General features: G+C 36.3%; 2 protein-coding genes across 9 annotated transcripts; one reads left to right on the top strand and one right to left on the bottom strand.

Annotated features, from left to right (window-relative positions):
* The first annotated feature begins 20,356 nt into the window (after positions 1-20,356).
* On the top strand, positions 20,357-55,479 carry LOC131162100 (uncharacterized). Of its 5 annotated transcripts, none has more exons than XM_058118258.1 (16): positions 20,357-20,668; positions 24,193-24,574; positions 24,683-24,908; positions 25,020-25,265; positions 25,382-25,497; positions 26,313-26,411; positions 26,585-26,672; positions 27,256-27,485; positions 27,924-28,108; positions 28,312-28,511; positions 49,888-50,220; positions 50,312-50,413; positions 50,726-51,023; positions 53,791-53,939; positions 54,030-54,314; positions 55,189-55,479. In XM_058118258.1, the coding sequence occupies exons 2-16, from the start codon at positions 24,276-24,278 to the stop codon at positions 55,405-55,407; spliced, it is 3,075 nt and encodes a 1,024-aa protein (XP_057974241.1). In that variant the 5' UTR covers positions 20,357-20,668; positions 24,193-24,275; the 3' UTR covers positions 55,408-55,479. The 5 variants fall into 5 exon arrangements, with proteins under 5 accessions (XP_057974241.1, XP_057974242.1, XP_057974239.1 ...); XM_058118259.1 differs by having other exon boundaries at positions 20,555-20,668; positions 22,561-24,574; XM_058118256.1 differs by having other exon boundaries at positions 20,585-20,668; positions 24,133-24,574.
* Positions 55,480-65,809: 10,330 nt separating this feature from the next.
* Positions 65,810-69,840, bottom strand: LOC131161929 (uncharacterized). 4 transcript variants are annotated; one of them, XM_058117965.1, is made up of 7 exons: positions 69,706-69,840; positions 69,063-69,121; positions 68,899-68,972; positions 68,555-68,813; positions 66,513-66,692; positions 66,278-66,433; positions 65,810-66,192 (listed from the first exon to the last, which is right to left on the bottom strand). In XM_058117965.1, the coding sequence occupies exons 2-7, from the start codon at positions 69,090-69,092 to the stop codon at positions 66,025-66,027; spliced, it is 867 nt and encodes a 288-aa protein (XP_057973948.1). In that variant the 5' UTR covers positions 69,093-69,121; positions 69,706-69,840; the 3' UTR covers positions 65,810-66,024. The 4 variants fall into 4 exon arrangements, with proteins under 4 accessions (XP_057973948.1, XP_057973947.1, XP_057973946.1 ...); XM_058117964.1 differs by lacking the exon at positions 69,706-69,840 and adding an exon at positions 69,295-69,418; XM_058117963.1 differs by having other exon boundaries at positions 68,899-69,121.
* Between the last annotated feature and the right edge of the window lie 2,249 nt (positions 69,841-72,089).

The following is a 72,089-nucleotide window of genomic DNA, read 5'->3' as shown; positions in this document are numbered from 1 at the left end:
CCAGGGTGCACAGCCATCTCCCGCTTGCCCATCTTGCGGGAAGAGACACCTGGGAGAGTGTCGTGCTGGGCGAGGTATCTGCTATAGGTGCGGGGAGCCAGGACATATGATGAGGGAGTGTCCGACATAGATTGGTATTGTTCCTAAACCTGCACGAGGAGGTTACCAGGCACCACGAGGAGGCCAGCAGAGGAATACGGCCCCAGCCAGAGTTTTTGCTTTGACACCGGGTGATGCTGAGGCGGCAGGAGATGTGGTGACAGGTACTGTTTCAATACTGTCATTTAAAGCTACTGTTTTGTTTGATTCTGGGGCGACGCATTCATTTATCGCCTGGGATAATGTTAAATTGTGTGGGTTTGAGCCTCAGCAGTTAGAAATTAGTTTGTCTGTTGCTACGCCAACTGGGACCGTAGGGGTATGTAGGAAGGTACTCAGGGACTGTCCGGTGGATATTCAAGGGAGGTATTTGTTAGCTAATCTGGTGGTTTTAGACATGCATGGGTTTGAGGTAATCTTAGGCATGGATTGGCTAGCTGCCCACTATGCTAGCATTGATTGCCGTCAGAGAGTGGTAGTGTTTAGACCTCCAGAGGGACAGGAGTACAGATTTGTGGGATCACGTGTGCGCACCCCACCTCAGTTATTATCTGCTATTCAGGCGTGTAGATTGCTATCAGAAGGTTGTCAGGGATATTTAGCCTATGTGAAGGCTGTATTAGAAGGCGAACTGAGGGTGGAGGATATCCCAGTGGTGAGAGATTTCCCTGATGTATTTCCAGAGGATTTGCCGGGACTACCTCCTGATCGTGAGGTAGAGTTTGTTATTGATCTGGTTCCGGGGACAACACCGATTTCGAAGGCGCCATATAGAATGGCACCGGCAGAGCTAAAAGAATTGAAAGAGCAGTTGCAGGAGCTGTTAGATAAAGGGTTCATTCGGCCCAGTGTGTCACCCTGGGGAGCACCAGTTTTGTTTGTGAGGAAGAAGGATGGCTCGATGAGATTGTGCATCGACTATCGAGAAATAAATAAAGTAACTATCAAGAATAAATACCCGCTCCCGCGTATTGATGATTTGTTTGACCAGTTACAGGGGACACAGATCTTTTCGAAGATAGATTTACGCTCCGGGTACCATCAGGTGAAAGTCAGGGCGGATGATGTTCTGAAGACGGCATTTAGAACACGGTATGGTCACTATGAATTTCTAGTTATGCCGTTTGGGTTGACGAATGCTCCTGCGGTGTTTATGGATCTTATGAACAAGGTTTTTCACCAGTATTTGGATCGGTTTGTGGTAGTATTTATTGATGATATACTGGTATATTTGAAGAGTGCAGAGGAGCATGAGGAGCATTTGAGTATAGTGTTGCAGGTGCTGCGAGAGAAGAAGCTATATGCAAAACTCAAGAAGTGTGAGTTCTGGCTGGAACAGGTTACCTTCCTTGGACACGTTGTATCCAAGGGTGGTATTTCTGTTGATCCGAGTAAGATTGAGGCAGTAGTTGACTGGGTACGACCAAAGAACGTGCACGAGATCAGGAGTTTCCTAGGATTGGCTGGGTACTACCGCAGGTTTGTTGAGGGCTTTTCTCGATTGTCAGGCCCGTTGACCAGATTGACCAGGAAAAGAGCAAAGTTTGAGTGGTCTGATGAATGTGAGCAGAGCTTCCAAGAGTTGAAGCAGCGACTCATCACTGCGCCTGTGTTTACGATTCCTTCAGGAGAAGAGGGGTTCGTAATTTACAGCGATGCGTCCCATAAGGGGCTCAGATGCGTGTTGATGCAGCAGGGGAGAGTGATAGCCTATGCCTCACGACAGTTGAAAGAATATGAGAAGAACTACCCTACCCACGATCTGGAGTTGGCGGCGGTTGTTTACGCGCTGAAGATTTGGAGGCATTATCTATATGGGGGTAGGTGTGAGATATTTACTGACCATAAGAGTTTAAAGTATTTCTTCACGCAGTAGGAATTGAATATGAGGCAGAGGAGATGGTTGGAGCTAATAAAGGATTACGACTGCACTATTAGCTACCACCCGGGAAAGGCTAATGTGGTTGCTGATGCTTTGAGTCGGAAATCAGTGGAATCATCTGTATCTGCAAGGGAGATTCAGCATCCGATTCAGATGGATTTGGAGAGGCTTGGTGTGGAGCTGGTAGAGGGCGATCACCAGGTGTTCATTGCTGACTTGGTTTTGCAGCCGACTCTACAGGAGAGGATTAAAGCAGCTCAGAGGAATGATGCAGAACTAGTAGAGCTTATGCGAAAGGTACAGGATGGTCAGGAACCAGAGTTCAGCATTTCAGATGATGGAGCTCTGAGGTTCCATACCAGGTTATGTGTTCCTGCCGATCCTGAGATCAAGAAGGTCATTCTGGAGGAAGCACATCGATCCCTATATACTGTACATCCGGGTAGCACTAAAATGTACAGGGATCTCCGAGATTCCTTCTGGTGGAGCAACATGAAGAGGGAGATAGCTCAGTTTGTGGGTCAGTGTTTGACGTGCCAGCAAGTGAAGGCTGAGCATCAGAGACCGGCGGGATCGTTGCAGCCACTCCACATTCCTGAGTGGAAGTGGGAGCATATAGCGATGGATTTTGTCTCAGGATTACCGCCAGCATTGCATGGACAGGACGCTATTTGGGTAGTGGTGGATCGATTGACGAAGACTGCCCACTTTTTACCGATTAGAGTTAGCTACTCCATGGACAGATTGGCTGAGTTATACATCTAGGAGATAGTTAGACTCCACGGCGTTCCAGTGTCCATAGTTTCAAATAGAGACCCACGGTTTACATCTCGTTTTTGGAAGAGTCTGCAAGGGGCCATGGGTTCTCAATTGTCATTCAGCACAGCTTTTCATCCTCAGACAGATTGACAGACAGAGAGGACGATACAGATTTTGGAGGATATGCTGCGAGCATGTGTGCTGGATTTTGGAGGTCGTTGGATGCAGTATTTGCCATTAGTTGAGTTTGCGTATAACAACAGCTACCAGGCCAGCATTGGGATGGCACCATATGAGGCACTGTATGGCAGGAGGTGTCGATCCCCATTGTACTGGGATGAGGTTGGTGAGAGACAGGATCAGGACAGCGCAAAGCCGGCAGAAAAGTTATGCTGATACTCGTCGGCGAGAATTGGAGTTTGACACAGGAGATCACGTGTTCCTGAAGGTGGCACCGCTGAAGGGTGTTATGAGGTTCGGGAGGAAGGGTAAGCTGAGCCCTAGGTATATTGGACCATTCGAGATTCTTGAGAGAGTGGGTCCAGTTGCCTATCGTTTGGCATTACCACCAGTCCTATCTAGGATCCATGACGTATTCCACATTTCTATGCTGAGGAAATACGTCCCAGACCCCTCCCATGTGATTAGATATGAAGCACTGGAGTTGGGTGATACTTTAGCTTATGAGGAAGTGCCAGTGCAGATTCTTGACTGGAAGGAACAGGAACTACGCACAAAGAAGATTCCATTGGTAAAAATTCTGTGGCGCAACCATGCCATTGAGGAGGCTTCTTGAGAACTAGAGGATCAGATGCGCTAGAAATATCCGCACTTATTCAGTGGAGTAAGAGTTGAGCCAGTTAAGTGAATGGAATATTGTTGTAGTTTTTATTTGTATAGTGTAACATAAGATAGATAAAGTTTTTAGTTTTGAAACATGAATGGTTTGGGGAGAATTTTGACCAGTTGTAATCTCCCAGAGCCCTCGTTGTAACCACGGTATTCCTCCGCCATAAGTGACAGGTGTCCCCGCTACCCACGGGTTCGGGTTGTCCATTTTATTTATTATATGATATTTTATGTTAAGAAATTGAGGGACGTTACAAGTTTACTGGGGTTTTATCAAAGTTTAAGAACACAACTTTGCTCCCTCGTTAGCAAGGCAGTTTAAGATCAAATGGTGGAGTAATTTCAATGCCAAAAGACTTCACTCAAATAATGTCAAAAATTGGATCAACTAAGTTAAATGATTAACAGGTTCATCTTTAACAAAGAAGCAATCTAATTTCCTCACTAGGCTAAGCCTATTCGTAGCCAAGCTGGCAGTAGTGGAATCAAATGAAGAAAACGCAAGAATTTTGGAAGAATTCAAGAAATCTAGTCCTCAAAAGACTCATTCCTCATTAGTAGTGAATGATCTGTTTCAAGACTTTTGAGATCCGTATGAGTCAAATATTGATCTAGATATGTTTCTGTAATAATTGCAAGTCTCCTCAAATTATTCGAGACATTTTCAAGTGGGTCCCAATCACGTGCAACCAACAACCATTTCAAATTATTGTTTTCAACTTTTGATAAAGAAGATTTTTCTTTATCTGCAGTCTCAAAAGCATTGGTTCAGCTTCATCTACCTCAACTATTAGATAAGATCGTCGTCCAACGTAATCTTATCAAATCTCTTTATTATTGTAACTTTTATAATGTTAATAAGGGGGAAACTTTTCCCTGCCTATATGTATATATATATTGTATTATTTGTAATTTGGAAGTAAGTTTTTCTTTTCGGAGTGTTTAGCCTAGAAGAAGCTCTTCTTCTCCCTCTCTTCTTATATGTAACCTTGTAAGTATTTTAAAGTTTGTATTTGTATTTTAAAGTTTATAATGTATTTGTATCTTAAAGTTTGAATTTGTATTTTAAGTTTGTGTTTTAAGTTTGTATTTCAAGCTTGTATTTTAGAAAATTACGTACAAATTCAAACTTTAAGATATAAATACATTACAAACTTTAAAATACAAATACAAACTTTAAAATACTTACAAGGTTACATATAAGAAGATAGGGAGAAAAAGAGCTTCTTCCAGGCTAAACACTCCGAAAAAAAAAACCTACTTCCAACTTACAAATGATACAATATTAGTGACGATCTAATAACAGACTAATAATGACAATTTTTCTAAACTGTCACTAATCTAGTAAAATAATATTTTTTTATATTTTTTAAATAAAAAACACTACTAGTGATGTTTTATAAAATTCGTCACTAATAATAGGCTATTAGTAACGGTTTTCATAAACCATCAATAATATAGTTGACTTTTCTCGGTCAACAAAATGCATTATAGTGACGGTTCCATAAACCGTTACTAATATAAGACTATTAGTGACGATTTTCATAAACCGTCACTATAACAAACTATTAGTGACGGTTTTTCTAAACTGCTAATATAGTTAAATAAAATTATTTTTTATATTTTTTAGATAAAAAACACTATTAGTGACAGTTTAGAAAATTCGTTACTGATAATAGGCTATTAGTAACGGTTCTTATAAACCATCACTAATATAGTTGACTTTTTCCTAATCAACAAATGCATTATTAGTGACGGTTCCATAACCCGTTATTAATACAAGACTATTAATGACGGTTTCATATACTGTCACTAATATAGTTGACTTTTTTCTCAATCAATAAATGTATTATTAGTGACAGTTCAATAAACCGTTACTAATACAAGACTTTTAGTGACGGTTTTCATATACCGTCACTAATATTGTTGACTTTTTCTCAGTCAACATGCATTATTAGTAACAGTTTATAGAACCATTAGTAATACAATACTATTAATGACGGTTAATTAATCGTCACTAATAAGTGCTTTGAAAATGAAGATGTATTATCAAGAGGGGGTGAATTGGGAATTTAAATTTCTTTATATCCTTTTAAAATAATTCTTTCTTAACTCTTTTTGGTTTCAGTAAACACACGTACAAAGTTGGTTTATAATCATAAGTTCAGCGAAAAATTAATTTAGTTATACACCTTTTATGAATGAGAGTTCTAACTTGAATACTTCTTTCAGCATTTTAGTTCAACCAACCAAGATTCTCAAAACAAGATTCACAATATAGAATGAATTCAGCAATGCTTCCAAGATTTAGTAATTGAGTAACTCAAAGTAGAGTTTAAGAATGTAGCTGATAAAATCCTTGTATTAGTGAGTTTGATTTCTTAGTATGAAGCACAATGTAAATTTCCAACACTCTTCCAAAAACTCAGAATTTAAATAAACTTTCAATTAATAAGTCTTAAGTGTTAACCAATCAACGTACTCCCTTATGATTTCCGCAATTTGTATTGATCAACCAACGTACTCCCTTTTTGGTTTCTACAATCCCAAAGTCAAATTAATCTTTGGTTTATTTAATATCCAATCCACATAGTTATTATGAATTGAAAAATTAAAATCCAACCATGCAGTTTATATGAGCTGAAAATTAAATGAGAGTAGGGAAGAGAGCGAGACGCTAGTTTTACGAGGTTCGGCTATACCCGCCTACGTCCTCGCCTTAGGCAAACATACCCAAGGATTCCACTATACCACTCCTTTACAGGTAGGAGCAACCTTACATACTCTTTTGACGGGCATGAGCAGTCTTTTACAATCTCTCCTTCAACTAGGGTGGAGCCCCCTCTCCAAGCGATACCCTACACTTGGTCTAACAACGATTCAAAAACCTGAACCGTTTACAAAACAAGAAACAAATTTGGTGTACAAAGACACTCTAAAAAAAAAGCATATTAGTACAACTATTAAGCACTACAGTATACTTCAATTCAAAATAATAATTGAAATAATTTGAAGCCTTAGAAGTACATCACCATAAACTTTCTTTCTAGTTGAAAGAATTCAAAGTAGGCTCAAAAATTTTGTAAGAGATTCACAGCAAAACTTAGTAAGGAACTTCAGAAAATTTTAGAGCAAGAGAGCTTTGAGAGTTTTGAGAGTAAGAGAGGTTGTTTGTTGTGTATTGCTTGGTGTATGAATACTTAGCCTTGGGGGGGTATTTATAGATGTTTAAACAATAATATTTCATGTTCCCTAAGTGACTTAGAGTGTTTCTCAAGTTTTTATAACATTTAAAATTCAAAAAATTGAATATGGAAACTTCCCGTTATATTTAAAATTTGAAATCTCAAAGAGTTAGTTGACTGGAATAAAGAGTCAGTCGCCTAGATTCATTAAAATACTGAAAATTTCAAACTCAGCAAGGAGTCAATCATCTGGGAACAATGAGTCAGTCGCCTAGGTCCTCTCGGGTTCTCTCAAAATTAGTCTATTTATTTGTCAGTCACTTGAGAGGACAAAATACTTGATTTTTCATTTTGTTTTCAATTTATTTTTGCTCTTTTGCTTTCCCCAAAATAATTTAACACTTTTGAAAAATATTTTCCAGAGTTTTTCAAAACATGGTCTCTAAGTCAATAAGTTTCCTAATGAGCTTCAAATTCAATCAAACTATCATTTGAATGAAACACTTACATAGAGACTCTCTTAAGATTTAATTCTATTCTAAACTTGGAGTTTTCATGCTTTCCATTTGCTTGAGTCCATCTACCCTTTGAGCTTCAATTCTCGAAGCTTTCATCAAATCATTTTTAGACTTCATGCTCTCATATTCTTTAAGCTTTTTATTCCCTTTTTGTAGTCTTTGCAGTGAGCTTCATGTTTACTTGAACTTGAGTTTAAAAATCTCATTCCTGAAGTATCATCACTTTCAACAAAACATGTTAAATTACCTTTTATTTGTTATCATCAAAACAATATTAGTAAGTCATGTTAGGCCAACATGCCTTTTAGTGATGCCTTGAAATCGTCACTAATACCCCAAGAAACATTGTTAATATTTTTTCGTGATAGTTTTTGAGTGAAAAGTAATTTCTAGCGATAGTTTGAGTGGGAAAACTTTAAAAGTCGTCACTGATACGCACTTTTAGTGACGAAATTGAACCCGTCACAAATACTTTCGTCACTAAAAACCAGTTTTTTGTAGTGCTTGGTGGTAATTTTTTTATTTCTGCTTGATTCTGGACATAGAAAGTTGAACAACTCCAAGGGGATTTTGAATTTCTTCTCAATTTCTTCTCGAGGAGAGATTGAATTCCCTTTTTACAATACTCTTGACCAATTTCTGATTCATTTGAATCAGTCGAGACTTAGTTGGAATGTTTCTTTCATTGAATTCCTTTTCATAAGTTAGCTCAACAATGTATTTTTTCCTTTCCCAAAATGCATATGGAATATCTAAACATATTTCTTGTTCAAATTTTTGCGTTAATTGAGTTGTTTTTTTTTAATATCCTGATTTTGTAATTGTCCTTTAATATTTTTGGTTTTGTTCTCTTTAGTTATAAAATTGATATGTCTTTTCTTATTTCGAATAAGATTGACTATTGAATTATCTTTGACTTTATTGATTTTCTTTTCCCTTATTGGGTTAAAGAACTTGAAACAAATCTCTTTTCCATTTATTTTAGTTTTTATTCCTTCTTAATCTGTAACAAAGGGATAGATCAAGGTGAGGAATGGTGTTCCTAAGATAACAACTTAACTCGGATTTTTAACAATAATAAATAAAGTTTGTATACAAATATCATTGTTACAAATATGAACGTTAAATAGCTTGTATTTAACTCCCATTTTAACTTAATTGACTGCATAAAATTGTTCAGTAGTTTTTTTCAAAATACTGAGTTGGAATAAATCCTACTTGAATGCAATTCAAGTTTGCTCTTGTGTCAACTAGGGCGGTTGCTTCAAGGATAAATTCTTGATTAATGACAGTTTTGATTTCTATTAACCATTTATGAGTATAAACCTTTTATATTTTGTCAATACCGATGTCTTCTTGATTGTTATCCTTAGTTTGAATATTTAAATTTTCTTTGATCATTTGACTTTCTATATTTATTTTTGTTCCCTTGTACTAAGATAGACGATTTTGATCTTGAAGTTCTTTGATTTGAATTTTTATTTCTTTTATTTCCTTTTGAAGGTCAAGGATTGTTGCTGGCAACTTCTTTTCTTTGTATTTTTCATTCATAATTTCTTTGAAGCTATAAGGTTTTTGAATTTCATTTTCTTTTCTATTTTAATATTTGAGTTTTTCTAGATATTTTCTTTTGATGTTTGGATTTTCTAGTTCATCAATCACTTCTAGAAGAAGTTTTTTACCTTCTTTAGAAATTACATTGATTGTTTTTATATTGCGTAAGCACGAGCCTGTGCAATCACACTCAGATTATGAGTTTGAAGAAGATGAATAGTAGCCTGAACTACTTGATTCTTTGATAACAAGGATTTCTTCTTCATATGAGCTTGAAGAATTTGGGAAAAGATTAGCAAGTTGTTTTTTAATATTTTAATCTAAATCTAATTCTTGAATTTTCTTTTTCATTTTACATTGATTTGAATAATGTATTTGCCACATTGGTGACAAATTATTTGACTAGTATTTGATTTAAATTTATTTTTTGAATATTTTTTCTTTTTATCTTTTGAATATTCTTTTGAATCTTTAGATTTTTTATGTTTTGAGGGTTTGGAACTCACATATCATTTTGATTTTTTATACTTATTTTTTCCCACTTTCCTTAAGCTAGAAGGAGGATAGAATTTTTCATAGCTGTATTGGGAACAAAATGATCCCAATTCTTTACTTGATTGGTTGGGCTCATTTTTCATTTTTGCGATAAGTTTGAATGTAGTATATAATGCTTATTGTTTTATATAATTGATAATTTCACCATAAGTCAGTTATTTGTGGGGAATTGATCCCTCATGTTTGTTCTTAATTCTTTCTCTAATTTGTTTTGCAAACAATATGGGAAGCCCCATGATGAACTTCTCTTTCGAGTATCATTGGTTGCAATCACTTCTAGAGAATACTTTTGATAAAAATACATCTTTATACCATCTAAAATCTTGAAGTTTCCTACAATTTAAACTGGAAAGAATTTCGGAAGTTGTTTCCTGATATTGAATTGGATCACCAACAAAAATGTTTCATAATGGTGAGGATTAGAATTGAAACTACGTGTTCTGATTGTCTAGTTACAGTTTTTTGTTCCTTGAACTTGATATTTGATTTTAACTTTTGTTAAAATTTCATTCCTTTCGACTTCCATGAGATAATTGTCCCACCATCCTTTTAGTCCACCATGGAATCTTATTGTTAAGGCAATTGCAATCTGATGATCATAATTACGTTTGGTTCTATAGGCGGATGATGTCATAATCATCTCTTGAATAGTATTTAGAATTTGATGCTCAAATTGACCATTAATATTCCATTCATAATAGGTATCGCCGTCGTATTTTGCTTGAGTGACAAGATGTCTTTATTCTATTTAAAGATTCGGAGGGGTAGATTTATGATAGAAATTCTTACCTTGCCAATGTACTTTGTTCATACTTGGCTCTCTAGTAAAGATGGTTTGAATTTCTTCTATTTGAGTTTGAAATGATTTTTTTGATTCAATAGATATTGTTTCTATTAAATCTTCAGTCTTGTTTTTAGAAGGTTTAGAAGATGAAGGTAAATCAAACTCAACTTGCTTAAATTGTTTTGATGAATTTTGCATTTCTTCTTTTGTTAAAGCATTGATCTTTGAGGTTGATGCTTTATTAAGATCAAGGTTTTTTAGTTTATTTTGAATTTATTCGATTATAGGATCATAGATTTTGATAAGTTTTTCTTTTGGTACTTTTGTAGGGATGAAGAAAGGTTTTATTAGAATTTGCGGTTTTCTAACTATCTCTTCTCCCCCGGGATTTTTTGAAAATTGGATTTCATCCAATTTTTCTTCTACTTTTGTCATTTGTTGCGACATAGTATGAAGGATTTGATTTGAGAAATTGTTTTGGTTTTGCAGATTCTTTATATCTCTGATTTTAGTTGGACTTGAATCTAATTCCTTTTTGCTTATTGCTTTAAAAGGAGAAGCAACAATCTCCATATTTTTCAATATTATTTTTGAATTCTTCAAGAGGTGGATTGATCGAAGTAACACTTTTGTGTTCTGAGAGTTTCCACGTCTTGAAATGGTGTATGAACACATTCATACTAGGTGAATAAATCCATATTCAACTCATTTAAGTGGTGTATTGGTGGCGGTTCATGTCGAATAATTCATGGCAAATGACGAATAATCCACCATTCTCAAATATAATTTTATTATCATCTTATTAATAATATATTTTGTGTCATAGTAATTGAAGTTGTATATGACAAATTGCAATTAACTTGTGTATTAAAATTTTTAGTAACTATATCAACCGCTTTTACTAATTTAACAACTCCTAATTCATGTAAGTAAAACTATAGCCATTAAAATATAAGAAATTAGTCCTAATCCAAATTAAAAATAGAAACTTAAATCGTGCGAGTCTCTTTAAAATCTAAACATCATTACTATTTGTTGGGGATGTGACTCATATTGAGTGAAATGCATGCACCAGGAAAGCATTGTGAAGTGAAGAATAAGGAAGCTAATTGTAGCAACCGTCGCTCAACGATTTCAGTTCTATATGCAGGATTCAGCTCTCGACATAAAACCATCGACGGTTTGGCTAAAACCGTCGACGATTTCATTCAGCACAAGTCACGAATTTTTGAATTGGTGATCAATAGATTGGGAGATTTCGGAGGATTTTCCTTCAATGATTGCTACAGAAGTGTTTTAGTTATAGTATAAGTTTTTGTACACTTGAGATAGTGACAAATTAGTTGCTTGCTCCTGGGGACGTAGGCAAATTGCCAAACCACGCAAATTCTTGTGTTGTGTGTTCTTATTGCTTGTTTTTATTTTTATAATGGTTGATTGTTAATTTTCGTATATTCATTGCTAAGTGCTTGCATTACTTGTTCCGTACTGTCTCGAGTTGCGAGGTTTTTACGCTGTGCATTCACATCAGTAATTGGTATTAGGGTGCCAATTTCAACAATTGGTATCAGAGTTATTGGTTGTAATGACTGAGATTTCTTCAATGAAGTTCAACGTTAATAAGTTCGATGGAATAGAAAATTTTGGACTTTGGCAGATGAGGGTTAAGAACTTGCTGGTGCAGCAAGGTATGGTGAAGTTGCTATACGAAAAGAAACCGGAAGGCATAGATGACACAAGTTTGAAGGAGTTCGAAGCGAAAGGCATGTCCACTATCAAGTATTGTCTGGAAGATGAAGTGATGTATCATGTCATGGATGATGAATCGCTAGCAGCGATTTGACTGAAACTGGAGAGTCGATACATGTCCAAGTCATTGAGGAACAAGTTATATCTTAAGAAAAAACTATATTGGTTTAAGATGATAGAGGGTTCGGACTTGACTCAACACATCAACACATTCAATCATATTATTAGTGATCTGAAGTAAGTTGATGTGAAGTTCGAGGAAGAAGACAAAGCATTGATGTTGCTCAATTCCCTACCTATGGATCCTATATACGAGAATTCGGTTACGATTCTGACATGGGGGAAAGAAACCGTGGAGTTTGAGGATATCATGAGTGCATTGTTGGGGTTCCATTAGAGGAATACGGTCAGCGATGAGAGTTCACAAGGTGAAGGGCTCGTGGCGAAGGATAATTAGGATCGTGGGAAAGGCAAGTTCGAGGATGGATCGAGCAACAATAGGGCTTGGTCCAATTCTAGGAAGAGGAAGGACGTGCGGTGTTTTAAGTGCAGGGAAAAAGGGCATATAGAACTCGATTATTCGAAGAGGAAGAAGGGGAATGCTGAGAACAAAGAAGATTCATCAAACACGACGAATGTAGTAGAAGAAGGAGACTTTGGGAGCGGTGATGGTTGTGATGACCTCAAAAATATATATACATGAGTTGAGTAAGGTAACATAATATAATGTATATATATATATATATATATATATATATATATATATATATATATAATAAAATAATATTTTATTAGGAAGCCCATTCCCACGTCCGTTTACACTCCCTTCCTAAATAATACGTATAGTAAATAATAAAATAATATGGATATATATAAATATTATAAGTAGGAGTAGGAAGAAAATTTTAAAAATAAAAAATAAAATAAAATAAAATTATATATATATATATATATATATATATATATTAATGGATGGATGAGGATGGATGCATCCTTATCAATTGAATCTAACATATATCAATATCAAATTGAATTCTTCACCCCCCTCTCCTTCCTTGCACGTCTCTCTCTCTCTCTCTCTCTCTCTCCTATCCCTTAATTAATTTAGGAGGAGAAATTCAAGTTTTCTTCCTCTTGCAAAATTACAATATTGCCTCTCTAACTGTCTATAAATAGGAGAGTTTTTTGTTCATTTTTTCATACAAAATTTCAAAGAAGAATTGAAGGAAAAATGAGAAAAAGATTTAGTGGTAGAACGAGAATTTTTATACCCTTAAAATTTTCACTCTCCCACTCTTTCCAAACTCATTTTAAAAGTTCAACTTTAACCATTTTGAGGAATAGATCAGTGTAAGTGGGTTGAATTATGTCAACTTTTATTTAATATACCTGATTTAAATTAAAGTTCGGGGGTTGAATTGTATCAGTTTTAATTTAATATACTTGATTTAAATTAAAGTACGAGGATTGAATTATATCAGTTTTTATTTAATAAACCTGATTCAAATTAAAGTATGAGGATTGAATTATATCAGTTTTGATTAAATATACCTGAATTAAATTAAAATAAGTGGATTTAACTATATCGAATTTTTATTAAATATAATTGAGTTTATTCTTTTAAAGGAAGTATTTTAATCCATTCAGGTAATTTACAACACTTTAATATTCTATTAAAAATAAATAATTATTAGCACGCAAATTGTGTGACATGAGCTTATTTTAGTACATATTAAATAAATGAGTAAGGAAGAGATTTTTATGATGTTATATTTATTAAAAGTTTTATAATGATGAGATTTTTATAAGTTATTTTATTACACATTTTATAATGAAAAATGATGGTATTTTTATGATGCTATTTTATTGCATAAATTATAATGGTATGTTTTAAGAACCTTGATGCCTCAGAGATTAAGAATGCTCGGTAGCGTAGATTACATGTTATATTTTATAGAGTGCACCTACACTGTTTACAAAATAGTTTTACAGAGCAGTGAATTTCTCCTGAGTGCACACTTGGTTCCGGGTCAGAACTTAATAGGGAAAATTTCACTTACAAATAAAGTTATGATTAATTTAGTTTGGTCGTCCGACCAGCTAAGTATAGTTTTTGAACCGCACAACCCAGTTATGAGAGTAAACATGACTTACAGTTAACATGCCAAAATGAGTTTATTTATTTTTTATTTATTTTTTATTTATTTTTTATTTTTATATTTATGTGGACATTACCACATTTAATAGGCCTAAATGATAATTTGAAGGAAAAAAATAAATAAAAATATGCATATATATATATATATATGCGGTTATTTGGATGAAAATATTTTATAAGTGTGTTACCATTGTTTAAATGCGGTTTTTAACAGTTACAATATTAAATATTAAATATTAAATGAATTTTGATACTGTAAAGCTCATCTTAAGCTACACACTAATGATAATCCTTCTTACTTACTTAGCGTCATCTCACACCAATTATTATTCCACATTGCAGATAGTTATGCAGAACGTATTGTGAATCAAGCATAGTAGGCACACGGGCGGGATTAGGGAAAGCAGTTTTAAATGAATACTAGTATAGAGCCAATTAGAAATGTGTTAGGTTTTATGTTTTGATTGTAAATTTTGATGTTTGAAGAAACACCTATAAATACAGTTAATTAGCACCTTGGTATAAAATATTTAAGGTTTTATTTACTTCTGCTATTTATATTTATTACATATTTATAGAAAGTCGCACCCTATACCCCCATTGGGTTCAGGGCGTGACAACAGTGATATGCTCTCGATTTCATCTGGGTAGGATGAGTTCGCTAATTCTTGGATCTTGGAGTTGGCGTATTCTTATCATATGACGCCCAATAATGACTGGTTCACTACGTATAGATTGGTAAGTTTTGGTTCCGTTATGATGTGAAATGATGCTACGTGCAAAGTTATTGGGATGGGGAATATCAGAATCAAGATGTATAATGGTGTGGTGAGGACGATATGTGATGTTAAACGAGGACAAAGTACATTGATGTGCAGTTTCATAGGATCGCAGAACTGATTGCTTAAGGTGAACTTCTACTTAAGAAGGTTCACACGTATGATAATGTAGCTGATATGTTGACAAATCCTGTCATACGGACAAGTTCAAGCATTGGTTGGACTTGATCAACGTCTCCAAGTTCTAGATGAGAGACGGTCCCAATCTACTATCTCAGGTGGAGCAGCGAGTATGCTTTCAAATTTTTCCTAAGTGATGAATATACGTTAAGGTGGAGATTGTTGGGGATGTGGCTCATATTGAGTTGAACGCATGCACCGGGAAAGCATCGTGAAGCGAAGAGCAAGGAAGCTAGTTGCAGTAATCATCAACAGTTTCCCTGTAATCTTCGATAGTTTCAGTTCATGAAGATCTTCCAATTCTTCGTCACTATATTTTTTAATAATTATTCTCTTTCTAGTTGATCATCTTCAACTAGAAATTCTTCTTGTAAAAATTTTGCTTGAAACTCAAATTTTCTATTATCTCTACTTAGAACAAACAAATGTTTTAGTTGTATTTAATCTTCGTCTAACATTTGAGATTGTATGGGTGGTTGAAATGTCTCTTGTGCACTAGGAGGCATTCTAGTAGACAGGGTTCTTCTAAACACTGGATCTGGAATGTTTGGTTTGAAATTTATTCCTAGTAATTTGTATTCATTAATTGAAGATGAAGATTTAAAACTTTGCCTAGTTGAAATATAATTATATTTTGAACAACTAGTTTTCCCTTTTGAAATAGAAGTTTCACTTCCTTCTTTTTGAAATTGTATTGTGATTGATCCATCTTTTGGATCTTCTATTATAATTGGTTCTTTATCTTGAATGGGTTTGGGAATATGAAGATGACTCTAATCCCAATAGATTCCTTGAGTTAGTTGATCCCATGGAAGAACTTTGGGAATCATAACTGAAGAATGCTCATTATTGGCTTGAAAGATAACTGTGCTTTCTTGGGGAGACTGCAATAGACATTCAATATTGAGTGTTGAAAACTAAATATATCAGCTTATCAAAGAAATTCAAAACCTAGCAATCATTACCCAAGCCAAATCCTCTGGTAAGAGCAATTAACTCTAATTAAATAAAGAAGAGAGTGATTCACGCTGGCGCCTTAAACCTTCGGAGTGAGCCATGCCCCCACGTCATAATGACAAATCACCCCAAGGGTTAAACCTCGCCACTATAAAGAAGGGTGATGCAAACAAGCCAAGGTAACTCACTCTTAACTCACTTTATTGTTGCATTCAACCTCTTTGAAGCGTTCCCTTACTTAGGCATCAGAGTGATCCCTCAAAGTACACCCCGGGTCCTCCAAGCCTGCTGTGTTTCCATCCTTTTCAAGTCATTGGAAGTCGGAGAGCGACGTTGTAGGTCACCACCAATTTTATCCCATGACAGTTGGCACCGTCTGTGGGAACTTGCTTCTGAGAGGTATTCATATTGCTCTTGACCTCCGATATTCAAATAATGCCAATCACTAACGACTCTAGCTCTAGCCTTGTTGCTAGAAAAGAATCACCTCAGTCCATCCACTCCACACCCGTAGAACATTTAGGAGTTATTAGGGAGGAATTTCTTGCCTTCCAAAAGAAGATGGAGAATATGTTCAACCTACTATTGTAGCAAAAAAGTCAGGAAGAGCATGTCCCCCACCAACAACAGGTTAGCCCTAACCCACCTAAGAAAACAGAGGAACTAAAGGAGAGTTAGGAAAAAACTAACCTAACTAAGAAGGTGGAAGACGTGAATAGCATAAGAGTCAATGAGCAAAGATCGACCGAGTTGGAGGAAAAGATTAAAAAATAGACCAAATTGAGAAGATGATGAAAGAAGGCTGGACCAACCCCTTCTACGGGGAAGCCTCTCTAAGATCATCAGAGTTGCCATTCACTAAAGAAGTGATGGAGGTCCAACTGCCCAGCAAATTCAAAATGGCAACCTTTGAAAGGTACGAGGGTTTGTTTGACCTAGTCGATCATCTGGACACCTTCAAGGTGTTGATGCAATTGCAGGGCGCACCTGATGCCATCATGTGCTAGACATTTGTTGTAACCCTTAAAGGTAGTGCCAGAGATTGGTATCAAACCCTACGGTCTGGATTAATCGGTTCTTTCTTGAAGATGGAGCAGTGTTTCATCGGCCATTTCTTCAAAATTCGGAGAATCGTCAAAACGTTGGCTCATCTGAAGGGCATGGTTCAGGGAGAAAGGGAGACACTAAAAAGGTTCATGCACCGCTTCATCACCGCGACCGTGGAGATCCACAACTTAGACATTGGAGTGGTGTTGGCAGCCCTAACCACGGCCCTTCAGCCAGGAAACTTCCTGTATTCTCTTGGGAAGAGACCCCCAACTAACATGGGGGAGCTGATGGCAAGAGTGCAGAAGTATATTAATCTAGAAGAGGTAATGGACACAAGAAGAGAGCGAACTTATCTAAAGAGAAAGAGTTCAAAGGATACAGGGGAGACCCCTAAAATAGGGAAGGGGCAAGAGAGTAACAAGTTGCATAGTAGCCCAAGGAGGTTAGGACATACAAGTAAGTTCCGGTCCTACACTCCCCTAGATGTCTCGCATACCAATGCCCTAGGGGGTTTTGACCTAATCTAGCATGCCCAATAAAATTGTTCCATAAAATTGCATCTTTGTCAGTCATGTACTCGAACATTTTGTGTGCCTTTATTAAATTATCAAATTTTGTATACATACTTATAACTGCATTCTCTCTTACGCTATTCGATTTTAGCCCAAAAAATGAGCACAACTCATTAGGCAAAGAAGAATCGATCCAACTGACGAGTAAAGCTCGTGAGGTCAGAAGATTGCCTAACAAATGAGCATAGCTCATTAGGCGAGATTGACCCAACTAACGAGCAAAGCTCGTGAGGCCAGAATACTGCCCAACAAATGAGCATAACTTATTAAGCGAGATCGGCCCAACTAAAGAGCAAAGCTCGTGAGGCCAAAAGACTGCCCAACAAATGAGCATAGCTCATTAGGCGAAATCGGCCCAACTAACGAGCAAACCTCGTGGGGTCAGAAGATTGCCCAACAAATAAGCATAACTATTAGGCAAAATTGGCCCAAACTGACGAGCAAAGCCCGTGAGGCCAGAAGAATGCCCAAAAAATGGGCGCAACTCATTAGGCAAAGAAGACCCAATTGATGAGCACAACTCGTGAGGCCATATAATCGCCAACAGCACGACTCACTAAACAAAAAATACCTAACGAGCTCGGTAGAAACAACTCGAAAAGATTTACCTTGAAGGGTAGCTCGATAGAAAATGCCCACGAAGATCTGCTTAGTAAAAATAGCTCAGCGAGAATTGCCTTGAAGAGCAGCTCGACAGAAGTTGCCCATGAAGAGCAGCTCGGCAAAACAGCTCGACAAGAATTGCTTTGAAGAGCGACTCGGTAGAAATTGCCCACGAAGAGCAGCTCGTCAAAAATAGCTCGGCAAGAATTACCTTAAAGAGCAGTTTGACAGGAATTTCCTTAAAGAGTGGCTCGGCAGAAGTTGTCCACGAAGAGCAGCTCGGCAAAAAAAACTTGGCAAGAAGTGCCTTAAAGAGCAACTCGGTAAAAATAGCTCAGCAAGAAGTTCTTTGAAGAGTAGCTAGGCAGAAGTTGGTCACGAAGGGCACCTCGCGCAAAAATAGCTCGACAATAAGTCCCTTGAAGAGCAGCTCGGTAGAAGATGCCCACGAAGAGCAGCTTGGAAAAAATAGTTTAGAAAGAATTTCCTTGAAGAGCAGTTCGACAGAAGTTGCCCACGAAGAGCAGCTCGGCAAAAACAGCTCAGCAAAAGTTGCTTACAAAGAGCAGCTCAGCAAAAACAGTTCGGCAAGAAGTGCCTTGAAGAGTAGTTCGACAAAAGTTGTTCACGAATAGCAGCTCGGTAAAAACAGTTCGGTAAGAAGTTCCTTGAAGAGCAGCTCGGCAGAAGATGTCCACGAAGAGCAGTTTGGCAAGAATTGCCTTGAAGAGTGGTTCGATAGAAGTTTCCCACAAAGAGCAGCTCGGCAAGAAGTCCCTTGAATAGCAGTTCAGCAGAAGTTGCCCACGAAGGGCAGCTAAGCAAAAACAGCTCGCCAAGAAGTGCCTTGAATAACAGCTCGGCAAAAATAGCTCGACAAGAATTGCCTTGAAAAGCAGCTCGGTAGGAGTGGCCCATGAAAGACAGCTCGGTAAAAACAGCTTGATGAGAACAGCTCAACATGAACAGCTCAGCATGAACAGCTCAGCGAGAACAGCTCGGCACAAATACTCAATGAAAATCCGTCTCAGCAAATCGGCTCAGCAAAGCCATGTTCGCCTCCACCTCGGCTCGTACTAGTCGATGCCCCCTCGAGCTCAGCTCGGCAAAGCCAGGAGTGCCACAAGATCAGCTCGGGTAAGCCGAGCATGCCCCAAATTCGGCTCGGAAAGTTGTAGATAAAGAAGTGGCTGAAGAGGGTGTTAAAAAGAAAAATTTATCGGCCCAAGCCTTCGCTCCGTGGACTAAGCCTAAGTAAGAAATCTTCCATTAAGAAACCACACATCATTACCTTGGATCGGGTCATCACCCATATCAAACACAACTAGGCTCTACAAAAGCTCAACAAGAATAACTTTCGAACTTTGGGAACATGGTTCAAAACTTCGAAACTAAGAGGGGGACAACTGATATGTCCTAAATATATCAGCTTATAAAAGGAAGTGAAAACCCACAAATCACTACCCAAGTCAAATCCTCTGGTAAGAGCAATTAGTTCTAATCAAATAATAAAGGAAGTGATCCACGTTGGCACCTTAAACCTCTGGAGTGATCCACGCCCCTGCATCATAATGAATGATCACTCGAAAGGTCAAATCTCACCACTATAAAAAAGAGTGATGCAAACAAGCCAAAGTAACTCACTCTTAACCCACTTTACTGTTACATTCAACCTCTTTCAAGTGTTCCCTTACTTAGGCATCAGAGTGATCTCCCGGAATACACCTCGAGTTCTCCAAACCTGCGATGTTTCTATCATTTTCAGGTCATCACCAATTTTATCCTGTAACAAAAAACATTGCTTTATAGTATACTTTATATATTATAAGCAAAACCTTTGATCCTTCGCTCATCATATAATTCTTTGTTTGAATATTTAGGATTAGTGATTTGTGAATTTATTCATTGGAACAATCTAATAAATTATCTGGAAAATAATTGAAATAAAGAGGACCATTGGCCACGTTTGTTTCAACTAAACCTAGAAGGGTTGAAAAAGAACCCTTCTAAAATTACTAAAATAGGATTTTTTAATTTTTTTTTTTATAGTTTATGAATTTTCCAATATTTTTACATATTTTTCCTCAAATTACTTATATTTTTAATAGATTTTGAAAATAGGCATTCTATCTCTCAACTTGCATTCCTTTATACCCGTCACGAAATTGGTTCGAAAACTTCAAAATTTTAAAATTTTAAACTTCAATTATTTATAAATTATAACGCACATAAAAGGGAATTAACTTTTTAATTGGCCAAAAGAGGAAAAGTAATGAACAAAGAAAATGAGTAATGTGGGGAATATGCCATATTACGGTTCCGTGCAGACATTCTCAGATACCAAATCGGTTGGCTAATAAAGACCTCATGCCTCCATTTCCTTATTCATCACTCTTCCCATTTACTTTTCCTTCCGTCTGCTTCTCCTCCTTCAGGTACTCCCCTCCCCCTCTCTCTGTCTGAGTTTATTTTTGTATTCTCGAAGTTGGTAATTGACGTTCGATTGATTGTTGCTTCGGTTTGAGCAGAATGGTTCTTATTAGTATGATTTTTTAATTTAAGGAACTTTCCCATGGTGGGCGTTTTCTAGCGGTTTAAACATGTCTTCTTCTGAGGCAAACCCTAATGTATTTTCCCCTTTTACGAATGATCTGTACGGAGTTCTTCCTCATGTTCTGTAACCCTAATTTCGAATTATTAGAAAAGAGATTCCCTTTGTTAGTCTGGTCTATTACACCCCTTGACTCCAAATTTCAAAATCTTCCCATTCACCGGTAGAACTTAGAATTACACTACCCACTTCCAAATAAACTGCATGAAAACTGGAGAAAATGTGTGAAGGGCAAACCGGCCGGCCGGCCACATCTCTAAAGATTCTCAATTATTAAATTACGCTAGGGAATTTCTTCCCGACCAAATCCCTTGCGTTCCTATTGCAGGGGGCCATTAGATCCCGCCGGCAAAAGGTATCACCATTGATACGGTACAGCTCCCCCTCCCCACCTCCCGTCTCTCAAAGTATATTCGTTTTTCTTTTTCTCTCATGGTTTTCTAAGAAACATCCTGAATCTCTATCATTTTACTCCCTTTTAGTCCCTTTTGATTGAAACAACCTGAATCTCATCATTTTACTCTTCTTTTTTGTTATTTCTTTCTTTCTTTTAATTCCTTCTGATTTTTTGAAAATAATGATGACAACATTTAAGATGTGAGAGATGAAACTTAATTCCCAGTTTGCTTGAACTTCAATCTCCACATTTACATCCTGGCGAGAAGTGTAGTTACCGTCATCAGTATTTCTGCGGCTCTGGATATCTTGATTTGGTGGCCATCATGGAGTTTGGGCGTTGAATACCGTGCATCACAATTGTTGGAACTGTTGGCAACAAATGTCCAAGAAAATTGTTGGGGATGATTGTTGAAGATGGAGGTTGGAATTGTTGGCAGTGGAGGTCCTGAGCCAATTGTTTAAGACGGCAGCGCCGTTGTAAAAGGAGCCATTCAAGATTTATTTTATACTTTGATTGTTTGTGTAGTTGGTTTTTTTCATCTTCAATTTTGTTTGCTATTCTTGATTTCTTTCAAATTTATTTCAATCCTTTTTCCTCTGTGTTTTATTCGAAAGACATAAATACTTGTTTATAGATTTAAATTAGAACTATAGATATACTGAAAGATTTGTCAATGATATTTTTTATAATTCTGATATGGGGTTGTTTTGATTTTTGATTTTTGATTTGTGTTTGCTCAATTTTAGTGTAAGCTTCTCATATTTGAGACATGATAACTATTATGTAGGCTTCTCCTATTGGAGACATGATAACTGCTCTTTATTGTTAGAGTTTTTTGAGCTAACCTGGTATTTGATACATCGTCAATTATTTTATATTTATTTATTTATTTATTTTGCTTCCTTGATAAGATTTATGGTGAAAATCATTTTTTTATGCTTAAGATTATTTCATAGTGCCCATAATCAGTAGCTATCCACTTCTTTAAAGGTGTTTTTGTTTTTAATTAAAAGTAAGATATATTTTTTATTTTTTGAAAATTATTTTCATTATATTTAAAAAACAAATTTAATATGTATGTATGTGTGTGTAATGTGTATATCAATTGGCTGGGAGAGAACCCAATCACTAAAAGGTTGGAATGCTCATGTTAGAGGCATCATCTGGGAGGGGTGGGAAGGGGTATAGGATAGGCCTTAATTACTATGCAATTGATTTTGTTTGGATTTTTTCTTCAATATGTATGGTACAAAAATGTCTTTATTTGATAGTGTTTTAAGCAGTCTGGACCTATGTTTATGTTGGTGCTTGATCAGTCTTTTGGAGATATAGACAAGTATGAAGAGGAAGAAGCTGAAGATGGAGTTGATGAGGGTGAAATATGAAGAGGAAGAGCCTCCACAACCAACCAAGGAGGAATTGGAAAATGGATATGGCAAAAATTAGCACCATGAACAATTTACTTGATATTTTCCGCATGCTAAATTTACATACGTTCAAATTAAAATAATAATATTATAATTTTCGTGTAATAATGTTTGTGGCTGACGATTTTACAAAATTTCTTACTTCTCTGGTACGGTGGTACCAATCAAACATCAATGCCTCCAACCAAATTCTTTATTTTATATTTAATTATATTCTTACTTCATTTATATTAATTTGTATTATGTATTAAATTGTTGTAATTTGATGTGGAAAATATTTTAGATTGGTATGCTTAACTAGATTTTGGCCTCTATTCTTTATTGGAGATATGTTTGTTTGGACGGAGTGTGTGTGTTTATTAGAGTATAGAAGTTATAAAAGACAGATTTTAACTACGTTGATTTTTGGCAAATGGGTTATTATCCGTACTTAATTTTATTTTCTATTTTCTTATATGCATGCCATCTTAGGTAACCGTTTTTTAAAGTTGTCAATATTTCAATTATCAAAAGCCAAAATTAATTTATACGATTCCTAGAGAGCAAGCATAGGTGCAAGTGTGCAACTAAAATTAAATGTCAAGTGAGGTTTGATTGTATTTTTGAAATCTCAAGAGAAGTTCACATATTTTTGTCAAACTTAATGGGAGGTCTATATATTTTTTAAACCTTAGGGAAGGTTGCATCTATTTTTGAAATCTCTACTATAGAAAAGGGATTATCTCTTTCTTTGTCTGGTTTGTAACATTCTCAAAATTTTTAAAAAAGTCTCTATCGCTCATGAATATTTTCAAAAATTTTCCTATAACTACCCATAACTATCATAAAATAATATTTTTCTATAAATATATTTATTATTTTAAAAGATTATTTATTATTTATTTTTAAATTTTTATTACAACTATCACTCAAAAGCCGTACCGGTGTGTATATAAAATAATTCACCAAACGTTTGGATGGTGAATTATGGGATGACAACACCATCATCATTGTTTGAAATTAGATGGATGAGGATGGTATTATTATTATTATTATTATTATGGTATTTTGCTAATCATATGATGTTTTGGGTATGGTTAATATGGCAAATTATAAACTGGCATTTTTTGACAGAATTAATCACCATCAAAATGTTAATACTTGGAATGTTTCAACTGCATATGTTTATGATAGGGCTTAGCCAGTTTATTGAACAGGTAAAAAGGAGCTTTCTTCATTAACTTGTAGATCTCTCTCTCTCTCTCTACGTATATATTATATGCGTGTGTGTGTGTGTGTGTGCATGCATGCACGCTCTGTATGAAGCTGTGAAATGAGCCATTTGTCCCAAAAGAGTTGAATGATTCTAGGCATTTTCTGTATCAATTACGAGCTATTGCCAACTTTTCCCTCTAATTGTATATTATTCCTTGACGTTGTAATTTTAATTGGTAAGACATCTTAAAAAATATATGTGTGCAGCTTTCAGGAACTGGTTATCTATAGTGTATTTGGTGCTTAGAAAGTGAGTCTTCTTTACAGGAATTTCCATCAACCAAGGTGGTGTGAAATACTACTGGATTGGCAAGAATAGCGAAGTACCACAGCTAGTGCAAGTTTGTATTATGGGTTCTGATAAGCAGTCTTCAGGTTTACTGGATACCCTCAGAATGGAGAGGGTTAGAACAATTCTTACTCACACGTATCCTTACCCGCATGAGCATTCTCGCCATGCTATAATTGCTGTAGTAGTGGGTTGCCTCTTTTTTATCTCATCTGACAACATGCATACCTTAGTACAAAAGTTGGACAACAATATTAAATGGTGGTCTATGTACGGCTGCTTGCTTGGATTCTTCTATTTCTTTTCATCTCCATTTGTAGGGAAGACAATTAAACCAAGCTATTCAAATTTCAGTCGGTGGTAAGTATTTTAATCCTGAAATCTATTTTATTTGTGTTTTACCACAGCCCTGCTGGTTACACATTGGGCCAAAAGGCACTGCTAGTTTTGTGTGTTTTTGTTTTGCAGGTATGTTGCCTGGATTTTTGTGGCAGCTTTATACCATCTTCCCAGTTTTCAATCTATGGGAGTGGATATGAGGATGAACCTTTCATTGTTTTTATCAATCTATATTTCATCCATTTTATTCCTTCTTGTTTTCCATATTATGTTTCTTGGACTTTGGTATGTTGGTCTGGTTGCTCGTGTGGCTGGAAAGAAGCCAGAGATTTTGACCATCCTTCAAAATTGTGCAGTAAGTACTGTTAATTCAAGTACTAAGAATATATGACCTGTATTGCAGGATTCTTCTAAATGTAAAATTTGGTCCTTGTTTTGAATTTTGATTTCCGGTTTTTCTGTTTAGGTTATAAGTATAGCCTGCTGTGTATTTTACAGTCACTGTGGCAACCGTGCTATTTTAAGGGCGAGGCCCTTTGAGCGAAGAAATTCTAGCTGGTTCTATTTTTGGACGAAAGAAGAGAGAAATACATGGTTTGCAAAATTCCTTCGAATGAATGAACTGAAAGACCAGGTCTGCTCATCTTGGTTTGCGCCTGTTGGATCAGGTAGTGATTATCCACTTCTGTCCAAGTGGGTTATATATGGGGAGGTATGTGTAGAGCTATAGAAGCCAACTTAGGTCATATTTCCTTTGTATCTTTTGTCAGAAAAATTTCAAAGCTTTTGTGTTTTTTAGTGTCAAGTTCTTTTTTTAAAAATTTTCAGCTAGCTTGCAATGGCACATCTGGCTGTCCATCGGACGAAATCTCCCCCATTTACTCATTATGGGCAACATTTATAGGCCTCTACATTGCAAACTATGTTGTGGAAAGATCATCAGGGTGAGTGATCACTTAGAGTTTTGATATTTGAATGTGTGTACTTTTGTTAATTATTGTGTCTTAATAGGATATGGAGAGATCTTGTTCCTGTATGCTCACTTTTGCTCTAGTTTTTGCAATTTATTTCTTGTTAACATCTCTGTTATTACCATTGGTTAATAGGGGTTGGAGAGATCCTGCTTCCAGTATGCTCATTTTTGCCCTAGTTTTTATAATTTTGTGGCTTGTTAAAATATCTGTTGTTGTCATTGGATTTTGGCCACATGCTTGTTTTGTTGTTGTTGTTGTTTGAGTGGGAGGTTTTGAAGTAGACCCAATCTGAAAGTTGACATTTAGTTTTGTGATGCATTTTGTTATTTTTACTAGGAACAATAATTAAGCCATGAAAATGTGTTGGTTCGCATCTCCCTATTACTAGCTTTCATGTCCAATTTACGACCTCAGTATGTGAAAATTTTGTATGTGAGAAACCCTGATGTGATGATATTGACTGTTTGGTTGTTTGGAACCCTCCGAAGCTCACCTTTTTTTTTTTTCGTCTCTCTCTCTCTTTGTTTGGGAGCTTTCATGTTGATTCTAACAATATGGTTGCACAAATTAATAAGATAAAATAAAATATTCCTACGATTCGTGCAGCTGGGGAAGAATCATGAATGTGTGCTGATTCATTTACAATGCTAGGAAGTAGGAACTATCCTTTTCTTTTTTCTTTTTTAAATATGGGTTTTTTTTACAACTATATTAATTATCAAATCCAACACTTCTTAGCATGCTTTGCTTCATTTTCTTCTTCATTGATTTCTGACTATCAACAGATGGGCTCTTACTCACCCTTTGTCAGTTGAAGAATATGAGAACTTGAAGAAAAAGCAAATGAAGCCAGATTTCCTGGATATGGTTCCTTGGTATTCAGGGTATTTGTTCATCCTCTCGTCACCTCCCCCCCGCCCTTCAACTTCCTCTTCATTTCTCTTGCTTGTGGGAGCTTTTGGGAGAAGAAGAGGGGGATGAGGGTGGTTGCTATTGGTGGGTTGATAGATTTGCTTATCAATCAATTTACCTCACTTTGTTGATGTCTCTGTTGCAGAACATCGGCTGATTTATTCAAGACAGTCTTTGATCTCCTGGTATCAGTGACTGTATTTGTTGGCCGCTTTGACATGCGTATGATGCAGGTATGGTTCTGTATTATGATTAGCATATGTTGATCTCTCTCTCTCTCTCTCTTTTGCTCTCTCTCACAAGTGCAAAATCCCATGGTTATTTACTCTGAACCCTTATTTGCTGCTTACTGTCTGGAAATCGGATCATTTTTATGGAATAAGGAGTCCTAGTTGCTAAAAAAAAAATTTATATATGGTTTTTTTTAAAATTGGTTTTTGAATACTTGTGATTTCTTACAAATTTTCCTTCAAATATTTTTTAGTTGAACATATAAACAAACAATAGTTCTATGTCAGGTGAGTTCTTCAGTGACTGTTCATTTAGTTTATAAACATAAATACTCTCTAATATGATGTTTTTGTAGGGCCTTGAAAAATTCAGGTATTTTTTTGCTACCAGTAACTGTTGTCGGTGTTTTTAATTTTATCTTTTGTCTGTGTTGTGTCATTCATTATGTTTAGCATGAAAACTAAAAACCTCATGCAAGCTCTTTGCTCTACTTTTTGAAGATGTCATTTTTGACTTGATTTCTTTTTCTATTGAATGTTGTCACAACTTTTTCCCATCTTCATTTATTTTTTTTCTCATCATCAGGCGGCAATGAGCAATGTTCATGGTGGGACTCAAAAAGCTGATCTTTTATATGATCATTTTAGTGAAAAGGATGATTTTTGGTTTGACTTCATGGCTGATACGGGGGATGGTGGAAACTCATCCTACACTGTGGCACGGCTACTTGCTCAGCCTTCCCTTCACCTTTTCAGCAGTGACTCTGTGCATACCTTACCACGTGGAGACTTACTTCTTATTGGAGGGGATCTTGCGTAAGCTGGACTGCTTTCTCTATGTTCCATTAGATGACGTGTTATGATTAATGTTAATGTTGGTTAATGGCTTCTTTCTCCCTTTTACAAAACTCAAGCAATACATCAGAAGAGCATTGGACAAGTGTGCATGTGCATCATGTGTGCCACCACTTCTAGTGTATATAAATAAGATATAGAGATTAGATATTCAGTTGATATTTTGTGGCAGCATTGTAATGACACTTTTTACTTTTGCATACTCCTTGCTAGTTTTCTTGTGCAGGCAGGGTGTTAGACACAGCCCATCCCATTCCATGCAAAACAACACCCCCCCCCCCCCCCCCAAAAAAAAAGTGATGCTTAGTATTCAATTTTTTATGGTTAGGGAACTGTTAACAACATAGTTATTGTATTTTTATGTGTTTAGATTATACTCTTATTTTCAGTCACTTGTAGGTATCCCAATCCGTCAGCCTTCACATATGAAAGACGCTTCTTTTGTCCTTTTGAATATGCCCTACAACCTCCCTTGTGGTATAAACCGGAGCATATAGCTGTAGACAAGCCAGAGTTACCTTTTGGGTTGTCTGAGCTGAAGCAATATGATGGGCCTCAGTGTTATATTATCCCTGGCAATCATGGTTGGTCTTAGTTCTCTGCGTGCACTTTCCCTGATTTTTTTTTTCTTTTAAATACGAGAGAAGTTTTGGTTAAAATATAATTTTTTGACTTATTTCTTTTTATCCATGGACCCATTTTCAGACCAGTATCAGATTCATTTGTATGTACAGGTTTGGTGCTTTATGTAATTTTGATATTGTTTAATTATGTTCTGATTTGACAGATTGGTTTGATGGGCTAAACACTTTTATGAGGTATGTATGTCATAAGAGCTGGTTGGGTGGGTGGTTTATGCCTCAGAAGAAGAGCTATTTTGCTCTGCAACTCCCTAAAAGATGGTGGATTTTTGGCCTTGATCTGGCTCTCCATGGTGATATTGATGTGTACCAGTTCAAATTCTTCTCAGAATTAACAAGGGACAAGGTATTTCTTCCTTTTTTATTTTTTTATTTTTTTGCTGTTTTGTATTGTTGTGATAGTTATGCTGCACACACTTTACAGAGGCTCCTATCTGTAAAAAGAAATGTGCCCATTTTCTCTAGTCTTTAGTTCACTGGATATGTTCTTATGCCCAACCTAACTATGTGATATGGACATGGGAAACTGTTTGTAGATAGGCTTCTTGTGTTCAGGGGAAAAGGCAGCATTATGGACAAGTAATTGAATGAAGTAGAGAATAGAGATTATACAAGGGAGGAGAATTGCACTTTAGTGGTCAGGTGGTAGGTGGAGGAAATGGGAATGCTGCAATGAATGTAATTACTCCAAGGATGAATGTAGTTACTCCAAGGATTATGTAGGGGAATGTTTGACTGTGGACCGCCTACATCATTTAGGCTGCCCTCTTGACATATTTATTTTAGTTGTAGATTTCAGATACGATGTTTATACTATGCTTTTGTTGTGTGATTTCCTGTTAAGGGTTTATATTGTTATTTGTGTGTGTGTGTTTTTTTTTTTAGTCTGTAAAGAAAGTATATATTAAAATGGCATCAAGTGGATGCCAATCCGAAGTACAAGAAATTACATTAAACTTTAACTATGCCAACTAGTAGCTGCAGAAAACCACTGCTCTTTTTTGAACTGAAGCGCCGAGATTGAATTTTGAAAACTCTTTTGTTCCTCTCTTTCCAAACACACCAGAAAATTGCAAAAGGAATGAGAGACAAAGCCCTCCTGGTTTTTGTCACGCCCCGAACCCTGAAATGGGACCCAGGGGTGAATTAAGTAACCTAACCTGTCTCTGTATCAATATAAAACATACATGATACCACATACAAGAGGGTCCGACCCCGTGGGGTAACGGATGCCCTATATACACATGTCCATACTCATCAATATACGCAGCGGAATATGGTCTTTCTTTACATCAAACTGTACCATACCAGAGTCTATATCATACGGGGTTAAACATACCCACAAGATACTATACATACCACGGGTATCTACAAAATCCATCAGGACAACCCGATTACAAGATTCATACCTATCAGGTACTAACAGTAGCTAAACACACTCCCTCTTCCGGATGCTAGTTTCGGCTACCCGAAGGACCTGAAAAACATTTGTATATATTCGAGGTGAGACACCTCTCAGTAAGGGAGAAAACAGGTTATATCAGTGTGTGGCATACCAGTGTCATTTTCATACTTCATAACACATACATACGATACAGTTTGAAACAATACGTACAGTTTAAAAACAAGTTTCATACAATTCCAGTATTTCCACAAAATCCATTCTAGTTCATATGATACTCAAATACATACATACATACATATGGTCAGTGTCATCACACTACTCACAACTACACAAGGTCACCCAGTCTCACAGCGGTTACGTTTCTACACATGTAACTACGAAGATCTCCGACTCAGGCCCAATAGTGAATCCATTGTTACATACGCAACTACACAAGGTCACCTGGTCTAACCCCGATTACATTACCATGACACAACTACACTGCGACGACCTAGGCCCACTGTGGTCCGTTGCTACATTCGGTGACCAACCGAATCATACTGGTGATATTTCGCACCCTGGATATAGAGCCAGCCACTCTCGGTGATATTTCGCACCCTGGATATAGAGCCAGCCACTCTTGGTGATATTTCACACCCTGGATATAGAGCCAGCCACTCTTGGTGATATTTCGCACCCTGGATATAGAGCTAGCACTCTCGGCGTACGGTAATTAGCCGCCCCTAGCCGATTTCACAAAACCTGAAATCACTTTGGAACTCACGTCCGTATACATTTCAGCGTACGGTAATAAGCCGCCGCATGGCTATTTTTCACAAATATCTGGAACAACATACATACATACATACACACGTACCACACTTATTTGGTTTACGGCAAATCATATCGTTTACAATTTTAAATATACAGTTTATGCAAATATGGATTACGATCACCTCAATAATACAGTTTAAACAACATAAACGGTTTTCCAATCAAATAAGGGATGATACCCGAAATCCCCAATTTTCTCGAAAACTGTAACCCGAAAATCCTGTGTTGTTACCCGACAGATTTCCCCAAATAAGTAGTCAAAACGTACATACGATCGTAGCCTACAGGCCTACCAATCCTGATTTCAAAAATGAACTGATATAAATAGAATCCCCTTACCTCAACCCGAAACCAAACCACGAACTCTACGGCCCTCAAAACTACGAACCGAGACTCCGAAATCTACAAACCACAATACTAAACATGCTTATAATCCATACTACTACACATACACTGAATCAAAAATGAAAACCGAGCCTTACCTCGATTTTGGCCCGAAACCCGAAAACGCTCGAACCTAGATTCCGATCCATAGAAGTTGTAGAGAATCCTTCCACGATCCTCGTGGTAACCTTGGATTTCCGATTCTATCAACGACCGGCGAGGAAATCTAGAGAGAGAGAGAGAGAGAGTAGAGACAGTTGAGAGAGAGAGAGTAGACAAGCTTAGTGAAGAAGAAAACCCAAATATCCCTTTTTTAAGCCTTTGACCCACCCGGTTTTCATTGACGAAAAGTACCTTCTTCGACGAAAAGTCAAGGATTTCGTCGCGGATGTCGGCAACCTCGTGACGAAGTTTGATATTTAAAATTTTCCAGACCTCTCGGCTTCTCTTCGTCGACGAACCTCTGAATTTCGTCGACGAAAAGTCTACTGCCTTCGTTGACGAAATCTGGCTTCGTTGACGAAATCTGCAGAAATTCCTTTTATATTTTCCGGGTTCTTATAGTTTCCTTTTTTGCCCGAATCCTTCTCTAGTCCCAGTGCTCTCCTCTGACAGATCGAGCGGTAACCAATCGTTGTCCGATAAGAGTCAAAGCCACATTCCCAAGATCCCTAGTCTAGGGGCAATAGAGAAGGATACAGTACTGATTCTGCTTCAGCCATGCAAAGGGTGCATCTATTGGCAATAGAGAACCCCCTTCTCTACAAGTTGCAAGTTGTCTAGGGTCAAGATCTTACCACGAACTGCTTCCCTGATAAAAAAGGCAACCTTATTAAGGGCAGCTATCTTCCATAATTGAGATCAAGGGGAGAGCATGTCGTTTGACTCCTGCCTCCTGGATAAAAGGTTTCCTGTAAAAGGATTTGATAGTGAAGAACCCCTTGTCCAAGGACCAAACAGGAAGGTCATGAGCATTTTGAGGCTGGATCTTGTAAAGATGACTGTAGAAATCGGTGAGCTGGTGAAGTTCCCAATTTTCCACATTTCTGTGAAAGGGGATATTCCAGAAAATCCCCTGAATTGATGCTTGAAGGTGCGGACTTGTGCAAGCATCTTATCACAAGCTATGTTGTAAATGGCTGGAAATGAGACTCTTAGAGCCTCCAGATAATTCCATACGTCATGCCAAAAAAAAAACATTGTTTCCATCCCTCATCTAAAATCTAATAAAGGAGAAAAAGTCTTCCAGCCTTTTCTAATGTATTTCCACACCCCTGGGCTGTGTAGCCCTCTACCCCTGGGAGATCCACCATTGTGCTCAGACCCATATTTCATTGCGACGATTTTCTGCCAGAGGTGATCTTTCTCAGTCATGAATCTCCAAAACCATTATCCAAGAAGGGCTTTATTGGAGATGTGAAGAGACTTTAAACCCAAGCCTCCTAAGCTGATTAGCTGTTTCACCAAACCCCATTTAACTAGGGGGTGCGGGGTGACAAAAGAGGAACTTCCTTTGAACCCCTTCCAATCTTTTGGCAACAAAAATTGGTAGTGGGGTGAGTGACATGAAATAAAATGGAAGGATTGTCAAGGTGCTTCTAATAAGAGCGAGTCTCCCTCATTTTGTAAAAAAAATACCTTTTCCATCATGGCGGCCTTTCTTGAACTTCTATATGATGGGGTCCCAGGCTCCTTTATCTTTAAATCCAGCTCCAAGAGGTAACCCGAGGTAGCTGCTAGGGAAGGATCCTAATTTGCACCCCAAGAGACCTGCAAGGAGAGGTCCTTTTGAATTGTCGCTGATTGGAATAATTTCACTTTTTCCAAGATTAACTTTCAAACTTGAAACAGCCTTGAACCCTACTAAAATGGATTGCAGATTTAGAATGTGTAAAATGGACATCCTTGAAAAAAATGATGGTGTCATACGTGAATAAAAGGTGAGAGACCTCCAAAGATCTTCCATTTCTGCCAATTCTAAGGCCTTTAAGGAGTCCTCTATCAGTGGCTTTTTTCAAACATGAGACTCACCCCATCCATCACCACAATGAATAAGAAAGTAGAGAAAGGATCCTCTTGTCTTAGACCTCTAGAGGAGCAACCAATGAAGTTAAGAGACTTAGAGGGGTACCCATTTATGATCACTGAGAATCTTGGAGTGTTATGCGATGGATGATTCAACTACACCATCGCTCACTAAAACCCATCAATGTTGACGCATTATGAATTTAAATGGAGTATACATACGTCCAGAAATTGGAGGAACTTGAAGGATGGATGATCTCTACCTTGGAGTGGCCTGCATGAGTAAAAGGTACACCTTTTGAGCAGGTTTTGATGAATCAACATGTTCTCTTGCTTTTTATGCTTTCACTTGTTCTGAAACTTTAGGATTCATGCTATGTGATAGATAGATCTGATGATTGTACCTTTAGTTTTGAGATGTATATCTGATTAACCTGGGGATGCCTAGTGTACTTGTACATATTCGATTTTGATCAATATATTTACCTTTACTGATAAAAAAAAAAAAAAGTGTAACTAGTTATAACCTGTAGGTATAAGTACTTGGTTTGTGAGTTATATGAGGCAGTTATCAATTTAAATTCAGAATTCCAATATTGGTTTCCCTCTCTCTCTCTCTCTCTCTCTCTCTCTGTGGTGCAACTCTCTCCCTCTTCACCTTCTTCCTCCTTACTCTCTTCCGCTTCTATTTCTAATTTGTTCCTCTTCATCACCCCCCTTCCTGTCTTCTTCTTTCTATTTCTCTCCTTCAATTCCTCTTTATCTCCCTTTGTTTTTGATAATTGTTTGCGGCCTACATCAAGTGAAATTAATGATCAAAAGTTACTAAAGGAGGCAAAGTAGGAGTATGTATACAGTTACAAGCGAGTAGGGTTTGACTAATAAGAAAGAAAAATTTGAATAGCCTAATGGCACTGCAACACGTCCAAATGGGCTGCCCTTAACAAGTCGCATTCTAGCCCACAGAGTGAAATCTCTCTATAACATTTTGGGATCTGGGATTAATTGCAGATCCTATTACATATTTTATGATCAATCCTGAGCACTCGTGCGTTGAGTTCAACCCCTTCTAAGATTATTAATTAAAATCCAATAAACAACTAATTTTTAATTGATTGGAGGCCAAATATGAGATTGATTATGCAATTAAAATAAAATAATGAAGGAGTGTTTATAGTGTGTAGCAAGTCTAACAAAATTGTGAGAAGAGTACATTCTTAATTTTGTTGGAGATTCCTTGTGACACTTTTTGAATGTGATTGTTTTGATTCAATGTTTAGGTAATTTGTGTAAATATTTAAGGGTCTCCTGGTATCGTGGTTATGGTTTAAAATAGCACAGCAGGCAGCATTGCATAATAGTAATGGTTGTAGTAGGAAATGGGAGTTGCATAATGGGAAGCAGGTGTAATGGCTTTGAACTTTTTTGAAGGACACAATTTTATGCATGTTGGTTTATTTGCATGTTTTAAGCTCTTGATCATAGTAGTCAAAGGCGCAAGGCGCATCGAGGCGCAGAGGGGAAGGGCACAATTATTAAAATTATGTACAATGCCTATTTGGTGGGTAATTGATATAAAAAACACATCAATAGTTTTATTAGAATTTAAAATGCCAAAATATTCAATAGTCATTATGACAACCAAGTACCAAGAGTTTCAAGTGAAACAAACATAGTTCAATATAAGTAATTAAGCATGCAATATTTCAAGCTTCAAATTAGAAATGAAATAAAATTGCCAGGCTGAAGGCCCAAAAGCATCTTCAATATTAAAAGAAAAGAGTACAATAAAACAGCAGCTAAATTTAGTAAAAAATGTTATATATTAGTATATTTCAGAAAAAATGTATAGTTTGCACCCTGCATTTCCAAACAAATTACAAAACAGCAGCAAAATTCCGTAAAAATTTTTATATATTAATTATAAAGTATAAACTTGCATTAAACTACATAATTAATTACACATTACATAATATTAACTTAGAGGCTTAATGAAAGTTAATATTATAAGAAGCAGCTAGCAGGGGGCCGCAGAACTGAAAAAGAAGAAGCAAAAGAAGAACTGAAAAAGAAAATGAAGCAGAAGCAGAACAAGAACTGAAGAAGAAGAAGAAGCAGAAGAACTGAAGAAGAAGAAGATAAAGAAGAAAAACTGAAGAAGAAGTGAAAATTGAAGCAGCCTGATGATTCACGAAGGCTTGAGCCTCGATGACAAAGGGCTCCTGCTGGTTCAAAGGCTCAAAGACGAACTGACAAAGGGCTCATGCTGGTTTGAAGGCTCAAAGACGAAGAGCTCCTGCTGGTTCGAAGGGTCAAAGATGAAAGCCTCGTGCTGGTTCAAACTTAGACGGATCGAAGACGAAGGGCTCCTGATGGTTTCGCACTGCTTCGAAGGATCAATTGGTTGAAAACGAACTTCTCCTGCTGGTTTCGTGCTGCTTTGAAGGGTCGAAGATGAAGGGCTAGGGCTGGGGCTGGTTCTGGCTAGGTTTTATTTCTTGAGGGCTTCAAAAATTTCAAGGCGCGACTCACTGCGCCTGAAGAATCAGTGCGCTTCAGCGTGCCTACCTGCGCCTCTTGAAGGTCGCCTCGCTGTGCCTCACACCTAGGGGGGCGCGCTTTTAACTACTATTATTGAAAGTTGAGGTGTAGTCCCAAGAGGGGGGGTGAATTGAGTTATTAAAATTTTCTTTTAATACCTTTTATAAATTCTTAACCCTTTTTGTTAATTTAACAATCACACAGCGTAGGCTTATTTACTTATTCAATCCACAAACCAAAACACAAGTAATCAAAACTCTAAATCAATCAAAAACCAATCAACAACTTTAAAGTAAACAATCAAAGATACCAAACCAAGATAAAGTATGCAGCTCTTTAGCACTTTCAGTTTTTGCAACCCTGTGAATGTATGAGTTTGTTTCAAGCCCTATATTAAATGAAATTGTTTGCACTTCTCTTAATAAAGATTTCCGCAAACGTTAAACAATGTACTCCCTTTTTAGGTTTCCGCAAAAGTTTAATCAAAACGTACTTTCTTTTATTAAGAGTCTTCTTGTAATCTTAGTTTTGATCTCAGCTACCTGCACTTAGCATACACACAACACAATGTATATAGATGCTGAAAATAAAGAGTAGGGAAACAGAGACACCGAGATTTTTACGAGGTTCGGCTTATCCCTAGCCTACGTCCTCACCTTGGGCCAATACCATCCAACGATTCCACTAGAGCACTCCTTTCCGGACGGAGCAAATCGTTACAATTCTCTCTTTAAAGGTAGAGATCCCTCTCCAAGCGATACCCCACGCTTGGTCCAACGATCCAACAACCTGGAATTGTCAAAGAACTACAAGAAGCAAGAAACAATATGGTGTATAAAGACACTCTCACAACAGAGCTGATTAGTACAATTTAAAAGCACTAATATATTTCAATATTCAAATATCAAATTGAAATAGACTGAAGCTCAAGTAAGATTTCACCAAGTTCCTTCTCTAGATGAGAATCAGCAATTGGAACTCAGTTGTATGATGATCAGCACTTCAATTTTTCAGCAAAAGAGTATTGCAAGAGGTTGAGCAAGAGAGAACTTTAAGAGAGCAATTATGCTTTCAGCTTTGACACGAATTTTTCAATTGCTTGGTAAATTTAATTTGCTAAAACCATGCATTTATAGGCTTCTAAAAGTAATTTCGTGTTGCCCAAGATTACTTGGGAGTATCTCTCAAGTTTTCATAAATTTTGGGGCACAAGAAACCATTCTTTGAATTTTTAAACAACTAAAAAAATTAGCCGTTAACAGTGTTCAATAGACTGAAGTGTCAGGTTCAGTCTTCTGAAGTACCTTAAAATATTGAAAATTTTAGTCTAGACACAAGGTTAGACGACTGAACTGAGGGTTCAGTCTTCTGAGGGTATACTGCCTGATCTGTATTCCAATAGAAAAATCTTCAGCAGACTGAACTAATTCTTCAGTCTTTTGAAGAAATTCTTCAGTAAAGTGAAACTTCAGTCTTCTGAGGCAACTCTTCAGTCTTCTGGCAGTATACCTCAGTCGTTTGGGCAGACATTTTTTGGTTTTTCATTTTAGTTTTCAAAAAATTCTTTTTGCTCTCTTCCTTTGATTTCTTATAAAACATATTTCAGAGTTTTAAATAAGGTCTCTAAGAAATTCTTCAGTAAAGTGAAACTTCAGTCTTCTGAGGCAACTCTTCAGTCTTCTGGCAGTGTACCTTGGTCGTTTGGGCAGACATTTTTTGGTTTTTCATTTTAGTTTTCAAAAAATTCTTTTTTCTCTCTTGCTTAGATTTCTTATAAAACATTTTTTAGAGTTTTAAATAAGGTCTCTAAGTCCATAATTACCCCTAAAGAGTTTCAACATATTTCATGAGATATTTAAACATGAAGTACTTACATCAATGTTCTTAAATCCTAAAACTCTAGTCTTCAAGTCTTTCATGATATATTTGCTTTGTGTCCTCTTTGACTTGAATTTTGAGTCAGCTTTTAAGTTTCCACATTCTTTGATCTTTTTGGTATTGCTTGAGCTTCTTTGGATGTCTTTGAATATGTAGCTTTAGTGTCCCAAGTAAGCTTTGAACTGTTCATTTGCATTTCTTTAGTTTGAACTTGGTCAATAAGTAAACCTGAAACATCATCACTTAAACACACATATTAAATCATCCTTTATTTGTTATCATCAAAACAAGATTGAAAAACCATGTTAGGCCAACAATTACTATGCTCTTAATCTTTCTTAAAAAGAGTTTTACTACTTTTTGGATCCTTTAGCTCAACTTATTCATGTTATTTGGCAACGACAATAAATTTTTTCATTTGTTTTAAATCACTATTACCAAAAAAATTATTAGTTTTCACTAATTGATTAATTACATGTGTGATATTTAATGAAACAAATACATACACTCCAATAACCTATTTCACACTAATAATACAATAAATTAACTATGTTCTATTGTTTTATTTATTAAAGTAATGAAAATGTAATAAGTTTAGATCAACAGGCAACAAGTTATACTGCATAACTATTTAAAATTATAATATATAATCATAGAACTTATTACTAACTAAATAAAACACCAACAACTAACAACTTGGAACACAACAAAAGGTTGAAGTTGAAAAACCTATAAAAGAAACATCAAATTACTATTGTTATCAGAATATAATACTTATTAACTAAATAGAGTTTATAACATCATATAAAATTATTAATTAATACGTCCCTTGTGAGTATTAATAAAATAAATGATTTTGCATCATTATCATCCTCATTATAATCTTCTCCCCCTCCCTTCACATAGCTTATTGATCATGATTTATGCAGAGGGAAAAAAGAAAAATTAGATGAAAAAAAGGCACTTTTTTGTTGTAGCAATCCTAACCCCAAAAAATTGTTACATAACACTCTGTTCGCAGCTGCTATTTAAAACCATGATTGTGGTTGCCATTGGTGGTTTGCTGTTTTGGCAGTTGGTGGCTACTTGCAGTTCATAGTGGTTATTGTGGTTACAGTTGGAGGTTGTGTTTGAACAAAGCTAATTTTTGGAGCTTTTGCTAACAACTAATTTTTTGTGTGTTATTAGCTTTTGGCAACCACCAATTGCAAAAGTTAGACCATACCGAAAACTTGAAAATAGTGCAATTTAGTGTATGCAAACCCCTAAGGATTTTCGAAGCACATAAAACTTTTAAAACACTGACTTCAATCTCCAAAAGAATTTCAAAATGTCAAATGAAACTCGTACTAAATAGTCATTTTGTAGAAGTACCTATTTAAACTCTTCAAGTTGCAAGTAGACATCATACTTCACTTTGCCCTTAATTGTGGAGTTAGAAACCTTGGATTTTACTTACCTTGAGGATGATGCAGGGGATGTCCTTTGGAGTACAACTATTGGGATGGAAAGTTTCAAGAGAGAGAATGACTGAGTTATGTAGAGAAACTCAACAGAAAGTAAGACCAAAAGTCACTTTATGGGGAAAGTGGGGGTGTTGGTATGGTTAGTAGTGAGATTTGAAGGAGCCAATACAAGGCTTTCCTATAACAAAGAAGAATTGAATAGCACAACGGTTTTGCAACATGTGTTTGAAAAGGAGAATAATAGAAGGACGTGTTGTGGAAAGGTTTAGGCGATGAGCCTCCTCAATGAGTCATGGTTTTAGCTCACTGTTGAGATTTTGATTAAATGAAAGACCTAACTTGAAGATAGGTATCTTCCTCTGTTTATAATACAAATCAAATACATTCTAATGACCATGATAACTTTAATAACTTTACTAACTCCCATTAATTAGAACAGCACAATAATAATACTAAAAGATTAAAATAACCTTAAACACTTCCCCCCCCCCCCCCCCCAAAAAAAAAGTTGGAGCATAAATATCATATGCTCCTAGCTTGTTACAAATAAATTTACAAGAGCAGCCCCCAAAGCTTTGGTAAACAAATCAGCAAGCTGCATATTGGTTTTCACTTAGGTGGTAGTAATGAGCTTCTGCAGAAGTTTCTCCTAAACAAAATTGCAATCAATTTCAATGTGTTTTGTTTACTCATTAAAGGTCGGGTTGGAAGCAATATGAAGAGCAGCTTGCTGATCACACATCAACTCCATAGACTGAAAATGTGGAAAACCCAATTCTTCCAACATGTTTTTCAACCAAACATGTTCACAAGTAGTGTGAGCTGTAAATTTTTACTCTGATTCAACACCTGACTTGGCCACAACAATTTGTTTCTTATTCTTCCAAGAAACCAAATTACCACCAACCAAGATACAGTACTTGGTTGTGGATCTTTAGTCACAAGGCGACCCTGCCCAATCTGCATTTGTATATCCCTAAATATAAGTGTGACCTTGATCTCAAAATAAGAGACCTCTCCCAGGCATGGTCTTAAATTTCAACGAAATTGTCAAAATTATTGTCAAAGTTTTCTGTTCCTGCGACTCTCAAAATCAGAATGCAATCAATTTCCATCTTGCATAATTTCCATCGCATTCTCAATGAATCATCTGAAATTTATCGAAATCTCAAAATTTTAGAGAAACTTGTCAAAATTTGAACTATGCAATGAAATTTCCTCGGAATTCAAATGAGAGATTTAGGAGTGAAGTGAAATTTCTTGCTTAAATTATTTTATTCATTTTTATCGAAACATAATATTATTACAAGTGATTTTGAAATTATATGAAAAAATAAACCTACAACAACATTTTATTTAACTATTCATGTCTAAATTATCATTATTTGTATGATAATAATATTTAAATGATTTATGAATTTCATTTGTATTAACTGATTTACTAAGTATGTTTAATGTACATTATCTTACAAGTATGTTTGATGCACATATTATATTACAACTTCTCCGCCTCATACACAACATAAATGTATTTACTTGTAAAAATTAGTCCTAAAACTTACATTATTATGTCTATTAATCATTTCCGAAGTTTCATAAAATAATTCCATGCTGCTTTACTATTGATTTCCATTATTTTTCCAAATTGAAATCAAAATTTTCATCGAAATTTCTGTACTTTTGGAGTTTCGAAATTTGAGTTGAAATTGAAATTTAAGACCTTGAGCTTGACTCCCTTTGAACAATTAACCTAGGTGGTTGCTCCATATAGACCTCCTCCTTAACTACACCATGTAAGAAGATATTCTTCACATCTAATTGATGTAGAGGCCAGTGACAAGTGGTGGCCAAGGAGATGAACAGACGTACTGATGTAAGTTTGGCAATCGGAGAAAAAGTCTTAGAATAATCAAGACCACACACTTGAGTATATTCCTTAGCAATAAGACGTGCCTTCAAACAAGCCATAGAATCATTAGGGTTGACTTTCACTATGTATACCTAGCAACAACCAACCACATAATTATCAGGAGGAAGAGATACCAAGTCCCAAGTACCATTGTCTTGTAGAGCATTCTTCTCTTCAACTGTGGCATTCCTCCACCCAGAGTGGGCGAAGGCTTTGAAAACAGATTTTGGAAGGGCAACGGATTAATGAGTGGTAACAAAGCAATAATAATAGGAGGGTGATAAGAAGTCAAAGCTAACATAGTTGGAAATGGGATGTTGTCTACATGTATGTTTACCTTTTCGGACAGTAGTGGGAGGATCAACATCGTGGGAAATATGATCATCAGATAAGGAAGCCAAAGGCATGGTAGTAGAAGTTAGAGGAGACTCTCGGAGCCATCGTCGTGAATACTCCTGCAAATTAGGATGACCGAAACGATGAGAAGGACTTGAGTTGCATGGAGACAAGTGGTTGGTTGAGCAAGGATAATAAACTAGAATTTGGAAGGTTAGGTAGAAGAAGAGATTCATTGAGATCAGAAGCACTCAAGAACTATGTGTGGTAAGGTGTAGATCCAAAGAAGGTTACATTTGTAGAAGCAAAGAAGCGATGCAACATAGGACTATAACAATGATATCTCTTTTGAATATATGACTAGCCTAGAAAGACACATTTATAGCACAAGGATCCAACTTATCCACCTCAGGAGTTAGTTGATGAACAAAGGACACACACCTGAATATACGAGGTTGAGAGAATAAAGGTGAATTAAGAAAGAGAATGGAGTAGGAAATTTTACCACTAAGAATAGAGGATGACATCTTGTTGATAAGAAAGCAAGCAGTAAGTGCAACATGACTCCAAAACACTTTAGGTACATGCATTTGATAAAGTAAGGTGCGAGTGATTTTGAGGATATGTCTATTTTTCCTCTCTGCATTGAGGAGTGTGGGCATAAAATAATTGATGGACATTACCAATTGAGTCATATAAGTAGTGAATGAGTACTTAATTATTCTTTAGCATTATCACTCTATAGTATTCAAACTGGCAAACCAAATTGAGTCTTTATTTTAGAACAAAGACACAAAATATATGAAATAATTCAGAACGATCTTTAATTAAATATAGCCAAGTCATCCTTGAATAGGTAGTCCACAAAAGTACAAAGTACCCAAAACCCAACTTGGATACAATTCTACTTGGATCCCGAACATCATAATGGACTAAAATAAAGGGCACAAAATATAATTCAGGACGATCTTTTATTAAACATAACCAAGTTATCCTTGAATAATCATCCACAAAGGTTACAAAGTACCGGAAACCCAACTTGGAAACAATTTTTCTAGGACCCTAAACATCAGAATGGACTAATATGAAAGGGCTTGCAGCCTATTTATTGACTCGAGAAGTAAAAGAGACATGATGATGCTTTCTTAACTGACAAGACTATCAATCAAGACTAGACACATAACTCAAATTAGGAACTAGACGTTTCAACCTTTCCAATGAAGGATGATGACCAAGGCGATAATGAATTTGGAAAGGTGTGGCAGCAGCAATATAGGTGGTAGAAGGAGATAGCAGCTTACAATGATAAAGTTCATCAACTTCTCTCCTTCCGCCAATCATCTTCCTTATCTTCAAATCCTGAATAGTCACAAAATCAAGGAAAAATTTTATTGAAATTTCATGGATTTAGGATTTAGCAATCTTGCTAATGAGCATTAGGTTGAAAGAAAATTTGGGAATACACAAAAATAGTAATTCCTTGGGGATAGAAGAAGTGACACTTATAGTCTCAATTCTCTTGACGACAATGGTGGATCCATCAACAAGAGTAACACAAGGTAAATTTGCAGGATACTAAAGAGTAGAGAAAAAATTAGATGATCAATAGTCTATAACCCAAAGACTAGGACGAGAAGTACTAGATGATAGGCATGTCGTGCGATTACCTGTTTGGGCAAGAGATGGAAAAAAATCGGATTGTATGCGAAAGAGTTTCAAGAATTGCATATTTAATGATACAATGTGAAGAGAAGCTTGTTACGACGCTTGATATTGTTGGAAATTGGAATACTCTTCCTCAGACATATATATAGTATGTTGTCCCCCGCTCGGCCCAAAGTGCGGAGTTGGTGGCTGCATTTGCTGCCCCCAAAGGTGTGGAGTCAATGGTGGCTGCATTGGCAACATGTGAAGGTCTACTGTGGAGATCCCAATATTGATCAATAGTGTGATTATCTCATCCGCAATGAGCACACTTGTGAGGAGTGCCTCTGCCTTGTCCATCTTTACCACAATGACCACTTGAACCACCTCGATAACTTTTATAGTTGTTTGGTGTAGAACTGGAATCACCATGTGTGCAAAGGCTGTCCTCTCAAAGCCAGAAGCATGAGTAGGAGAATGTGTGCTAAAGGAAGCATACAGGACGTGAGCATAAACATCGGCAAATGATGGCAGCTCTGCACTACTATCTGGGACTGGATTGCCTCAAACTCAGTTCCTCAAGCCCGCTAGAATCCGAAGAACTATCATTTGCTCCCTTTGCTTCTAGATTTCATGAGAATCAGTGGTTATATGGTTGCACGGCATTAAGCTCCTCATGAATACACTTCATCTCTCCAAAATAATATTACATGCCCTTGTCCCTTTTGTAGCCGAAAGTACTCTTGGGCTAAATCATACGAATCATACATACTTGTAATGTTGCTAGAGCAGAGAAGCTTGGCATAATCCCAAATCTCCTTGCATGTATCTATTTGCATGCACGTTTGTGCAATCTGGGGCTCCATTGAAATTAACAAGAGGGAAACAATCAAAGCATCTTCCTAAATCCACACATCTTTTCTCTTCTCATCCGAAGGATTAGTTTTAAGCAAGTGGTCATATTTTCCTGATCCTGCTAAATAAATCCGTACAACCTTAGATCATTGAACATAATTCTTTCCATCCAACTTTTGAATTGTTATCTGTGGCAGTGATGAAGGAAACTTGTTCTTGGGATTCATAGACTCCATACCAACACTCAAAAACCAGCAGCCACACCAATCTCAAACAAGTAGAACAATAAAAACTAATCGGGACAACCACAAACTATGCGAAGCTCTTAAACAACCATGAACGAGATGAACCACTTACAAACTGATATAGCATTGCCACAGCCTCACAGATCAACTTACGTATACTGCTACTGCTCCAAGAAACTCAAAAAAAACCTTTACGAATTCCAAACAACAACTAACGGATTACCACGAGTGCATGGTTGAAAAAGGTCAGATCTTTGAGAAATAAACATGCCCAATAGCTCAATAATATGGGCTAGGGAAGGTTTCAGAACATAGTGAAGGAACAACTTAGAGAAAGGTGGCTGGAATCTCTCTCATGCGCCGTCGCATGGGGTTGGGACAGTTGGCAGTCTGCTGGTGAGTGGTGGGACGTGGGGAGATTTCCAGCAATGGGATTTTGTAGGTTTAGGTTTTGGAGGGTTATTTTTTTGGCTATATGGTTGGTTTTGTGAAATAATGAAGAGTTGTGGTGGTTTTGAGAAAGGCAGTGATGGGAGGATGTTTTTCGGCGACGATGGAGTGTGATAGGGTTTAGGTTTGATCACGCTCTGACACCATGTTGAGATTTTGATTAAATGAATGACCTAACTTTAAGATAGTTCGCTTCCTCTATTTATAATACAAATCAAATGCTATTAATTACCATAATACCATTGACTCTCACTAATTAACACACTGACACACTTAATAATGGTACTAAAAGACTAAATAAACCTTTAACATTCACCAAGTGAATTTTGTCTACATCTTGGGATCTAGGACTAATCAAAGATCCTGCTATATACCCCTTGATAAATCCCAAATATGTGTGGTGGGTCCAATTCATGCAAATATTATTAAATTAAAAGTCAATAAATAAGTAATATTAACTATTTAGTCAATTCATGGAATCAGATTGTCTCAGGCAGGTGATGGAGGTTGCCTGATTCCTAAAAGAGTGCACGAGGGGGTCTACGCTCGCTGTGGGGGAAGAACAAATGAGAAGTTCACTTTTTTAGCTTTGCACAACCAATTGAAACTAGAAAGGGTATTGCTTCCAACTGAGCAGCAGAGATCAGAGGCTGCTAGGCATCCTGCAAGAGTGATGGGTTGATGAAAATTGAGTGGGCTGGGGTTGGTTTGACAATTAATATAGATTTGAGCCGGCTGTTAGAGAATAATAAGCCTCTTTTAAACTCTTTACTGGGCTTGTTGATAAAGGAGGCCCAAAGAGCAGTCTTTTGATTTAACACCGGGCTTGGGCAGTGTTGAAATGCCGATGGGTCAAGAGCAGGCCCCTTAGACCTTATAGGTCCCAAAGAAAAAGGAATCCAACTAAATCTAGGGACGTTATGAGAGGTCAGAAATTTTTAGTGCAGAAGCAAGATGATCAGACACAGGATGTTAATCCTAAGCTGTGCTCCTATTCAAACAACATCCTTGGCGGGCATCAGGAGGGGTGTTCCAGTAACATCAAAGAGCAGGCAATGGAAGTAGGAAATCAAGAGGGAATTAGAGGCTGGTGTCAACAAGATTAATAGAAAAGAAGAAGCTGGGTTGGGTAGGAAATTTGGTGTTTTAGGATTTAGCTTTGAAAAATCTAAGGTTCCTAAAATGTATGCTTGTCAAAAGACCGCAATGATGGGTGTAGAATTGAAGAGATTATGTGAAGCAAAAAGGGAGCATTCCAATGAGATAAAGCCAAAGACTACAAGGAAATATTCTGAAGGAGAGTTAAGCATTGTGGAAGATACACTTGCTAAGATGAAGGATATAGGAAGTGATGCAGTTAGCAAAGGAAAGGAGGCTAAGAAATGGGGGGATTTTTCAGATAACGATAGTGATGACATCAACGAGTTTGACTATGGTGGTGGTTTGTTGTTGGATGAGATTCGGGAACAATATGGGTATGTTTCTAATTCTTGTGATGTTCTTGGGGATCTATCATATGTACATCTTATCTTGATGGAAGGATTGGAGGGGGTTCCTATTTTTGAGAACGATGGTTTGAATAATAAGCTGCAGCACAATGATGGAATTTTACCTACACTGATTTCTAGGGAGGACTTAGAAGCCCGAGATATAAGGGATAAATTGGATTTAAAAATGTGTGATGCTGGTGGAATTGAAGTGCATTTTGATGGGTTAAGTACAGGGTGAAGAAGGGTCAGAGGGAGCTTGCAAATTTAAAGTGCTCGATGAATTTTGATGGAAAGGGATTGAAAAGGGGATTTCTTGGACAGGAGTACTTTTCGATTATTTTTTTCTTTTTATTTGTTATTTTTCAATTTTCCATATTTATTATTATTTTTATATTGCTTCTGTTTTTTATTTTTTAGGAGAACCTCTTGTCCCCTTAGGTTGTAACTTCTCTCAATATAATATACTCTATTTTATTATCAAAAAAAAAAAAAAAAAAAATTGCAGGTCAAAGATGAGATTGTAATTAAAATAAAAATGAGTGGCTACGCCATCTAATCGGTTGATGCAAGACCAACTTCCTATAGGGATAATTCTCAATTCCCATGTGAATAAAACCTAATACGTAAGGGCTTTTTTTTCATAGGCTTACGATGTTTGGAGAAAAGGAAACTAAATTAAAGCCTAGTTAAGCTGAAATAAAACTAGACCCCGACTTAGCCTGAAGATATGCTCTAGCTAACACTATCCTCATCATCTTCATCCCATGAATACTCAACTGCATTCACAATCTGATCCTTTAGTGGAGTTCTTGCCACTCACTAGCTTTATATTTGGATCAATATTTCTACTGCTGCAACATGAGTCTTTGTAGGACAATAGGGATAAAAGTGTTCTTTTTCCTACAGTTATAGCTACCAATCAAGAAAAATTTGATCTGTTTAGAATGGAGCGGCTTGGTAGGGACAGGAAGTGGCTTATGTGAGACATTTTCTTACAAGTATTCTTCTTCTTCTTCTTCTTCTTTTTTTCTCAGCATTCCTTAGCTAAGGTAGTGGCTTGATCTACAAAATGAAAGTCAAAGGATTGTAGCAACATGTAAGCTATGAAAGCCCCCGAGGAAAAATTGCATTGCTATTCATCTTCATCAAAAAAACATCGGGCGACTAATTTATGAAATTGAAGTGTGTGTGTATCAACATCTTTTTCTATTTGGGTCAAGGCACACAACTTGAATCACATCTCTCACTCAGGATTGATCAGTATGAATTTTTCCTCTATCATATGCCACATAGGGTTCCACTTGGTAATTGGCGTTTGCCTCTGAAGTTGACGCTGATGAATAAAATTATGCCACCAAGTACATGCAAGGCCCTGGAGACAATGAATGGCCATACCAACCTTTTTGTCCAAGTGGACACTATGATAAACAAAGATGATTTAATTTGATTGAACCAATCAAAGAGTAGCTCTGGGTCTCCCTCTCCAATGAACTCAAGCAAAGCAACCTTGTTCCATAATTGGGCTTGCTATGAGTCAGGTGTTGGAGGAGGCAAATTATTATAGACATGAACAATTTTTGGATTGCCCTCTAGTTCAACAATTCCCTTTTGTTTTTGAGTTGGATCGATGAAGGACAAGAGTGTGGACTTGAGATGCTCAAAGTTAGAGATAATTTGATTTAGGAGAGTAACAACTTGAGAATTGAGAGAAGCTACCTGACTATGTGGCTGGTCAATTCCTGGATTTGCTTTTCTGCCCATTCTTTCTGCTTTAACCTTTGAGGCACTTTGTGAATGACCAAATCAAATTTGTCCTTTGTTATCATTTTTCTTCTCTTGCTATCTCTCTAGCTGGTAGTAATTGGTATGGTCTAGTCGAGCCTGGTATGGCTGAACTGGTTTTGTTTTGTTCTGTCTGGTTGGACTGGTTCTTGGTGAACTTGTTAGGTAAGTGAATGAAATTAGAGATGGCTTCTTCAATGGTTTATCAGCGCACATAGCATGATCTTGGAGTAACTCCAACAGTTTGAAATGATGTTGGTGCTTGGCCAACAACATGGTCAAGGTACAACTCCCAGTGGTTATTGTCATTGCTGTTGGATGTTGTAGAACCAAGCTAATTTTTGGATCTTGTGCTAACGGCTAATTTTTTGTGTTTTATTAGCTTTTGGCTGCTGCCAACAGCAAAAGTTAGACAATGACCAAACACTCAAAAAAAAAAAAAGAGCTCAATTTAGTGTTTGCAAACTGCTAAGGTTTTCCACAAGCATTTCAAAACCAAACACATTAATAGAAACTTGTGAAAGTATCCATTAAAATTCACCAATGCAGTTACACATATACTTTATTTAGCCCCCAATTTTGGGGGTAGAAACCTTGTCCTTTACCACTAAGCTGTGCATTTTTGCCCTTGGATTTGGAGGTCTCATAGCTCCAACATGCAGACATGCAACTGCACTTAACAAACGTGCGTTTGTTCACATAATATATGTGAAACTATGTGTTTAAATTCCCCACCTGCAGTTGCACATACACTTCATTTTGCCCCTGATTGTGGGGGTAGAAACCTTGTCCTTTCCCACTAAGCTGTGTGTATTTTTGCCCTTGGATTTGGAGGTCTGACAGTTCCAATATGCAGACATGCAACTGCACCTATCAAACGTGTGTTCGTTCATATAATATATAATCCAATTGATATATTGCGAGACTTGAATGGATTACTTAATCTCATGATAGTACTATATTACTTGAGAAGGTTGCCTGTGAGAGGAATTTTTCTATTCCATCTGTAAGTTCTCACCATATCAATTTTGATGTTATTCAACTTGCACAAATGATTATGACAATCTAGATAATCCAAGAAAGTGGACTCCTACTTAATCAAGCTTCTCTTAACTAGGCTTGAATCAGCTTTGTTTATGAAACTATATGCTATCATGTCTGTCTTTAAACTTTGTTTATGTCTTTGGCTTCCTTTATTTATTTATTTATTGGAGGGGAGGGATAATCCAGGCTACTAAGCACATTGAATCATCACATCATCATCATTACAAGTGAATTAGTGATTTACCCATAATAAATTAAAAGCTGGTATTGTGGAGTACCTTAATAGTGCCTTCCTGCTTGATGTGGGGAAATGGTCAAAATGGAGAATTTTATCAATTTCTGCTGGAAGATCATTTGATTCTCATGTTCCGTGAATAGGCAAGGCACTGAGGAATATATAGAAATCCATATTGGGATCAGTTTGGAAGGGTGAAAGGAAACCCCCTTGAGGAGTCAAACTGTAGACTCCCAAAGCAGGGGGAGGCACACAGGGATCTGACTGGTTGCCTGTTATAGGCTGCCATGGATTGATAATCCTGTTTTATTTCACTATCTTTGGCTACTTAATTTGTCAAATTATCAGACCTAAGTCTTCGTCCCTCCACTCAAAATGATGACAAGGTTCTATGGATTGCTTCTCATGATAACTTGTTTAGTTTTGATTCAGCCTGGAATTTGATTAGAAGTGATGACCCTATTGTGGTTTGGCATTCTGCTGTTTGGTTCAAATATTGTATTTCAACATTTTCTTTATTGCTTCCCTTGCCTCTTGGAACAGATTGAATTCCCTGGATAGAATCCCAGATGGGGGATATCGTTCTTCACCCTGCCATCTTTTCATTTTTATAATGAGAGCAGAAACCATCTGTTTTTCAAATGCAATATGACAGAAGATATTTACAGAAGGGTTTCCTTGGCCTTGAAAAGTTCCAATGCGACCTTTTTTTTGGGAGGAGGATCTTCTTAAACTTTCTGGTCTGAGTAATACCAAACCTACATGCGTAAGCAAACTGGCTTGGATAACCAGCATTTTTCATATGCAAGAGCTAGAAACTCACTGAGTTTTGAGAATTCTGTTGCCAATCCTGATGTTAAAGTAGAATTAACGCTGATGCATGTACTAGAATTCAAGGCATTTGGAAATTTGCAAATTTCTCTAGCTAGCCCCTTGTACTAATATGTTTCTTCTTATCATTCTTTGGGGGTGGGGGGAGGACTTTTTCCCTCTGTTAATTCCTTGTCTGGTAATGAATTCGATTAGTACCTGTAACGTGTTATACACATTTTTATTTATTGTGGGTGGGGCATTTCTTGCTCATGTCTTCTCAAAGGCCTTTGCTTACTGTATTTTACTTGGGGCTACTTTATAGGTCATCAGTTATGTGCATATTCTGATAGTCCTTCCCAAGATATTTACTTATTTGGGAAAATTCCATTGGTCAATGTTAAATCCAGGTTGGAGATGATGATTCCGTGATCATCATGACACATGAACCAAGTTGGCTTGTTGATTGGTACTGGAGCGAGGTTTCTGGGAAGAATGTTTCCCACCTGATATGTGATTATCTAAAGGGAAGGTGTAAGCTTCAAATAGCTGGGGACTTGCATCATTATATGCGTCATTCATATGTTCCATCAGAGAAGCTGGTTTATGTGCAACATCTACTTGTAAATGGATGTGGTGGGGCATTTCTGCATCCCACCCATGTCTTCAGTAATTTCAACAAGTTGTATGGAACTTCCTATGAAAGCAAGGCTGCTTATCCTTCATTTGAAGATTCAAGCAGGGTAAATTAAGATCTTCATTTCATGCACATCAGTTTCCTAGAAATTACCTAGTTTGCTTATTATATCAATTTCCTTTTATCTCTTGGTACAGATTGCTTTGGGAAATATTTTGAAGTTCCGGAAAAAAAATTGGCAGTTCGATTTCATAGGTGGCATTATATACTTTGTATTGGTTTTTTCTATGTTCCCACAGGTGAGTTTCCCTTTAGTCTATTGTACGCTCTCAAATTCATGGCACTTGCCTTGTCAGGGCATCTTTGAACCTGATGGCCTGACAATTAGGATTTTTTTTTTTTTGGGCTCCTTTATAAAGCTTGAGGCAGTTCATATCATACTAAGACCTCTCCTAGGTGAAGAATTGTTTGAACCTCTTATTTAGCACCTTTTTATAGGTATGCTATAAAGTTAATAGTTGCTTACCTTGTAGGATCATATCCAGTTACTGTGTTACTGAGATACAAGGTATGACTAATACCACCCCTCCCCCCCCTTTTTTTTTTCCTAGTGTAAGCTTGATCATATCTTGCAAGATGATTCTTTTTCTGGTCGCTTGAGGAGTTTCTTTGGCACAGCATGGGATGCTTTTATGTACATGCTGGAACACTCTTATGTATCGTCAGCAGGTGCCATGCTATCACTTGTAGCGGCATTTGCATTCCTTCCATCCAAAGTGTCACTAAAGAAACGGGCAATTATTGGAATCCTTCATGTTTCTGCCCACCTGGCTGCAGCACTAATTCTCATGTTGTTGTTGGAGATTGGAATTGAGACATGCATACGGCATAATCTACTAGCAACATCAGGTGGTCCTTTTTTATGTTGTACATGTATTTTCTATTTTCTTTATTTATATATGTTTCTATATATATTATGTTACTGTACAGATGATTTTAGTTTAGCATTTCCAATTTTTATTATTTGCGTTGCCTAACTGCTCTGTATCAGACACTAGGTTACATTGAGATGAGATATATAACACTTGTAATCATTTTGCATAAACTCAATGCATCTATGAGATTCTTAGTTGACATTGTGGTTATTTGCCATTTTACAAATAAAGATAATTTTAGGCTTAGAATAATAAATGTCATTAGTGCGTATGCTTCCCCGTTAGGATTAGAAGAAAACCTCAAAAAACAATTTGGGAGGATATGGATAGTGTTATACAAGGGATGCTAGGGCATGAAAAAACATTCATAGGAGTTGATCTGATTGGGGAGGACAATAAAGTCTATGAGTTGTTTCATGGAGGTCATGGATATGGAGATAAAAACGAGCCTGGTTATTCGATTTTAGATTTTTCTATGTCCTATGATTTGATTATATTGAATACGTGCTTTAAGAAAAGAGAAGAACACTTTATAACCTTCAAGAGTGGACAAAATGAAAGTCAAATAGATTTTTTCTTAAAGAGGAGGGGGGAATTGTTTATCTTGTAAGGATTGTAAAGTTATTTTAGGTGAAAGCTTAACTATACGACAGAGTTCTAGTATTAGATATTTCTACTAGGAAATGGAACAGAAAAGAACAAAATAAATTAGTGCAAAAGGACTAGGTGGTGGAGCTTGAAGGGATAAAATATAGTAAAATTTAAGGATAACATGATCAAAAGGGGGATTGGATAATAGGGGATGACGGAGATGCGGACAATTTGTGGAACAAGATGACTAACTCTATTAAAAAGATAGCAAAATAGAGTTTAGGAAGATGGGAAGATGCTTAGGTAGTAGAGAAAGTTGGTGTTGGGATCAAGATGTCCAAAAAACAGTAAAGACAAAATTTGGTACAGAACATGGAATACTTTGAAAAGTATAAAGAGGCAAAAAAAGATGCAAAAAAACCATTAGTGAAGCTAAGCATAGAGCTTATGGTAATTTATATACTAGGATACATACAAAAGGAGAAAGGGACATATAAATTTGGTAGAGCTAGGGAAAGAAAGTGTGAAGGCTTAGGTAAGGTAAAGTGTATAAAGGATAAGGATGATAATGTCCTAATTAAAGAAGAAGACATAAGAGAGAGGTGGCAAAAATAGTTTGATAAGCTATTTAGTGAAAACCAAATTGAAAGTTTAAACTTAGATTTGACAAATGAAGAAAAGACTAAAAATTTGAGATTTATTCTTAAAATTAGAGTTAATGAAGCAAAGATGTGGAAAATCTATCGGATCGGATAGCACCCCAATTGAAGTTTGGAAATATTTAGGGAATATAAAAAGTGTGTGGTCAACAAATCTTTTCAACATGATATCAAAAACCAAGAAAATGCTAGAAGTGTGGAGGAAAAGCACAATAATACCTTTATACAAAAAAAAGTGATATTCAAAACTATAATAACTATTGTGGAAGATGAGTTATATGATGAAACTATAAGAAAGGGTAATTGAACGAAAAATAAGGTTAGAAACAAGGATCTCAGAGAATGAATTCGGTTTTATGCTTAGGACCTTGATAACATAAACTATTAATCTTCTAGGAAGGTTAATGGAAAAGTTTAGGGAAAATAAGAGGGGCTTGTATATGGTTTTTATTGCATATGATAGAATACCTAGGGAAGACCTTTAGTGGGTTTCGGAAAGAAGGGAGTATGCAGTAGATATGCTGATACCATTAAGGATATATATGACAGAGTAAACCAATGTTAGGATTGAAGGATGAGAGTCTAAAGAATTTTCAAGTCACAATAGGAGTACATCAAGGTTTCGTGATTGATGAATTTTTGAGGAATACCCATGTGAGATACGGTATATGCTGTTTGTTGATCACGTTGTTCTAATTGATTAATGTATGAGTGGAGTAGAATATAAGTTAGAACTATTGAGAACAACTGTAGTGTCTAGAGGCTTTAGAGTAAGTAGAAATAAGACAAAATATATGAAATGTAGGGGGGGGGGATATTGAGGTAAAATTAAAATTGATAATCAAGAAATAGCACTAGTAGATCTCGATAACTTGGATCTATCATACAAGCAGAGGAAGAGATCGAAGACGATGTAATGCATGTAGTTAAAGCAAGTTGGATAAATGGAGTGCTTCGGGCATGCTATGTGATTGTAGAATACCCCTAAAATTAAAAGAGAAAAGTTTTGTATGACAGCTATAAGACCATCCATGGATCAGAATGTTAGGCAACTAAGAAACAACATATCCAAAAAATAAAAGTTGTAGAATGAGAATGCTAAGGTAGATGAGTGGCATAACAAGGATAAATTAAAGAATAAACATATTTTCAATAAGGTAGGTGTGGCACCAGTAGAAGATAAGATGAGAGGGGCGATGTAGGTAGTTTGGGCATTTGAAACGTAGGCAAAGCAGTGCCTCAATGAGGAGTGAATTGTTTCTTAATGGTAGTAGAAGAGGCAGAGGTAGGCCTAAAATAACTTGGAATGGGGTTGTGAGTAAGGATCTAATAGCTCGTAATCTAGCTGAGGAAAATGCTGAAGATCATGTGAATTCGAAAAGTATTCATATAGCCAATCCCACCTTGTGGGACTTCAGGCTTCTTGTTTTTGTTTTTGTTGTTTGTATTGTGGTTATTACCAAGAGCTGACGATTGACAACGCTTTTTCAGGTTATCACACTTTATATCAATGGTATCGATCAGTGGAGAGCGAGCACTTTCCAGATCCAACTGGCCTTCGAACTCGTATAGAACAGTGGACCTTTGGCCTTTACCCTGCCTGTATTAAGTATCTCATGTCTGCATTTGATGTTCCTGAGGTGAGGATTCTCTCATTGTTCCAAAAATGCGATTCTTCTTCTTCTTCTTCTTCTTCTTCATTATGGTATATTTATGGGGGTAATTATCAGGTCATGGCTGTCACAAGAAGCAGTATCTGCAAGAAAGGGATGGAATCACTTTCCCGTGGCGGTGCTATCATATACTATGCTTCTGTTTTTCTCTACTTCTGGGTCTTCTCAACCCCCGTGGTGTCTTTGGTGTTTGGAATCTATTTGTATATCTGCATTAATTGGTTAAATTTACACTTTGATGAAGCATTCTCCTCACTCCGCATTGCTAACTACAAGGCATTTACTCGATTCCATATTAACCGTGATGGTGATCTTGAAGTCTTCACCCTTGCAGTTGATAAGGTAAGACTCCATTATTGTATTTTGTAGTTGTGACTTGGTTTTATAATTTATATATAATAATTTTATTAACGAGGGTGTGCTTTGCCTGTCGTTTGTTGATTGGTTTCTAGCATGTTGGACTGAGAAGTAAATGCACTCCCAGGTGGAGTGTGCTCTGAGGTGTCCTGCAGTGAGTGTCGTGACTGAGCGTTGATTGTTTGGGTTGTTTAAGGAGAGTTAGGAAGAGAAAGAAGGGATAGTTGAGTGATGATTCCCCAATGTTCATGTTGTGGAGCTCAAAATTCTTGCCAATTCCACTTTTTCCATCCCAATATTCCATAAGTACTCTTTCAAATGTCAATTTAGAAAACAGCTGTTGCATTAGTTTTAGTTGTTATTTTATAGGTTGTTCTCTCTCAGCTACAAGGTAATGAAATTTCTGCCATTAGCTGCAACTATGGTGACTATAACTAATGAGAGCTATTGTACCAATTGAGACCCATTATTTGAATATTTTGTGATTTTAGAGGGATTAAATCTCTTGTATGTTGAGGCTTATTCGTTTATCCAAGTGCTTGTGATGGTGTCCATGCCCGCTTCAGTTTGAAGTTTTGTAGACTGAGCTGTAGAACTGGTTGAATTTTTAAATGATTCAGTGAAATGTTTCGTGGAGACGAGGTCGTTATACTGGTTGACAAAATTCCAGTGTTCACAGTAAATAATTGTAAAGATTAATGAAATATTTATATGCTACCTGGGTCAATTCTAGAGCTAATGATCTTAATCTTTTTCCATTTTTTTTTTTCAATTCCATTCATCAATGAACATATAACCATTGATAATTTCAGTGGTTTGATTGTGCAAGTTACTATTATTGAACCGACTTGATATGCAGGTTCCAAAGGAATGGAAACTGGATCCTGATTGGGATGAGGAGACAAAACAACCAGATCAGCCAAGCCACTTCAGAAAGTATCCTAGCAAATGGAGTGCAGCTACCCCTCAACAGGATCCTTTAACTACGGTCCGAATTGTTGATCACTTTGTTATTCAACAAACAAATAAACCTGATCATGGATCAAGCAATGGGTCTGTTACTGACCATGCCTATTAAAATTGTAGCATAGTTGTAATTTTTAATTTTTTTACCAAGCAATGGGGAAAAGTAGTTAGTTCTGTATAGAAATGGTCTCATCTTGAATTTCTGTTTTCCTAGTTGTTTTACATCCCGCATAAAGGCCAAGTTGGAGAGTGCCATATGATCGGTCCCTTTGGATGCCATTGCATCGTTGGCATGTATTTTGCTTTTGGAGTTGTAGATTTGGGACCATAAATTTGAATTTGAAATTGTGTAAGTTTGAATAAAGTTTTGTATAATTTTTGTACTAAATCTTATTCAAAATTGCACGGTTTTAAATTTCCGATGCTAGGTTTATATTTCCAAATGACAACAGATGGATTTGCCTACAATTCCCTAATGAGGCTAGGATTTTGATTAGCATGTTTGCCCTCCTGGATTTCAGATCTTTGATCCTGTCTCAATTATACAACAGCTTTTTTGTCAGAGTAGGAATTTTAGGGCTATATTGCCCTGTTTTCTATGTGACCCCTATGCTTTGTGGTGGTTCTGTGCTCAGGAAGAAGCTATGGGTGTATTTGTTTCATGAATTAAGAGTTATTAGGCTTTGTTGAATCATTCTGTTCACGTTACCAGAGGGGAGGGGATGCTTTCAGTGGTTAATCAATCGACATGGGTTTGAGTTGGCTAATTTCCCCAGTTGCTAATTAGTTTAGGCTAATACGAATGGTGGGTATAAATATAAAAAAGAAAATAAAAAAAGGCATTCACATCCTCGTTTGCTTTTAGAGGAACGATGGGAATAGCTAGGAATCAAATATAATGAAGCATTGATAAGTTGATTGTCATATTTTATTGTCTGCACCAAGCATTAAGAGGAAGTGTATAAAGAACTGAGAACCAAACATATTGAGGCACTGATAAATTGATTTGAGCTCTACTCCATCAAGATGAGAAAGAATGGTATTACATGCATAATATTTAAGGTGATGTTTGGCTGTCGAATATTTTAGTAGGTAATAGAATGGTTATATAGAGTAATATGAAGGACTACATACGAAAGAAAAAATGTATTATTATCATAAAATAAATAATAATGCAAAAATATTTGAGTGTGAAAGTAGGCAAGAATTACTCTTTTCAAATTTTTTCATGAGAATGTCTATTCATTTCTGATTCAATTTTAGATGAAATAAAATAAATTATTGTATGAATGATTTGTTTTAAATTATTATATTTTTAGATAATTCATTATATTTTTACTGTGTTTCATCTAATTTAACTATAAAAATATCTATTCCTTTCCTCTTTCATTTTAGATGAATAAAATAAATTATTGTATGAATGATTTATTTTAAATTATCATATTTTTAGATAATTCATTACATTTTTACTATGTTCCATCTTATTTTTAGAAATAGACATTTCATCAACTGAATGTAACAACATAAAACTCTCTTCTATCATATGTATTTCATGTCAAGTAAAGAGGACAAGTAGGAGTATTTCAATTAACATGTGTTTGTGATTTGTTTGAATTTTTCGTTATATTTACAAAAGAAAAGACAATGAACATAACAAAAGAAGAAAATGAACTTTCATTCATTTCATCAAACGCAAGTATCAGAGTGTAGTTAAAGGAAAGAAGGCACCTCTTTCCTCAGTATCTTCGGCAAGTGGGTCTCTCAATCTCTTGCAAAATGACTCTTGTCATCCGAGAAAAAATTAGGTCTTCTAGAAAGACCACTTTGGTCCTTCCATCAAATTCTCTCATTGGTCTTCTGGAGGACCTAATAATTTTTCTCCTATTCACTCAAAGTCGACAATGGCTATGCAAATAGTAGATGTTAAGGCAATCGGTGCAGGTCGAAGGTATCCCTAAGGTATCCTTCAATATGAGTTTAGAGGAAGATAAGGACAAAAAGGTGGGGTTGGGTAAACCTGGAAAAGTGGATCGGGTCAAATAATTCGTGGCGGATTAGGTGGATTATTTGGTGAAAAAATCATAATCCATATTTAACTTATTTAAGTGGTGTATTGGTGGCGGTTCATGTCGAATAATTCATGGCAAATGACGAATAATCCACCATTCTCAAATATAATTTTATTATCATCTTAATAATATATTTTGTGTCATAGTCATTGAAGTTGTATACTACAAAATGCAAATAACTTGTGTATTAAAATTTTTAGTAACTATATCAACCGCTTTTACTAATTTAACAACTCCTGATTCATGTAAGTAAAACTATAGGCACTAAAATATAAGAAATTAGTCCTAATCCAAATTAAAATAGAAACTTAAATCGTGTGAGTCTCTTTAAAAACTAAACATCATTACTATTTGTTGGGGATGTGACTCATATTGAGTGGAATGTATGCACTAGGAAAGCATTGTGAAGCCTTATAAGGAAGTTAATTGCAGTTACTGTCGCTTGACGGTTTCGGTTCTATATGCAGGATTCAGTTCTCGACATAAAACCATCGACAGTTTGGCTGAAACTGTCGACAATTTCATTTGGCGCAAGTCATGAATTTTTGAATTGGTGATTAGAAGATTGGGAGATTTTAGAGGATTTTCCTTCGGGGATTGCTACAAAAGTGTTTTAGTTATAGTATAAGTCTTTTGTACGCATAGGGTTAGTATTTAATCAATATTTTGTAACCCTTGATAATAAGCTTGATGTAAGCTTCACATGAGATAGTGAAAAATTAGTTGCTTGCTCCTGGGGACATAGGCAAATTGCCAAACCACGCAAATTCTTGTGTCGTGTGTTCTTATTGCTTGTTTTTATTCTTATTATGGTTGATTGTTAATTTTCGTATATTCATTACTAAGTGCTTGCATTACTTGTTCCGGATTGTCTCGAGTTGTGAGGTTTTTCCGCTGTGCATTCACATAAGCAATTGGTATTAGGGCGCCAATTTCAACAGTTGGTATCAGAGCTATTGGTTGCAATGACTGAGACTTCTTTAGTGAAGTTCGACATTAATAAGTTCGATGGAATAAGAAATTTTAGACTTTGGTAGAGGAGGGTTAAGAACTTGCTGGTGCAGCAAGGTATGGTGAAGGCACTATACGAAAAGAAGCTAGAAGGCATAGATGACATGAGTTTGAAGGAGTTCGAAGCGAAAGACGTGTTCACTATCAGGTATTGTCTGGCAGATGAAGTGATGTATCATGTCATGGATGATGAATTGCTGGCAGCGATTTGACTGAAACTGGAGAGTCGGTAAAATTCAAGTCATTGACGAACAAGTTATATCTTAAGCAAAAAATATATTGGCTTAAGATGATAGAGGGTTTAGACTTGACTCAACACATCAACACATTCAATCAGATTATTAGTGATTTGAAGCGAGTTGATGTGAAGTTCGAGGAAGAAGACAAAACATTGATGCTGCTCAATTCCCTACCTATGTATCCTACATACAAGAATCTGGTTACGATTTTGACATGGGGGGAAAGAAATTGTGGAGTTGGAGGATATCACGAGTGCATTGTTGGGGTTCCATTAGAGGAATACGACCAACGATGAGAGTCCACAAGGTGAAGGGCTCGTGGCGAAGGATAATCAGGATCGTGGAAGAGGCAAGTTCGAGGATGGATTGAGCAACAATAGGGCTTGGTCCAATTCCAAGAAGAGGAAGGATGTGCGGTATTTTAAGTGTAGGAAAAAGGGGCACATAAAACTCGATTATCCGGAGAGGAAGAAGGGGAATGCTGAAAACAAAGAAGGTTCATCAAACACGACGAATGTAGTAGAAGAAGGAGACTTTGGGAGCGGTGACGGTTTTGATGACCACAAAAATATATATACATGAGTTGAGTAAGGTAATATAATATGATATATATATATATATATATATATATATATATAAATAAAATAAAATAATAGTTTATTAGGAAGCCCATTCCCACATCCGTTTACACTCCCTTCCTAAATAATACGTATAGTAAATAATAAAATAATATGGATATATATACATATTATAAGTAGGAGTAGGAAAAAAAATTTAAAAAAATAAAAAGTAATATATATATTAATGGATGGATGAGGATGGATGCATCCTTATCAATTGAGTCTAACATAATTCAATATCAAATTGAATTCTTCACCCCCCTCTCCTTCCTTGCACGCCTCTCTTCTCTCTCTCTCTCTCTCTCTCTCTCCCCTATCCCTTAAATAATTTAGGAGGAGAAATTCAATTTTTCTTCCTCCTCCTGCAAAATTACAATATTGTCCCTCCAACTATCTATAAATAGGAGAGAAATTGGAATAACTTTCCCAAGAGGAGGGTGAATTGGGATTTAAAAATTTTATCCCCCTTTTTTAATACTTTTGTGTTATAACAATAATCAATGCTCAAACACAATCACAAAATTGATTCAGAGTAATCACAACCAAAATAAAATAATCAACCACTTAATTCTTGTAACAATAGCCCTGTATCAATATGTAAAGCTTGCAGAACGTGTATAAGCCCTGTGTCAAAATTCACAAACACACTTCTTCCCAATGTTCAGCTTTTAAATAAACTTTCAGTTTAATAAGTTAATTATGATCAACCAATGTAGTCCCTTTCGGTTCCATAATCAATGCTGATCAATACCAAAAAAAATTATCTTCCAGTCTATTTAACAACCAAACACTTAGAATTCAGAGTTTGATAAAACATCCATGCAATTTATAATCTTTTCTGAAAAGTAAAGAGTAAGGAAGAGAGAGAACAACATAAGGTTTTACGAGGTTCGGCTTCAACACAGCCTACGTCCTCACCTTTAGCAAAACCACCAAAGGATTCACTGTCATCGTTCCTTTACCAGGCAGAACAATACCGATTACAACACTCCTTGATTAAGGCTAGAGTCCGCCTTCTCCAAACAATATTCCTTTGTTTGGTCCAACGATTCAACACTCGAACCATCTATCAATCTGGTACAAAGATTTGAAATAAGACGTACAAGAATTTACTCCCCAAAGAGCTGATTAGTACAGATAAAAAACTATGTACTCCAATAAAATTCACAATATGAAATTCAGATTGAAGCTCTAGAGATTTTTCACCGTGGGATTCTTTCAATAGATGAAAGAATTAGCAATTGTGGCTCAATATCAGTGAGAAAACCAGCAAGACTTCAGTAACTTCGTGGAAGTTTGTGAGCAACAAAGAGCTTTGATATTTTCAAAATGCTTAAGAGAGAGTTTGATTGCTAAATTGATTTCTTGGTGTACAAATCAATGTAACTTGAGGGTATTTATAGATATAGAAAGGTATCTAGCTTGTTCCCCAAGTTTACTTGGAGTAGGTTCCAAGTTGTATATTAATTTGGGCCTCAAGTAATTTAAATTTCAAAAATATATCCGTTGAGTATTTTGAAATTTGCCGCGAACGAGACGACTGTGTGATCTTTGGCAGTCGGCTGTCCAAGTATTTCAAGTATAAATTTTACAAACAGTAAGGTGGCAGTCGTTTGTCATAGGGGAGACAGTCGTCTGTCACTGAACAACCAAGTTTTTTAAAACAAACAGAAGGGTGCCAGATGACTAACAAAACACACCCAGTCATCTCATTTTTCACTGACAATCGTCTGTCAAGTACTTGACAGTTGTCTGTCATGCTTCTGTCTACTTAGTTAATGTTCTTTAATATGCAAGTTGACTGTCATAGACATGCAGTTGTCTGTCAATCAAATTTTCCTTCTTTAAGAAAAATTTTATCCCTCTCATCTTTGCTTAATTATTCTTGAAATATTAACTTGTTTAACTTTGAAAAATATATTCCAAGACTTTAAAACTTCAGGTTTCTAAGTATGTCTTTGCCTAATGAACTTCAAAATGAAAAATCATACTTGAATCATATTTGAAGTACTTACAAAGTTTGTTTTAAAAATTGAAATGAAACTTCTTTGTTTTGAGTTTTTTTGTTGCTAATCTTTGATTTTTAGACTTCTTTGAGCTTTCATTTAATTATGGTGAATTAGAACTCAATGATTTACTAGTTTATGAGGAGGTGCCAGTACAGATTCTGGACAGAAAAGAACAAGAGTTACGTAATAAGAAGATCTTTCTAATAAAAGTTTTTTGGAGAAATCACACAGTAGAAGAGGCTTCTTGGGAGCTCGAGGAACAGATAAAACAGAAAAACCTGCAATTGTTCCTTGAGGTCCAGTCATAACCAGGAAAGGGTAAGTGATTGTGTAACATTTCTTTTGCAGGTACATGTAATAGTCTAGTAAGTGAGTAGTCCTTTTAGGTTTTGGGGGAATTTTATTTTATATATGTAATCTCCTAGAACTTGGAATGTAACCACGATATTCCTTCGCCATAAGTGAGGGTAAGTACTAAAATAAGTAGACCATTTTATTTTTAAGGGAAGATAAATCATATGAATAGTAATTTCGAGGACGAAATTTTATAAGGAGGGGAGAATGTAATGACCCAGAGAAATTATAGTATTTAAATAATGAAAGAAGGGGGGAAAAAGAAAATTGTATCTTAATATTTAAACAGGGTCTCGTCGACAAACACATGGGATTCATTGACGAAGACACATGAGGGGCTCGTTGACAGGGGTGTGTCACGTTGATGAGAAGATACTAAGAGGATAAGTCACGGTTCTGAATTTCGTCGATGAGGGGTAGGCATTCGTTGACGAACGTCCTTCTTGACCTCGTCGACGAGGTGACGTGGCTCGTCGACGAAGGCCAGTATATAAATATGCCTAAACTTCATTTTTGGCCGAATATTCGTGCGTAGACTTTCCTTTCTCTCTCCTCTTTGGTTCCCCACCATTCTCTCTTAATTTATGGGTTCGTTCTTCACTGGATGGATGATCTGAGGCCACCATGACACTCTTGGGGAAGTTCTCTACAAATCTACTGGAATTGATCGATGGTGGGGCTAATTTAGATTTCATCCCAAATTTAGGGTAAGAGTTTTTATTCAGCATTTGACTTTCCTGCAGTTATAGGAATTGTAGTAGTATGAAAATACTAAAGTTTTGTTTTGGGGGATATTATTTTCAGGGTGTTGAACGGGAAACCCTGCGGGTGTAGGACTGATTATCTTAGGGGCTTTTCAGGAATTAGGTAAGGGGATAAACTAAGTTAGTTGTTTTCATGAAAGTACATGTATAACTTCTCAGCAATTATTTTCAGAAGAATAAATGTATATTAATATTATGTTTGGGAAATACTGCTATAAATGATGGTATGATTTAAATATGAATAATACTTATCTTGTGTGGCATGAGTAAAAGTTACTACAAAAATGCTTTGTTTACAAAATATGAGCATGATATAGTTTTTGGAAAAAGTGGTAATGATATAGAGTGTTTTTAAATGATATATATCGGCGTATGGGCCGAGTGTTTTTAAATGATATACCGGTGTACGGGTCAAGGGTTTTATGTGATATACCGGCGTACGGGCCGAGGGTTTTATGTGATAAGTCGGCGTACAAGCCGAACTTTATAAATAATATGATAGCGTACGGGCCGAGAATTTAATATGTAATACGACATACGGGCCGTGAATGGTAAAATATGAAATGCTGGCGTATGGGCTGATGATTGTCGTGTTATATATATGCAAAATGATATGATGATATTAATTTGACAATTATTATTAGTAAATAGCCATGTATCACTGTTTGAATATATGTTATATGTTATTAGAACCTGATTGGCTTGGTTTAGGCTTACACGAGTACGATACTGTAGCTATGTGATCACAATCATTATGATGTTGTGTTATCGCTATCGTACGAGGTAGTGTGAAGATGGATAGTCGATGTGGTTTATTGAAGTGTTGGTGCCTTTAGTGTATGAACCAGTTGTGGTAGACCCATCGTACTTACAGACTTTTGCTTTGACTTGGCAGTGGTCGGCCAACCATTGTCAGGTCCCGCCTTCGGGCCACACAATCCAGTCATGTGGGAGTAAGACATGACACCCACCAGCTAACCTTCTAAGATGTTTTCTATTATTATTTTATGAGATGAATTATGATTATGGAAATTCAGTATGTTTTACTATGATGTAAATACATATGTTTTCTCTGATATGATACAGATAGCTTTACCCAAATATGTTTATATTTTGTTACATGTATAACACGAAAATTACTTATGTTGCCACACACTGATGTTTATTTCCCTTACTGAGAGGTGTTTTACCTCGAATTATAAGAACATTTCAAGAGCCCTAGATAGGAGAGCGAATAAAGCTCCGCAGAGATAGTTACAGCTGATCTACCCTTTCTGAAGGGTAAGTATTTTGATAGGGTCAGATGGATTTTGTGGGAAATGACCCTAAGACTCTTTTATGTAATTGGGTTTGTGTATGTTCCTATAATGGATGTAGTAACTTTGGTATTGTACTGAATGGTGTTGTGTCAAATGGTATTTTGACTTATTTATAATATCACGTTTCTATCTGCTTAGGTAATGGAATGAATGTCAGGTTACCCCTGATACCTTCGGGTCCAGGTGGATTATGGATATCCGAAATTCATGGAAAAAAATAATAGTATTCAAGAAGGTCGTTACAATATTGGTTGTTGAGAACACATATTGTGCATTCATTCTAGGGTTTCATTGTGTGCCGTCTTGCCCTCTTGCTCTTACTTTTGTTTACACTCCATTGACAAAGAGGGAATAGTGTGAGGTTTGCATTGGGATATTAAGCTCAAGAGGAGCGTTTCACATTGTATCTACTTCTCTTCAAATTCCTTGTATTGTAAAGCTCTTTGTGAGCCATTGTAAGGTGACTCTAGGTGAGCACCGTTGTAAGAGCTTTTTGTAAGCAGCTGCTTGTATAGGCTTCTCCGCCGGAAGGAGGATCACATAGTGGATTTGGGGAATCCTTGAGTTGGTCTCAAGGCGTGGACGTAGGCTCGGTGCCGAACCACGTTAACATCGTTGCATTAGGCTTCTCTTCTTTTCTCTCTCTTTTATTGCTCAGTAATTGCTATTTGCTTTATTTATATACTGTGATATAATACTCTTGTTCTTGCCAAGAAATCTGTGTGATTGCAGAAAAAGTTGCATATCCGCGAAAGACGTCTATTCACCCCCCTCTAGATGCATATCCGGGTCAACAATTCTGATATACTAGCTATCCATGAAACTAGTAGAGAATGTGCATGACTTTAAATCAATGATTTCTCATATCTAAGCAAATTGTGGCCTTCAATTAATTAAGGATATTCCAACAATTTTATATGAAGACAACGGTGCATGTATAGCTCAACTAAGTGGATGATACATAAACGGTGACAGAACAAAGCATATCTCTCCAAAATTCTTCTATACACATGAACTTTAGAAGAATGATGATATAAATGTTCAGCAGATCTGATCAAGTTATAATCTAGCAGATTTGTTTACCAAAGTTTTGACTACTACAACATTCAAGAAATTTGTTTATCTCGTCGGAATGAGACATCTTAAAGATATTAGTAGAAGAAGTTAATATATGAGTGACATCCAAGAGATAGTGTTATGAAAAATATGTATGTCACCCCATCTTCCACCACTTCGTTTTTCACTCCAATAAATGCTTAGCTATCCTTATTGCCCTATAAAAGGGCACCCTCCACTTCTTATTTGAAGACACATATTACATGCTTGAAGGAAGTATGTATATAGCAAGGATAGGAGCAAAGGAGAGATACAAGAAGAGAAATATTTTGTACAAGGGATAAAGTGAAGAGACATATTTTGTACAAGGCCGATCCCAAATGATTTTGTAATTCCTCCCGAGATAGTGAAGTTTTGATCACATCCGCCTGTGGAGTAGGCATAACCGAACCACGTAAAATTTCTATCTCGTCTGTATTTATTTTCCTGCATCTTTTATAATACACACCTTTTTTTTCTTCTCATTTTATATTAAATTCATCACTTTTCCTAAAAAATACTTATGTATAAGTGTATGAAACTAAATGTCTTATATTTGCATCTTTATAAAAAGTCAAACTTATGAGATAAGAGTTCATGATTGGTCATTATGCATGTTCCAAACTTGCACCAACCAAAGTTTGTTATATGGAGTCAGATTCTTCTTATATTTCACTTTGACAATGTGTCACCATTTAATTGGACCAAAAATCTAATCTTTAATTGAGATTTGATGCGACATTTTCCTTTTAGAGGATGCCTTTCCCTTAAAATACAACAATGGTATCAACTGGCTCATTTAGCATATCTCTCTCTCTTCTTTCCATGAAGTTTTCTAAGGATCACCTAATTCTCCCCTTTCAGTTCCCTTCAAAAACTATTAATTGTATACAACGTAGGGCCCCCTGCCCTTTTGAGAATCCCACTACACATTTATTTATTTACTTTAAAAAATAAAAATAAAAAGATATATTCAAGAAAATAAAGACTCACCTATTCCCTCAATTCCTCAAGCATGAACAAGTGGGTCATTCACTATTCAATGTGCTAAGCAAAAATTAATGGAGCCATTATCATCATAGAATGATTGTGATAAATATACAAGGTTAAAATGCAGAAAACGAATGCTCTTTTGAGTGTGCACTGCCAGGAGAAGGCAGTATTAGTTCACTGCCACAGTCAAAACTGTAAATGGGTTTCCTTCTGATGACAAAAAATTGATTCTGGAACTCATACCTACAAAATACAGCTAATAGTCTGCATGGAGGAATCTCTCATATGAGGTACCATTTAATGCCTTCAAGATATCATCCCAGTTGCCAACTTGCTTTGACAAGGGGCCGCTGTGTATCTTAACTTGACGGCTTGTAAGATCTCTAGATGGCAACCTTAGGAACTCTTGAACTTCTGCAAGTTTCTGCATAAGAAATTCAAAAAAGAATATAACGAAAATTTGAAAAATCCAACATGGATATAAGATTAATATAGTTCATAAGTTCTACTGTGCGGTTGTTGATAAGATCTTCATAGTAGATGACAACGTGACGAATGCTCCTGAAGTATTCTAAAGCCTTGGCAGTTTCTACCTCCACTTGCTTCAGATTTGGTACAAGCAGTGTGGCGTTGATTATAGGTCTGTATTTTGCTAGTATCTCAGCCTGCAAGCCATTACCAACCATTGTGCACAGTTTTATGCATGCAAAATGCACGTACAGGAAGAGAGAGAGAGATAGAGACCTCCAGCGATGAATGAACATGAGATTTGTGGGTACCATTGAGCAGCTTAGCATCCTTGTCATAGGCATTTGCAAGCACAGATATCATTCTGCGTAGCAGATTTTTTCTAAACAGAAATATTGCAGAAACACCCCTTGCTTTGAAATAGTCTACTACCTCTTCATGATATTCCATCAAACCCTGCAATGCATTTCAAGACTTAAAAAAGAACAGCAAAATTTTTATCAATAAGTACACTTATTTATTTTTCAGAAGCCCCAATTCAGATCAGAAAATCATATTCACATCAGCATACTTTTAACAGAAAAGTGGTTTAATAACTATGTTTCTGATGGCAAGTTCTGTGTTTAGCAACATTAGCCCTGCAAATCCAAAATTTTCATCTTTGCTGTTGTCAACAAGCAAATTTGCAGGTGATATTCCGGACTCTCTGTGGTTGGTTGTCTTTGTAGGCTTCTCTATGTGTAGCTCTGGCAATGTTGCAGTTTGAAAGTATGTTGGATTGTAGTTGGAGGTGTTGGCTTTCTTTTCTTGTTTCTATGGCCTTTGAGTTGTGATATTGTTCCCTTTGTTTGGAGGCCTAGATGGGTAGGTTTGATTTTGGTATCTGTTGATAATCTGGATGAGTGTAGTTGTATTGTGTGTGCATTTTTTTTTTTTCCTGAATGGAAACTAGCCTGGTCTCACAGAGAGAGGACCTCCACAGCTTTAATTTATGTGGGAAAAGCTGCGTTAACTTATGAAGCCTCAAAAAATTGTAACATACAAATTGCCCGCATGATATAATTAAAAGTTTACACAAACACAATTATTGATATGAAGACATCACCAAGAATCTATTTGTTTTAAGTGTCAAAAGAGCTCCTTTACTATTTCCAAGGAAACAAATATAACGACAATGACAAGGAAACTTCATACATTAGGGTACAAGGAATCATCCTTACTCGTCATTTGGCTCTGCTCCTAGAATGTACAGTTTGCATAATTTTATAAGCTAAAAAAATGCCTCCCCACTTCCTTTCAAATCACGTCAAATTATAGGACTGCATTCCATTCATCCAGTTGAAAAAGACTAGCAACAGTAGTTTTACACGAACACAATTATTCAAATGAAGATATCATCAAGTATCTATTTGTTTTCAGTGTCAAAAAGCTAGTTTATCGTTTCCAAGGAAACAAATATATCGACCGTGACAAGGAAACTTCACATCTTTCCCCATCTTTTGAAAGATGTCCAGGTGGAAAAGAAGCTAACAATACTTGAGCCCATTGTAAGAATGATAGCTCAAATTAAAAGGCACGTGATAGTCTAGGACCAACACAAATAGCTCTTCAATCTTGATATTCATCTTCAGGCATCAAACAGGGAAGAGCTCAATTTGTTGTACCCAAGTTCAGAGAGGGATGTTTAAAGAAGAGTTAATGGAAAACCAGAATCTTGCTTCTGGCATTCCTGCTTCCAAATTGATGGGAAGATCACGTTGGTGTTTCCAGGAAAAATAAATCTGAAGTTGTTTACCAAACACTAGGTTGAAGCCTTTCTTAACTCATGGGGTGAGGCTTTCCCTCATACTTAACACTTGACCACCAACCCCTTCCACAACCGATGTGGAATTACCCAACAATCTCTCCCTCACACATCGGGATCTCTCTCGGCAAGGCAACCATTAGAGGGAGAATGTTAGTAAACCAGGCTCTGATACGAGTGTTAGGTGGTCTAGGGCCTTCTCAACCCCAAAAATTAGCTCATGGGGTGAGGCTTTCCCTCATATTTAATAATTGACCATCAGCCCCTTCCACAACCAATGTGGGATAACCCAACAATTTTCCCATCTTTTGAAATTCAGTTTTCCATTTTTATGTCTCATGTTCAACCCAACTATTGATTCCCAAACTGGCTAACTAAGAGTGAGGGGTTTACATAGCTAGTTTTGATTATAAGCTCTTCTCATCCAACACAACATAATTTGTGCAACCAAATGAAGTCTTCTTTCTGAAATTAAGTTTCATAATTCAATTTTTAACTTCATTGCAATGCTCACCTGATTAAGCATCCACTTAAATCCAACTGCAGCCGAGCATTCGTTCTTGGAAGCACTAGTGAACCAGTCAAGATTATATACTTTATCCATCGTCTTCAAAAGTGCAGAAACATTACTCCTCCTATCTCTAACCGAAAAGATCTCACCGTTCGAGCTCACATTAATATGACTGTTTAGTAGTGTTTCAAACCATCCACTCCCAGATCTCTGCATTGACAAAATGGCAAAGAACCGCACAGGGTTGCAGGCACATTCCTCCCTGAATGAAAGCATTATCATATATAGTCTAGTAAATTTAATGGAACTCAGATACAATAAATCAAAGCCCAATGATTTCCAGCTACCTGCCAAAGGTTGTAGGTTTTGGGTAATGCACGTAGGGGATTTCCCCTCCTTGGATACCAGAAATGGGGCAAGGCTGGTCAACAGCTCGGATGGTTAGAAATTTAGCTTTTGTTTGGGTGCTTATTTGCTTTAGGCATACTGAGAAAATATAAACCCCACATACCATAACAAAAACCAAGGCCACCATTTTCATTATTAGAGGAGATTTTTTGGGAGTCTTTCCTGCAATCCAAACGTTACCCGGATGTCACTTTCCCAAAAGAAAATGTCCATAAAGACATTGAATCCAATCAGATTGAAAAATCACAGAGCAATGCGGTAATGGGAAGCAAACATAACACAACAATATATGCAATAACGAGATAGACACAATATACACACAGAGAGAAGCTAACCTGAGTTTTCCATCTAAAAATCTCCATTAAATTAAAAGAAAAGAATATCGAAAAGGAAAAATGGAATTTTGGGTCTCATTCCGTTTAAGCACTTCGAGAAAAGAGGGCCGAGAGAACAGGTCAGAATCACATTATGGGCAAAAATAAAAAACAGATCAGCATGCACATCATATAAAACGGAGCTGAGTTGAGAAAAATTTAATATCTTTTTTTTTTTCTTGTAATAAGATATATATATATATATATATATATATATGATAATCATGATTGCATAACTTACTACAAGAAAAAAAAAAAGATATTAAATTTTCTCAACTCAGATATATATGTATGCAGCCAATCCGTTTATCATTAAACTCGTAAAGGGCTAGTTCCAAAAGAAACTCGTGTAGGAGGGAAAGGAGAAAATACCCAGAACTTAAGTTCAACTTTATAGTGGAAGAAACAGAGATTTCAGCACAACGTGATGAAGAAGCACACATCGTCGGCCATCCTCCTGGAAAGGCTGGACATGTAAAAACACACGCTCACTCTCTCTCTCTCTCTCTCTCTCTCTCTCTCTCTTTCTCATCCGGTTATCCCGCGGTCACAAATGCCGAGTTTTTCACAGTTTATTATTATTTTAAAATAATACATTGAATAATACTTTGGGAAAATTATTCTCAGGTAATCTCGCTAGACTAAGCAATGAGATTTGTTACGTGTCCAACTTTTTTTTTAAGCAATTCTCGTTGGACCAAGCAGCGAGATTTACTATGCATTTATTTATTTTTAATAATAATTCTAAGTATTCCATGTTCAAAAATCTTTTCAACTACAATTTGTAAGATGAATTATTTCAAACGAAAAATCATTTCTTAACTTAAATTTTCATATAGTAAATTAAAAATTTTAATTTAATTAAAAATATTATTTTTATTATTAATTAATATAACAGTCATATGTTATAAATATACACTAATAACAATATTTTTTTAATTAAAAAGGGAAATCTTATATTATTTTATTTAGTAGAAAATATTTAAATATTAATTTAAAATAATTATTATTGAAATTGTTAACTAAAAATCTTAATAATTCTAATTTAAATTATATTTAAAACTAATAATAACACTTATTTAAATACAATCAAATGCCACTTATAATTTTCAGAACTTCTCCAATCCAACACTTATTATCAACACTTATTAAATTTAACACTTCTACATAAGTATTTTAAACGATTCTTTAGTTTATGTTATCTAAAGAGTTGCATTTAAATTAAAGAAGATATTTGAAATTTTAGTATACTATTTGAGCTTGAAAGTAATTTTCGAACGAGGAGTTGGGGCAGTTGATGGAGGGAAAAATAAATCTACAGTTAGAAAAATCTTATAGCTCCTTATAATTAAATTAAACGCACTCAACACTAAATCTCAAAAAAGTATTTGTATAATATGCCAAAGTTCTTTGTAAGGCATAAAAGAAATTCCAAGTCACTTATTTATTTTTCTTGATTGTAGTAGATCATACAATTTGTGCATGCAGAATTCGTGATACTTATTTGGCATCACCACTATGAATTTTAGGCAAGCATTATTTATTTCTCAAATAATGTTTTAATGAAATTTCTAAAATGTGAGCCTATAACAGTAGGAGACAACAGATGGATGAGTTCTTTTGCTTTAATATATTTTACTTTGGTTGATCCTTATTCAAGTACAATGACCAACCTTTAATAGGAATGAGCCACGTAGCAGTCATTATATGCTTATTACAGGAAAAGGCTCCGGTCTCCCTGTCTCAACCTGAGTGCCAAGAATTTAGAAAAACGTGTGGTCGTACCATCCTTGCAACCTCAATTTCTTCTTTCCTAACTATCGTTTCCCTTCTTCTTCTTCTTCTTCCGAAGATATAATTAATTAATGGCTAAAGTGTACTAGTGGAGATCATCAGCAGTGACTTTTATCAGAGTATTTTCTAGGTACTTAATCCGTCTTGTTCAGGAAATTACATTAAGCTTTGATCTTGTTTTATTTGTTGTTTTTGGCACTTATATATATGCTTCTCTTCTCCTAATTGTTTAGAAAAGTTGAAAGCTCCAACCTACCTTTAGACTATAATACACCTTGGAGACTATTTAATCTTGATTCCGTCACTGTGTCATCATTGGTTGCTGTGTTGTAGTGGTTATCACGTTAGGCAGCATCACTTTCCCTTCTTTTTCACTTCAATCTTTCTTTCATTTAAACCTCAAGAGTTTTAAATTACAAAAGAGATCCTTAGCAAGCATGGGGATTATAACCCTACACATGTCGTATGATCCCTAAAACCCCAATGGGACCTTTGTGCAGGGTGTTACGTAACTTTCGACTGAAAGACTAGGGGAATTAAGGAAGCTAGCTAGCTGTCATCATATTAGTATGATGAGCAAGTTAATGCATTTTGCTTGATACTTCAAATTAACTTTAGGTTGACTATGAACAAATTTCGTTTTAAATTACTTAGATTTAACCCAAAATCAAAAGATTTTGAAGAAATATTTGAAAGTTTTGACGTATAGAGCAAATGGTGAAAATTCATCTGATCAAATTTTGATATTTTGTACATCTTTGTCCCCAAATAGAATTCAATGGATATTTGAACAATAGGATGTAACTTCTCTTTTGTTAGGCGATTTTGTATTATGGGGTTGGCTCGATCTCCTCCATCTTTTATTTTTTATCATCATAATTAAGAAGTCCAAAATCATAATTTTCTTTAGAGGTGTTGATTATGGGATATGGCAGTGGTAGAAGGTTGAGCAGCAAGCACTA

Source organism: Malania oleifera, chromosome 8 (assembly GCF_029873635.1).
Source record: "Malania oleifera isolate guangnan ecotype guangnan chromosome 8, ASM2987363v1, whole genome shotgun sequence".
Lineage (NCBI taxonomy): Eukaryota > Viridiplantae > Streptophyta > Magnoliopsida > Santalales > Ximeniaceae > Malania > Malania oleifera.
Note: the sequence above shows the minus strand (reverse complement) of the source record. Positions and strands in the feature narration are given on the sequence as shown.

Bases quoted from the DNA above. Each gene is read 5' to 3' on its own strand.
- LOC131161929 (XM_058117962.1), bottom strand. The intron at 66,434-66,512 runs GTCTCTATCTCT...AATGGCTTGCAG, and splicing joins ATGTTCATTCATCGCTGGAG to GCTGAGATACTAGCAAAATA. The intron at 66,193-66,277 runs GTAGAACTTATG...TTTCTTATGCAG, and splicing joins ATCTTATCAACAACCGCACA to AAACTTGCAGAAGTTCAAGA.
- LOC131162100 (XM_058118258.1), top strand. From the start codon at position 24,276: ATGGGTTCTGATAAGCAGTCTTCAGGTTTACTGGATACCCTCAGAATG. The intron at 50,221-50,311 runs GTAAATTAAGAT...CTCTTGGTACAG, and splicing joins CATTTGAAGATTCAAGCAGG to ATTGCTTTGGGAAATATTTT. The intron at 50,414-50,725 runs GTGAGTTTCCCT...TTTTTTTCCTAG, and splicing joins TTTTTTCTATGTTCCCACAG to TGTAAGCTTGATCATATCTT.